We start from the raw sequence: 70,952 nt of genomic DNA on the forward strand, positions 1-70,952 counted from the left end.
GCCCCGGTGAGTCTGGCAAATCCAGCTGGCACAGCCCTCCCAAGCGTTGATCTGCTCCAGAAACTCAGGTTGACCCCACAGCATGACCAAATACAGGCACAGCCGCTTGGAAAAGGTGTGATGGCACCCAACTTTTCTTCGGCAGCTGGCCAACTGGCCACCCCTGAGAGCTTCATAGAGCCTTCCTCTAAGACAGCAGCAGCAAGAGCCGCAGCCTCCTCCCTGAGCAACATGGTGCTTGCTCCAACCCTCCAGGTAAGACAGGAGCAGGAGGGCAGAAAGAAACAAGACTACAGAAGCCATGGCTTTAAGTGACATGAGGCAGAGGTTTGTGTGTGTGTGTGTGTGTGTGTGTGTGTGTGTGTGTGTTGTTGTTGTTGTTGTTGTTGTTGTTGTTGTTGTTGTTGTTGTTGTTGTTTTGTGCAGCAGCCATACCTAGCCAAAGATACAAGTGTCTGTCTGTCTCCATAATCTGTAACTAAATTTGCTCTATGGGGTGAGTTTGGGAGGGGGTCCCTGTCAGTCTGTCTATGATCTGTAACTGAACTTAGTGTGTATACTTGTATGCACATGTGCATACATGCATGAGTTTCCAGGTTCTATAGTAACTCAAATTTGCTGTGTAAACAAAGCTGGAGGAGTTAACATTGGAAGAGGAATACATTGTAAGTTAAGGAGTGTGAGTTATGTTTCAAACCTTGGGAAGGCATTGAAAGGTTCTGAATGAAGAGTGACTTGTTGGTAATGTCAGAAACAGGAATCAGGCCACCCATACTAGGGCAAGCTGTGGATCACTTTGCCTGAGCAGTTGGGGCCTGAGTTAAGCACGGTGGATAAGTAGATTTTTAAAATATCTAGTCAGTGAGGCTTCATGGTAGATTGATGTTGAGGGTAAGGGAGAGGTTTGTCCTTGGAAGTAACTCATCAATAGCAAGTTTACCAGCAAGAGAACGAGCTGGTCACATGGTCACAGCTGGGAGGGAGTGCAGTGTGCTGCTGTGACTGCTAGCTGCCTGTGAGCATTTGGATCTGACACACAGTGGGCAAGGTTCTGTGCTGTGTGTAGGTATCACAGGCCTGGAGTGCTCTTACTCCTCTTCCTTTGCTCTGATAGACTACAGAAAGAAACATATGGAAGAGAGTTTATTTGGGTTTCTGGTTATAGAGGGAAAGGGTCTGTCCCACCTCTCAGTCTGGACGCTCATGTCATGGTCTGCACCTGCCTTCTCCACATTCAGCCCTAGAAGACAGCACTACACTCTTGCATGCTGCTTGGCAGAAACCATATCTGTAAATACTCATTTAGATGGCAATAGTTAATTTAAGATCTTGTTCTTGCCTGATATAGTGGCACATGCCTTTAGTCTCAGTGAGCAATCTGTGATTCAAGTCTAGCCTGGTCTACATAGCAAGCTCTAGGCCAGTCAGGGCTATCCTGTATCAAGACAAAAAGACCCTGCTGTCTTTGTTTACTGGACAACATTAATTCTTTCCCAAAGGCCATGAGAGTGCACATCTGTAAAACCATAGTGAAGAAAGCTGAGGCAGAGGAGTCTCAAGTTAGAGACCAACCTGAACTACCCTGGTCTCAAAACAAAACAACAAAAGGACATCCTCTGTCTCTTATGGTGTACTTAGGATGAAGGCTGTTTGGTGCCACTAACCAGGTTCAGAGAACCTTTGAAGAACTTGGGGCTGCGAACATAGTAGTAGAGCCATTTGCTTATCTTATGCAACGTCCTGCGTTCAGCTTTCAGCACTGCAAGAAAATATTTTTATTATTTATATTGTACACATTGTGCTTGTGAGGCCGAGGCAGGAAGATTGCACATTTGAGGCAAGCCTCAGTCTGTAGACAGAGTCCAGGGCCGAGGACAGGGCTCTCTAGCAGAGTTGACCCCAGTCCCCATCACACTTTTTTCTTAGAGTCACCTGACAGTTTCTGTCTACACATCCTCTCGGGGAATTCCACAGGAGCTGCTGCTGCTGCCCAGGGCTCTCATTGTGGAGATGAGTCACTGAGAGCATTACCAACAAGTTCCTCTCAGCTCTGAACCATTTGTTGAGATTGCTCTGTCACAGACAACTGACTGAAGCTTGCTGTATCTGTTCATCTTTTTTCCCCCCATTAAACATTTCAGTCTATGCAGCAAAACCAGGATCCTGAAGTATTTGCCCAGCCTAAGGTGTTACCCAGTGCCATCCCGGTAAGGATGCCCCCACCCCAAGCATGTATACCCATGTGGAGGCCAGGGCTGGCATTGGGTGTCTCTATTAGTTCTCCACTTCATATATTGAGTCAGGGTCTCTGCTTGAGCCTGGCCAACTTGCTGTCTATCCCCTGTGCCCTGGACCACCACACCCAACCAGGTGTTTTGTTCCTGGGATCCAGAAACAGAGCCTCACAAGCTAACATAGTGCAGACACAGCGAGCACTCACCCCACTTAGCCATTTCCCCAGCCCTGGGACATCCTCCCCCAGCTCCCCAAGAGCACATTGAACAGTTTGGGGTTCTACTGGTGTAAGGTGGGCTCTTACCACCTTAGTGAAAAGCTGTAGTATTCCAGCTCTGTCCTGTCTCAGGTGCCCCTTCTAGGACAGAGTTGCTGTGCTTCTCAGCAGAATTCCTTAAGACCTTATGTTAACTCTGTATAGATGTCTTGCTGACTGTATAGAGGGTGTGTCAGCCACTGGGTGGGCCCTTGTGGATCATTTGTAAGTGGGTGGGTGCTGGCCATATATCAACCTGGTCTCTGTAAGTATGAGGTACTCCTTGACCTGGAAAGTGAGGAGTCCCAAGGGACACCACTGTCCTGTCACATCTGCAGACAAAGCTCCTCAGCCTGCATACTTCTGTCCTTCTCTCCTAAGCACCCAACTTGTTTTGTTATCCACCACTCCCCTTCACCCACCAACCTTGAAAGACACAGTTCTCTGTGGCACTTGCTCACCTGCCTATGAGCCTGTACCCCTCTCCTGGGTCTTCAGAGGTTAGCCTTCTGCCTGCTGTAGGTTAGCCTGTTCTGTTGTGTGGTCATCAGCAGAAGCAGCTATCCCAGTTTTACATCAAAAAGCAAGCTAAGAGGGCTGGAGCGCTGGCTCTGTGGCTGTTGAATGGCACTGATGCTCTTGCTTGAGGATCCAGCACCCTCTTCTGCCTTCTATGGGTACCCACAGACACACACCACATGGGCATATGTGCAACCAAAGTACCCATACACATAAAATAAAACCTTAAGGGAAGAGGCAGGGCAAGCTAAATGGCTTGGATAACAAACGTGACTGTTATTCTGTGTCCCCCACAGATTGCAGGCCCTCCATTGGTTACTGCAACAACCACAGCCGTATCCTCAGTCCTGCTGTCCCCCAGTGTGTTCCAGCAAACAGTTCCCAGGTCCACAGACCTAGAGAGGAAAGCCAGCTCCCCTTCTCCCCTCACTGTTGGAACACCAGAAAATCAGAGAAAGCCTTCCATTATTCTCAGCAAGTCTCAGCTCCAGGACACACTGATTCATCTAATAAAGGTATGTATGTAGGGTGTCAGCTTAGTTTTTAATTTTGTATCTTAACAAGGCTTTGTATATATTGGTGCAAATTCAGAAACCTGCCTGGCAGCAGCCTCTTTTCCCATGTATATCCTCCTGGTGGAGTGATGGACGTCAACCCGGACTGTCATTGTGACCATCTCTGGGGGCAGATTGGGGAATTAGTTACACCAGTCAGTTCTGTGTTTTCCTGAGGTGTTATCATGGGGGTGAGTTCTGAGGACGTAACAGGCAGTGTGTTTCCTTCCCATGTCTTCCAGAATGACTCCGGCTTCCTCAGTATGCTTCATGAAGTTTATCTGCAGGTTCTGACCAAGAACAAAGATAACCACAACCTATGACTGCAGTGAAGGCAGTGTGAAGGGAGAGGGTCCACCTCAAAACAAGCAGGCTTCCTTGCAGAACATCTAAGTAGAACATGGAGCATTGAGGAGCCTAAGAGAGCCTTGACCTTAAGGCTGTTTTCTACAGACATTCTCAGTGATGATGGAGGTTTCACTGTGAAACATCACCAGCAAACCTTTGTTTGACAGAACAACAAGAGACCATTGTGTTGAGTTACGTGGGTGTTTTCATCAGCTATAAGCCAGTGTGTGGAATGAGTTGCCTGATTGTCAGCTTGCTTTCCAGGCCTGGGGAGGAGCCAGCAGCCTTGCAGCAGAGCTCGGTGGAGTCCTCCCCTCCCTCCTATACCCCTGAAGCTCCGAACTCAATGTCAGCTCACAGAGTAGCTTCAGGTTTTAAGGGTCAGAATTTAAGCTGACTCTTTGGAAGGTATTTGTTCAAGTGAAGTATATTTTCTATAAGCACCCCACTTGGGCCTTAAGACTTCTGGGATGTCTTTGTGTTCCGGTAAGTGTCCCTGGTCCTGCCCTGTGCAAACTCCAGTGAAGCACTGCTCTTTGGTTAGGCCCACTGGGCCCTGGTGGAGGAGACTTCACACCTTTGATGCAGAGGCCGGGCCACACAGATCCAGATTCTACCAGAAGGCTCCGTTTTAGTGAACTCTTGGCAGTTTAAGTGTCAAGTTTGTGTGTGAAGCGCAGCCTTATTTTCCTTTTCTGTCTAAACACAGTTCAAGTTATTGTTGATTGTTTTCCTTAACACTTTGGCAAAAGGACCAGTGGACCAATCTGACAAAGCCATTCTGGTTCCATTCCTCAGATGTGCTGAGAGCATTTAAAGCTATGCAGAAAAGGGAGCTGTCCTCACACTGCCCTTCCTTTGTTGTAGAATATGGAGTCAAAAAGCAAGTGTGAGACACAGAACCTCACAGTATATTCCCAGGCTGCGGGCTCTCCCAGCCGCAGTGCAGAACTGTAAAGATGCTTTGTGATGCTGCTATTGATCTGCCATGGTTTCTATTTATTCTTTTATGGCATGTAATGGTGTTTGGTAATATTTTAATGTAGAATTTGATTATTTCAGCAATAGTAATTTTGAGATATTCTTTGAATGAAAAGTGTCTTCGTTTCTATGATACAGGTCATTTTCTAGTATTTAACCAATTAAGATGCACTGCTTACTTTTCTGAGCACTATTTAATGATGGGTAACAACCCAGTTGACTCAACCAGCTAGCGTAAGGATTCGCTGTGACTAACACTGACAGACGCAGCGCTCCCACCGGGACAGTTGCTTAAGCTTTAATGGGAACTCAATCAAAGGCTCATCGATTTCTCTCTAGCTGAAGTTTTAGAAAATTACTTATTAATTACTTATTTTACTTTGGTCTTAGTTTTTAGCCTAAAGAACACTTTGATTGGCTCATACTGATCTCAACATGCTTCCTGGACAATGTTTCTGCTTCTCAGTTGACTGTCTTCTCTTGTCTACCTGGTTATGTGTGAAGTGTGCAGAATTCAGGGAAGCTTAGACTTTTTCATACTAAGTTAGGGATAGTTTCATGATAGTGTGTAAATATAGCAACCAAAAATTAATTGTTCACATGTCATCTAAGCAAAGTCAAGTCGTAGTGAGGTGATGAGTGTTGTTGACAGGAGGAGGTGGTGGTGGTCAGGGAGCCGCAGGGCTGCTGTCTAAAGTGAGCACGCTCTAGACCTGATCATCCCCAAGTGTGGGCTCAGTGCACATCAGCAAACGGATGATTCAAAGCATCTTCTTCCGACAGCTATGTGAACTTCACTGATGCTTTTGAGTGTGTGTAGTGTTATGTGAGGGTGAAGAATGGGTGCCCTTAAAGAGCGTCTGCAGTCAGACCTGATACTTTGACCCTTTAATCCTAGGAATGACTATGATAAACAGAATGAGAACCTCTGAGAAGGAAGGCTTCCTCAGTGTAGATGTCAACTTCTGAGTGCTGAAGGGATGGAGACTTGAGGCGGGTAAACCTGTTTCAGCTCTGAGATTTACATGCTCCAAGCATTTTTCTTAAAATTCAGAAGCCAGAAGTTCCAGATCATGACTTCTAGGAAGCTAGGCCAGAATGAGTCCCCAGAGAGTCAGGCCAAGCCTGACTATAGGTGCAGTTGGATGAGGCTGGCCTGAGAGTCAGCTCTGTTGCCTTATTCCTCATTCAGGCATATTGTCCAGACCCTCTGCTAGCCAGCGTAGCTTGCATGTTTACAGTGTCTTCTGGAACCTTAGTTAGACTGAAAGGGACATTGGAGATGCTTCTTGCTAAGTTGGCAGAGTCCAGAAGACCTCATTAGGTCATTTGGTCCATCTGTGTACACATCCCACCCCCTCACCCCGGTGGTCAAAGGGTCTGGGAAGAGCAGCCCAGAGTTTGGCATGCAGCATGTCTGGGGTGTCACCAGTGAGTGGCACTGCTCTTTTTGTTGTAGTTAATGTTATGTCTTTGAATAGGTGAACACCCTAGCTGACCCCTCCAGTCCCTCTCAGACTGCCTTCTTCCCGGTTGTTACCTCTCCGGGGCCCCGCTTGATCTACTTGACTTTGAGTGCTGAATCTCAAGTAACCATCAGTATCAGGAAAGGCATTCCCTGCAGGCTCCATATGGACTGTTCATTCCAAACCCAAGTCCAGGCCTTAGCCCAGACTTGGTTTAGATACCAATGACCAGATTTTGCATGTGCAACCATTGGTTATACCTGTGGCCTGAATCTTCTTATGGGAATTAATTATAATGCCATTGAATCCACTAGTAAATAATCTTTTAAAACCATGCAGCTTTATTGCTCTCTTCCCCCCAAAGAATGTCATTTGAAATTTCCTCATTTCAGTAGTAGAGGCCGTAACTGCCATTGAGATACTGATAATGCACCATGAAACTGAAGGTGCCTACCTGCTCACACAGCAGAGTTGGCCATCTTACTGCAGCTCAGAGGGAAGAGAAGGGCACAGGCACAGGAGGACCTTGTGCGGCAGGCACGGAGGGAGGGCTCACTGCCCAAGTCCTGTGTCCTCGTGGCACACCTGCTGAGGACCATGTGTTTCTTCTGCCTGCCTTTGTTTTTCCTCAGTTGTGTTCAGAGTGCGTACCTTCTGGAACCAGCAGTGCCCACCCTGTTCAAGAATCCAAAACGCTCAGGTCTGAGCAGAGCACCTTACAGTGGGCTTTGAAGGTCGCTCACAGGGAGCATTTCCATGAGGACCAGGGCCTCCAGGAGCCTGTGGGGTTTAAGTTTGGAGTTGTTTTGGTTTTTTGTTTTGGTTTTTTTATTTCAAGTTTCAGCAGGAGAGACGTGCAATGTTTCACTCAGATTCCAATTTGCCATCACTCTTTCAAACGCTGCAATGCAATACAGATCACTTTGAAGTGGGAAAAAATGCAAAGTTGTGTTTCCCTTTTATCTGTGAAACCTTAAGACGTGTGTTGTTGGTGTACGTGCTGAGTGGTCTTATTCTCTACTGCTTCGGCCATGTGGCTCTCATGACTTCATTGCACCAGGCTCTCGGCCCTTCCGAGGAGACGAGAAGCCCTGCGCCACAGTGAAGCTTTCGTTCTGTGAGCGCAATACCACCTCATTAACCTTTTTAGTGGTGTGGATTTTATACCATCTGTGTATGTTTGCAAATATTAAGTTATTACATGTTTTAAAATGAGCATTTTTCATCCTAAATTTTATATGTTTGCAAATATATTTTTTTAATAAAATTTCAAAACCAAGTTTTAGCACCTACTAAAAGTTCTAATTGTGTGTTTTATTTAATCTGTAGAAATGGGAACTTTCAAATGAGTTAAACCTCTCCAGAGCCAGAGCTCTGCACTGCTCGGGTGGAATAAAGGCATGAACAAAACCAGCCAAAATCAAGACAACTACATACCTGTTTTTAGCTTATGCTTCAGAAAACAGCTCCTTTCTGAATCCAGACGGATAGGCACGTGTGTGTATATGGGGCTGGGCTCTGTGGTTAAATGCTTGATGCACAAGCATAAGGACCTAAGTACAGACCCTCAGCACCTGTTTTTAGTTTCATTTCATTTCGTTTTGTTTTGTTTGTTGCCAGGTGAGAAGGCTTGCCTCTGTACCCTAGTGCTGGGAGCCACTGGCTAGCTGGTTTAGACTAAACAGCTCCAGGTTCAGTGAGAAACCCTGTCTCAAACAAAATGGGAAAGTGATTTAGGAAGACATCCAGTGTCAACCTCTGGCTTCCACATCTGCCCACAGGCATACACACGCAGGCATGTGCCACACGGGCAGAGATGTGTGTGTGTACAGGAAGAGGTTTAGTGTGTCAGATGACTGTTGGGGTGAAGGGAGGCCTCACCATCCTAAGACAGGAGCTCAACCAATGGCTGTTGAGTATCCAAGGACGGGAAAGGGAGGCTGGGGTCCTTTGCTCCAACCTAGGACAGGGTTTCCGTAAGTTTTCCCAGCCTTCTCTTTTAAAAAAAAAAAAAAAAATTAAAAAGGACCTGTTGGGGGCCAACTTTTAGCAGAAAGAGGCTATCAGCTTTGCAGCCATCTTGAGCCATATACCCTGACATGAGATTTGGATTACAATAGCCTACAACAACTGAGCACACTCCGATGATCTTGGTTTAGATACCTTGAGATTAAAGGTGCGTGAGATTAAAGGTGTGTGAGATTAAAGGTGTGTGACTTAAGAGTATGACTTAGAAGTATAGAGATCAGAGTTAGAGACAAGACCTAAGGGGATGATTAAAGGTGTAACTTAGAGGCGTGGCTTAGAAGTAAGACATATAAAAGGCAGAGACAGAACAGATCAGAATCAGACTATATAGACGAATCAGACACATCAGACATTAGGTAGAATCTGCCCTCTCGCTCTTGCTGAACCCCAACCCGCAGACCGGAGCGGCAGCTTGGGCCGGGATACAGTGGCCGCCCAAACGTGGGTTGGCCCGGGCCTCAACATTTTGCCTGGGCTGCGACTTTTTTGGCCGCTCCAACGTGGGGCTAGTGTGAACCCCAACATTATTTTGGCCACCCCAACATGGGGCTAGTGTGGACCCCAACAGATGACCATATTACAGTTGCAGTTTAAGATCTAAATTGGCTTTTTTTATAACCAGGGCTTTGTGTATTCTAAGCATGCTCTAGCCCTGAGCCACTCTGCGGGCATGGTGGCTCACACCTATGCTCCCAGCCACTCTGCAGGCATGGTGGCTCACACCTACACTCCCAGCACTTGGCAGGTGGAGCATGAGTCTGAAGCCATCCTGGTCTACATAGCAAGTTCAAAATGAGCATGAGATTTATGAGACCTGACTCGGGAGGGCAGAGGCAGGAAGAGCTCCTGAATCCACTATGTAGCTCCTTTAATTGAGCTACATAGTAAAGCTTGGTTCTGTTGTTTTTCTTTTAAAAAAAAAAAAAAAAAAAAAAAAAAAAAAAAAAAAAACCAAACACTTCCTCCATCCTCTCCCTAACAAGTTATTCTAGATTACAGGTTCTTGATTTATCGTGTTGCTGTTAGTCATTAAAAGCTGGAGTTCGTGCTGGAGAGGTGGCTCAGCGGTTAGAGCACTGACTGCTCTGCCAGAGGACCTGAGTTCAGTTCCCAGCAACCATATGGTGGCTCACAACCATCTGTGATGGGATCTGATGCCCTCTTCTGTACTCGCATATATAAAATAAACAAACAAATCTTTTTTAAAAGAAAAGCTAGAGTCCGGTTGTGGATCCAGCTTACTTTGGTAGAGTACTTACATTTTATACACATGTATAATGCATATTATATATAACAATGTATTTTATACAGTATATTAGTGTGTTATATATAATTAATATATAAATATACTATTAATATATCATATAGTGTATATGAGATATATACCTGTAAGTGCAGTACTTGGGTATGCAAAAGGACCAGAAGTTCACGATCACCCCAACCAAGCTCACTGGTAGGCTAGTCTATAAGCTAGAGTAGTCTGCTCAGCTACTGCTTTTTATCTGTCAAGACATGGAGAGTGGGGTTCCTGGGGAAGGTGACCCTGTTGGTAAGGTGCCTACCCCACAAACAGGAGGACCTGAATTCAGAGCCCCAGCACCCAGTAAAAGCCTATGGCAGCTGTGTCCCTGAGTAGGGACGGTGGAGAACAGGGACCGAGCTCTAGAGCCAACCAGCCTAGCCAAATTGGTGACCTCAGCAAGAGACCCTGTCTCAACAGTAAGGTGGAGGACTGGAGGACCAGCCAGATGCTTCAGTAAGTAAAGGCAGCTGCTTTCCAGCTTAATGACCTGAATTTTAATCTCCTGGTCATTTCTACATGGTGGAAAGAAAGCCAACTCCTCCAAACTATCTGACACATATGTTATACCTGCATACACAAATAAAGACATGTAATCAAAAAGAATTGAAGTGGACAGCAATTTGATGTCAGTCTCCAGCCCCCCACACACATGTACACACCAACACCGAGGTGGGAGTTAGGTCACTGGTTTCATTGGAGTATTATGAAAAACCAAATTCAGTATATTCTGAGTAAAAGCTGGTGTTTTTACAAAAATGAATAAGGCAAGGTCAGGGGCTTCTAGATTCTTTCCTGGAATGTTTCTCTTACTATGTGCAGGTCTTGGTTCATGGAATAGGTGCTACTAGAAGTCTGGCTTGAGTAAGGGACATGTGAATATGGCCTGTCTCAGGGCTGTCGGGAACCACTGGGCTAGAGGACCTCGAGGTGGGGCAGTCATTTAGGGCAACAGAACACCCTAGATGAGAGCAGGGAGCACAGAAGAAAGAAGCAGCCACTGGGGCTGGTGAGGTGACTCTGAAGTCATAGCATCTGTACAAGTGTGAGGACCAGAACCCACAGGGATGCCAGGTGGATGTTGCTGCCCCTCCTTTAATTGAGTATTTGGAAGGCAAAGATGGAGCCATACCAGTGAGCTCTATATTCAAAGGAGAGAAGGGTCATTGAGGAAGACTCCAGTCCTGAGCCTCCACTCAAGTGAACATACACATGTTCATGTACCACACACCATACACAGAAAGCAGGAAGCAGGGGCAAAGCCATGGGATCTGACATTTCCATGTTTCAGACAATGCAATTTAGTTCATGTGGCATCAAGAGTCCTTAAACCCGAGAGCTTGCTGAATGGAGATGCCACTCTCACAGGCATGGAGCCTGTGCTGGCCCCAAGTGATGGGATCAGCTCCCCTGTCTCAGGAGCCTTCCGGGAGGAGGTAATTCGGGGTTCGTATGATAGTCCCGTTATGGCAAAGGAGTTTGAACGACTTTAAAACACAATTCCAGGAAAGAATAAATAATGTTTGCTGCATACGCCTTCTGGGTGTGCATTTTTTTCCTCCAACTCCCCCAACCTTGAGGGCCGATTGTTCCAGTACAGCCTAAGGAAAGGGCCCAGGAAGGGGTGGGGATGGGCCCATAATAGTTGACCAATCTGAAAAGGGCTCCAGAGAGCTTACAGTATGTGCTGCCAAGAAAGAGCTTTCTACAGACTTGCCTGCCTGTCACCACACCTGGCCCTTCGGCCCCATCTCTAGAAAGACATTCATTTCCCTTTGGTATTCTGACTTGGACTTATGTAGAATATGACCTATGGCTACACACACAATTTGTTTCTTAGCTTAGGAATAAAGTTATTTAAAGTAATGATAAAATGTTTTCTATTAACTCTCCCACTGTCTGAGCAGTTACATAAAATTTTCCTAGAGACCCTCTGGGTCTTCACTGTAACACCTCCCCACCCTGAAATGCTCAGTGTTCAGCATCTGCCAGTCCAGGGAACAACACAGTCAGCCCCTGTGGTAACTGTCTTCTGGGCCAAGCAAACACTATCTTTGGGGGTTCACTGTAAACCCTGCCCCTTGCAAAATTCATCCTGGTTGGGCTTGTTAACATTCAGACTTCACCCCGCCTGGCATAGGGGAAGAGTATCCAGCTGCTGTCTGCCACCTGCCATGGCTGCACTTAGCTTGGGGAGACGAGACGGAGCATATGGAGAGACCTGGAGAAACTAGAGTGGGGCCCCACCTACACAGGTAAAGGGAAGCCCTCATCCCTCCTGAGTACAGCTTCTGTGAGCACTGGAGGGAGGGAGTCAGCACAGCCCTATAACCCCTCACCTGGGCTCATCTGACCTCCGTTTGTCTTTGGGACCTTGGGAGGAGTAGACATTGCTTTAAGTCTCTTTCAGGGAAGGAATTTTAGCAATGAGCCCCACCCCACAACAGCCCCAAACCAGGTTCTCAGCCCTCTAATCACCCAAACTAACCTGGGCTCCTGCCCAGAAGCACAGTGAAAAGCTGTTTGACTCCAACCCAAGAAGATGAGATTATTAGTTAATTCTCCTGGAGGACTTTAGAGTCCTTAATAATGGACATTGTGCTGCCATGGCTGGAAACTCAGCACCATTGATCACCAGTGCTTTCCCAGGCTCTGCCTTGGAGAATGCAATGGATCAGTGGGCAAGCAAGTGGGAGAAGCCAGGCCACATGCCCAGAGGTTACTTGTCAGTCTCTTCAACTGAAAGACTGGAATGACAGCCATTCTGTGTGTGATACCACTTATGGTAACCCATGCTTGTACGTTAACCTGTCATGCTCCATGGAGAGGGCCAGACCTCTGTTAGTTCCTGTGAAGTGATGTATAAAGATGTTTGATATCCTTATATCCCTGAGCCTCACTCACAGTGTGTTGGTTCATCACAGAGGAGAGAACCAGGGGTTGGGTAAATCACCTACAATAGTCACTTCAAGTTCATCCAGCTAGACCAGGGCAGAAGAGCCTCACCCTTTTCTCTTTGGGAGTTTGCAAGACATGGAGAAGACCTCTAGGTCTCTGGGATAATTGTATTTTTCAAAGACTACAGCTTTGCTTCCTGAAGAGTCAACAAACAGGTTTGAAGGATCATTTCCTCTCTTCTTATTTAGAGATGAAGAGGCATACTGTCGCTGACACAGAGATATACTGAGCTAGTCAAGAATGAAATGGCCAGTCCTGGAACAAGTTATAGAACTGTGTCTACACAATAACTGCAGAACTATCTGTCAGAGTGCCCACTAGTTGAGTGCTCACCTGTCGTGCAGGAAGCCCTATAGTCAATCTCAGCACTGCATAAACCAGGCACATGTGCACACTTACAGTCCCAAAACAGAGAAGGTGCAAACAAGAGGATTAGAAGTTTAAGGTTATCCTCGGTTATATAGAGAGTTCAAGACTAGCCTGGGCTACACAAGTCTCTACACCAAAGAAAAAGAAAAAAATAGAACCCATCTACCAAATCCGATGAAAATTGGAAGGAGACAGAAATAAATCTCTTACGCTGAACCTACTGACTCTGTTAGGTGATCGCAGTCTTGGCATAGATGGGTCTGTGGGAGCACTGCCTGCTGATCCTTGGTTGGTTAGTTTTCAAAAGAGAGAACAGAATTACCTTTTTTTCAAAATCTATTTTCTTTCCGTGTGAGAGTGTGTATGTACGTGTGTGTATGAGAGAGAGAGAGAGAGAGAGAGAGAGAGAGAGAGAGAGAGAGAGAGAGAGAGAGAGAGAGAGAGAGAGAGAGAGACGTGCACGTGCCGCTGCATGCACGTGAAGGTCAGGAACTATTTTGTGCAGTTAATTCTCCACCTTGAATGAGCCCTGGGGATCTGATCCTGTTTAGGACTCACGCAGCGCACGCTGCCCTCATTGAGCCATCTCAGCAGCCCCGCCCACCCCGCCCCGCCCCCACCCCGCCCCCACCGTGTCCCTCAAGGCTACACGTCAACACACAGAAAAGGAATATTGGTCAGTGGCTTTTCTTTTTTATTTGTTGATTTTGGCTAAAACTTCTAAATGAGCATGGTGTTTCAGGCCTGTCATCCCTGCTCTGCGGAGGCTGAGGCAGGAGGATTTCAAGTTTGAAGCCAGCCTGGACTACATAGTAAGTTTCAGGCCCACGTGAGCTATACAGTGATAGCCTATTCTTATTTCTTTACTCGTTTTGATTTTTTTTGACACAGAGTCTCACTGTGTGACCCTGGCTGGCGGGAACTTGCTTGGTAGATCAGTCTGGCCTTGAACTCACAGAGAGCTGTCCTCCCTACTTCTTCAGGACCACCATGCTCAGCTAAGCCCCTAATTTTTAAATAAATAAATAAGAAATAAACTCCTGGGCTGGAGAGATGGCTCAGTGGTTAAGAGCACTGACTGCTCTTCCAGAGGTCCTGAGTTCAATTCCCAGGAACCACATGGTGGCTCACAACCATCTGTAATGGGATCTGATGCCCTCTTTTGGTGTGTCTGAAGACAGCTATAGTATACTCACATATATAAAATAAATAAATAAATAATTAAATAAATCTTTAAAAAATAAAAATAAATAAAAACATTAAAAAAAGGAAGAAAGAAAGAAAGAAGGAAAGAAAGAAAGAAAGAAAAGCAAACAGAGGTGACTGAAGCCATGGCTCGGCGTGAGCGTGCTTGCCTGGGGAGGATTTGAGCTCCTTCTCCCATTGTCCTCCCTACAGCTACATTAAGGGCATTTCACGGACTTTCTCTCGTCATAATTATTCCCACCTATTCCTCACAGGGGTGTTTCTCAGGGGGCATTCTCAGCCCTCAGCCAGAGCATCCTGCTGACACATGAGCTAAAAGGGAAACTGAGACCAGGGTAGCCAATTGGTGTGACCCAGCCCTCTTTGTTTCAAATGGCCATGGCTGCCTTCCAATGCACAGCTTTGACATCCAGTGCGGTGCTTTAAAATCCAGTACAGTGCTGTGACAACCAGTGTGGTGCTGTGACATTTGCAATAAGCCTCTCACCGCAGTCTCCTCTTGTGACAGCCAGACATAGATGCAGTTTGTTGCAGGAATATTTTGTTGTTATTCAGAACTGGCCAGGCACTGGACATAATGAAATCCCAACATTCTGGAGGCTGAGGCAGGGGGATTGTGAATTCAAGGGCAGCCTGGGCTTTACATATACACACAAATAAATTAATTAAAATTTTAAAATTAAAAAAAAAAAAACAACCTTACTGACTATGGTCACCTCCTCCTGGGAGCTTCTTCTAAGCTGCAGTCACAGCGGGAAGTTGTATTGGTGGTAGGTGTTTGTCTGTTTTGTTTTTACTTATATGTATTTATGTCTGTGTTCCCTGTCATGAAGGTGTCCTAGAGGCCAGCAGACAGTGTTGGACCCCCTAGAACTGGAGTTACAGGTGGTTGTGACCCACCATGTGGGTGCTGGGAACCGAACCCAGGTCTTCTGCAGGAGCCGCCAGTCACTATCCCTCTCAACAGGAATTCTTCATAGAGTACAGCGCTGCCTGAACAGACCCTGTCTGCAGACCTAGCATCGCTTCAGAACTTACAGACCAGGCAGGCTCCTCCTGATGTGCCAGCATGTGGCATGCGCTTTGCACACATGGGGCAAATTCGAGAAACAAAAACTCAAAGGGGCAGTAATCAGAACTATGTCCCAGTCTTCCTGGGTGACGGGCATCAGCAGTACTCTTCTGCTGTACACAGTGGCAGCAAGTAAATGCTCATGCCTGGTCCTGGTCATCAGAGCAGGGGGCCGGGCTAAGAGCAGAGGACAAAGAACCTGAGTTTGAGATGTGATGCATTTCCTTACCGTCCCGGCCCCAGTGTCGTGAATAAGATACTGTTGATGGCTTTCAAATGTGCCAGGGTGGTTGTGCATCAGAGTGGTTAAGCCTCCCCCCCCCGCCTGACTTTCAGCACTACCCTAAATAGCTATTAGCCACCCACTCTTAGCTATTGACAACCCACCCCAGAGAAGATCCACCCACAAAACAAAACAAAATTAACTTCTAAAATGCATTTTTAATTTGTTTATTTTATTTTATGTGTTTGAGTGTTTTGCCTGCATATATATATATAGCTGTATACCACATGTGTGACTAATATCTCCAGAGATCAGAAGACAGTACCAGATTCCCTGAAACTAGAGTTAGGGATGGTTGTTAGCCATTATTCAGGTGTTGGGAACTGAACCCAGGTCCTCTGCACATGCTTTTAACCACTGAGCAACCTCTCTAGGTCCCAACAAGCTTATCTTCATATCCATGGGACATTACAATACTTCTACCACCTCACCCTGCACAGGGTGACCAGGAGCTATCAGAAACGAAACAAGTATGAAGCTCGCTCCCTTCTCTGCCCAGAAGACTGCTAGGCAGAGCCTCCCTAAAAGCTCTGTGAGTAGCTCCACTCTGCCTTGCATAGGATGGCCCCCTGAGCAGAGCCCACAGAGGCTGCCTGCCCTTCACCTGGGGAGATAGATACCCATGCCTTGGGCAATGCCAGGCAAGACTTGACTTCTGAAATTAAAAGCTAGGATGACTTGGCACCTTTCAGTACAGTCAAGGAAAGCAAGCCTAGCAGTGTTGGGCAGGGCTTACAGGATGACTCAGAGGTCACCCACACAATCTGGACACACAAGATCCTGCCTGTAGCAGCGCCTGCCCTCTCCCTGAAACACAGTGCTAGCTGGAGGCTGTGTGTGTGTGTGTGTGTGTGTGTGTGTGTGTGTGTGTGTGTGTGTGAAGCATAAAAGCCCTCCAAAAGTTAACCCAGTGGGAACCAGATGGTTGATCTTTTTCTGTACCAGGAGCAACTCAGTGGCAGAAAGGAAGGGGCAGCTTGAGAACACAGGTTTCTAATTGCAGCATTTAGTAGGCTGAGGCAGGAGGATCAAGATTTCAAAGATAGCCTAGGACCTGTAACAAGACCCTGTCCCACGTATAGACCCTACAGTAAATGGGCACTGAGCGATTTCAGGGAGTGGCCCCAGTCCACCTGGAGGCCAGCAAATTGGAAACGTGTCAGACTGCAGGACTGTCACCACTAAAGCTCCACTCCACAGAGGAACTTCCTGCCATATCCGGATGCTCCTCTGAATAGGTCAGAGTCATTGGATCATCTGGGGTATAACCACATCTACAAAATACCAGCATAGCCACACCCGAGTTAGTGTTTCCTTGAATAACTGGGAACTAAAGACAAGCTAAATTAGCCCTTTCAACTGACCACACTGACACATGCACACACATGAACAAATGTGCACACACACATGCACGCAGGCACCTGACTATTAACATGCACACAGGTGCGTGCACATGAAATTGTAAACACATGTGACTTTCAAAATTACATTTATTTATGCATGCATGCACATGCCACAACACACATGTAAAAGTCAAGAGCAACTTGCAAGAGTCACCCCAACACTCTACCTTGTGCGTCCTGGAGACTGAACACTGGTGGGCAGGCTTGGGAACAAGCTCCTTTCCCTCCTGCTGCATCTCTCTGGTTCTGATACCACTTTATAAGCAATAAGGAATACAATTATAGCTCGGTGGTAGAGCTCTTGCCCAGGATTCTCAAAGCCCTTGTCCTAGCACCACAAAATATAAAAGGCAAGAAATGTCAAAACCTCCCTGAGAGTTCCTTCTGTAGTACTTATTTAAAAACAAAGATGACCCTGTACAAAGGCTGACAAGGGCCTGAAAAACCTGATGCTTAAGGACTGGGCTTGCAGCTCAGAGGTAGAATGCTTACCCAGCAAGTACAAAGATCAGACTTTGCTCTCCAGCGTGAGGGGACGGGACAAGAAAAGAAGTAAAAAGAAGCTGAGAGCCTCATGTATTGTTGGTCAAATTACAAAATGATAGCCACTTTGGAAACAGCTGGGCAGCTTTTCAAATGATTAAAAGCTACAACGGCAGCCTAGTTTGGGGGTGGGGTTTCACCCCTGTAACCTCTGCACTGGGGGTTCACCCCTGTAACCTCTGTACTGGGAGGGTGAAAGCAAGAAGATCAGCTCAAGTCTGAAAAAAGAAAAAAAAAAAAAAAAAAAAAACGGCCCGTATGAGTCAGGGATTGACTCCTCGGTGTGCACCCAAAAGAATGGAAAACACGCCCACCCTCACAGACAAACAGACAGATGGACAGTCTTCCTGTTGCTGTTTAACCCAGCGCCCACAGCAAGGGAGCCACACAAGTGGCTCTCAGGGTGGCTAGATAAACAAAACGTGGCCTATCCACACTGTAGAGCGTTTCACGAGTGTAAAAAGGAGGAAAAAGCTAACACACGCTGTGCTCTGCCTAGACCTGGATGACGTCATTCTCAGTGAGAGCAGCCAGACATGAAACCCACATGTCGTCTGTGGAGCCTTTGCATAAAATGTTCAGAATAAGTAACTACACAGAGATGATGAGAGATGATGGCAGCGGAGGCCAGGGGATGGGGGATGGAGGAGTGGGGAGGAGACGGGGGAGATATAGAGGGTGGCCGCTTAAGGGTCCAAGGCTTTTGAGGGTGGGCGCGGGGAACTGGGGTATAGAAGGATCTTACAGCGCGAGGACGATCGCACAATTCCATGAATACACCTGTGAGATATGAAGTGGAGCTGGTGTTTGTTCCCGTTTCTGTTCTTTACAGCAACACTACTCGACGGCCGGTGAGACGGCTCGGTGGGTAAATGCTGCCGAGCCTGCCAACCTCAGAGATTGATCCATGGGAGCCCCATGCTGGAATGAGAGAATAGCATACATATCCCAGCACTCAGGAGGCAGAGGCAGGCAGATCTCTGAGTTCGAGGCCAGCCTGGTCTACAGAGTGAGTTCCAGGACAGCCTGGGCCACACAGAGAAACCTTATCTCAAAATACTTTAAAAAACAAAACAAAAAACTAACAAACAAAAAGCCCACATATATATATATATATATATATATATATATATATATATATATCTTTAACCTATATATATACACACATACACACACACAGTAGGTTTGTGACTTTTCATGGCATCCTTGCACAGGGGCCATGTAAATCTCTGTATTGTAACTGTATTGTAAAGTAACTCTTTAAAAAACCAAAACAAACAAAACAGAACTTCTCTATATAGCTTTAGCTGACCTAGAACAAGCTATAAGGACCAGCCTGGCCTTGAACTCAAAAATATCTTTGTGAATATTTCTTTTATTTTTTGAGGTAGAGTCTCTCAAGGTAGCTCTGGCTATCTTAGAACTCATTATGTAGAGCAGGCTAGCCTCAAACTCACAGAGAGCCATCCTGGTGCCTCTGCCTCCTAGGTGCTGCACCACCATGCCTGGTTTTGCCTGAATATTCTGGAGAGCTGGTTATGTAGCTCACTCAGTACACTTTCCCAGCATGCATGAGGGCTCTGGTTATGAGCCTCAGTACCACAAAAACCTGAATAGTGGTGTATTCTGGAGGTAGAGGCAAGAAATCAGAAAGCCAAGGTCATCCTTGACCTTGAGAACTTGAAGCCAGCCTGGGATACCTGAGACCCTACCTCAAACAGAGTGAGTTCCAGGATAGGCTACATGGAGAAACTCTATCTGAAAGAAAGAAAGAAAGAAAGAAAGAAAGAAAGAAAGAAAGAAAGAAAGAGAAAGATAGAGAGAAAGAAAGAGAGGAAGGGAGGAAGGGAGGAAGGAAAAAGGAAGGAAAGAAAGAGAGAGAAAGAGAGGACAGAAGAGAGGAAGGAAGGAAGAAATATGTAAATAATAAGATACCTTAAAAAGAAAACATCAGTACATTTTTAAATAAATGCCCTTGAATTTCTGGTGAATTTCTGGGTTGCCAAAATGCACACAGCTGCTGCAAGTGGTACCCCCTTAGAGAGGGCATGGGACTTTTGCACCCCAACTCTTGATCTTGCCCTATCCATCTCCCAGTCTGGTGTTCATCAGAATCCTTTCTAACAAAAGGGCAAATGGAAGGAGAGTATTCCCTTGAGTTTGTGAGCCATCCTAGTAAGTCAATCCATCCCCAGAAAGATCAGAAGTTCTGAAAATCCAGACTTGTGAATGGAGTGGCCTGGGACTGAGCCTCAACCTGTGAGATCAGACATTCCTTCTAGGTAGATGGAGTCAGAACTGTACTCCGGGCCTCTTCCGTGTCCCCTTCACCCTCGAAAGAGACACGTGAGGCAGTGTTCAGGTAGTTACCACAGCGAGGCTTCATTCTTGTATCAGCAGAAGCAGAAAGACCCAAAGCCCGGGAAAGGCACTGCTATATGTACCCTAGAGTGGCATGTTCACTTCTGATTAGCTGTTCACTCATTACCCATATTACGCCCCAGGATGGGCAGTGACTTTGGCGCACTTTTGCCTTTTGCACCTGTGCAGTTAGTTGTTTACTTGTGGGAGGACAGGATGCAGGAGCCATCTTGTAATGGCAAATGCTGTCACGCTCACCGCGGCTCCTAACATCTCCCCCTATCAAGTTTATTAAGATGGAACAGCCTTTTGCCTATCAAGCACAGCACCAACTCAGTGAGGGAAAGCAGAGGCCTGATCCCCTGTGCAAAATGAGATATTGTAATGGGTTTCTTCTCTTGTCATCATGCAATGAGTAATACTTCCCATACCTATCTCGATGCCTTTTTGTCAGGGGAAAGGGAGCCTCCACTCTGGAACGCCCGGCGGCCGTCCATGCGCAGAGAGGAGGTTTTGGAATCAAACCTTTGTGCAATCAGGCATACTTTCGGGAAATCTATTCACACTCGTGGAACATTCCCTGTCGAGTACCCACTCACAAACACCTCTAAATATTCAGGTACCACAGTTATTCAGGCAAGGGCTGGCTAGACTTAGACCTCTCATCCACCCAGTGCAATGGGCTGAACCCTTGGGGTGCATCGACTGAGGGTCTCAGTCATCAGATACTTTCTTAGCATAGATAGCCAAATTTCAGGGGAAGATCCTTGCTCCAAGGCTACGAGTGCTTGGGCGATAGCGACCTTGTCACGTTTTTGTTGGGCTCTGAGCTTGCAGACCAACCATAACATGAACACTAATCCACAACATAGGGCTGCACCAAACAGGCCTATCCCCACCCTTTAAGAAAGAAAGAAAAGGCAGAGGTAAGCCAAGAAGTAAAATCGCCAGGGGAAACAGGGTCCACTCGTGTTCCATCAAGGCGCAAGATCTGGATCTGCAATTGCTGCTGCATCTGGTACAGCTCCCTAGTCCAATTCCCTTGTAAATAAGCAGAAAGATTATGGCTTTGAATAAATGTATCATTCATAAATCTCAGAGGTGTAATACATAGATGTGGGGTTGCTGACACGCAGCTCATTTGAACCACATCTGTGAGCTGCTCCACATGGGCTTGGAGCAAATCAGCTCTCTGATTGACCAACAGAATGTCTGATGCCAAGTGTGCATCCACTTTCTGTAGAGTGGTCAAAGCCTCAGAAGTCTTTTCTGAAATTTGATTAACAACAGTAGCTGCTGTAACTTGATTAGGCATGGCTATGTCGGCTGTCACAGCTGTAGCTGCAGAGATGATAATAGCAGTGATAATGGCTGCAGTAATGCCAAAGTCTCTTTTATGTCTTATTAATGATATAATAGGGAAAGTTTCAGGATCAGCTTCTACTGGGATGGGCACACAGGTAGGCACATGCACAACCAAGGATAGGTCTAGTGATCCATTCCAGCATTGTGCTAAAAAGCATGTAACATTCTTACAATCCAAGATATCAGAATTATTTTGAAAGTTGGATAACAAAAAGAAAAATGGGGGGTCCACACACACCGACACCGGTTGTGCAGATGCATTCCTAAACACTTTATTAATTTTAATGTTATTCAAATGGCTAGAGATATTAGATCGTGTAGCTGAAACATTTTGTACTTCATGAAATATACCATTCAACAAGGCAAAGGCAGATACACTGGCACTAGCTCCAGCCTCATTACTCAACACCCAATGATAAAAGGGCCAAATATTTTCTATGCCAGTGCTCTTACCTGTATTATTCATTATAGCCAAATCGAGAGGAGGGGATAAATTAAATCCTCTGGCAATTTGTTTTTTGGGTTTAATCTTAGACTGGCAAGGTGAAAAGACCACTGGAAAGGACTAATCTGGATAGCACCACGGTATCATCTGTTGTGAAGTGGCATTATTGGTATGCCAATTGGACCTCTTAATTATAGTAACATTACTTCCAATCATGGTGGTGGTAATGTTTATAGGTGCTGATTAATTCAGACCGACATTTCCCAGTCCTTCCATCTGTCCTGAACTAATCTGATTCAAGATAGCCCCTAGCACTCTTGTCTCTACCTTACTGTAAGTCACAGGATCCACCCAATTAGCAAGAGTAGCTTTCTTAAGAATCATACAAGGTGTATGTAGTTTACTTGTCTTATTATCCTTGCTTGCTGCCACAAAACAAAGTGTAAAATTTAATGGAAAACTTGTAGCATTATATAACTCAGGCTGCTGGTGGGTGCGCCGAGAGCACGGGGCATCCATGTAACACTCAGTAGCTGTAAACAACGGCAGCACTGCAGAATTTGAATGTACTGGCATGGGAACAGGCCAAGATCTAACTATGGCCCATAGTGGTGTATACTTATCCCCAAATCGAACATCAGCATCAGGAGAATCAGAGCCGTTATCTTGCAATCTAGCTTCATTCTTCACAATCTACACCAGCCACGTGGGGACCCAAATTGGATTGTCTTCACCCTGTGGAAAAACACAGACAGCTCCCCTCCCCAGCCATGGCAGGGGTCTATCACGTCCCTGACCTTGGAGAAGGACAGCAGCCATCTCTAAATTTGCTGCCGAAAGTCCTGCATTAGTGAGGGGACCTCCCAAGCCGAGACAGATTCCTAACCAGTCTTGTAATCCCTTGGCTCTTCGAGGAGCAATGGCTGCATGGCATTCAGCTGTGGCATTTTCAAAGATCATCTGTTCAATTAATGGCATTGCTTGCTCTGGTTCCCCAAAGATTCTGTCAGCTGCCTCAGTCATGTGGGCCACAAAATCAGAAAAAGACTCATTAGATGTCTGAATTATCTTGGACAAATAAAGGTTACTGCCTTCCTTCCTAGGGAGAGACTTCCATGCCTTTATTGCAGCTGATGCTATCTGTGCGTAGACCTGCCCGGGATGAGTGGTCTGGTCATTTGCATGTACGCCAACTCCAGCCAGCATGTCAAAAGTCCATAATTGCTGTCCCTCAGTGTTTGCATTAATCCTGGCTTGTGCTTGCAGTGCCTCGTGCCACAAGGCCTTCCACTCTAGGTATTGGCCCATATTGTTAAGTACCGCCTTCACTGTGTCCTGCCAGTCTCCTGGTGTCATAGCAGCTGCACTTAACCTCTCCACTTGGGATACGGTAAAATTAGCCCCAATTCCATATGCGTGTACTGCCTCAGCTAATTCTTTGACCTGCCTATACTCTACTAGGGCATGAACATGGACGCCTTCTGCCCCTTCAAAGACTGGAAATGCCAGCTGTAGCTGTCTCCAATCTCCTGGGCTGAGAAATGAATTAGAGACGCTGCCCGGGGCATAGGCCGGAGGCAAGGGCAGGGCCGAGGGGCTCAAGGTCTTTCTTAGTCTTATCTCAGAACGGTTATTTTTTGCATAGGCGGCTGCTTCCTCCCCTAGGCTTCCTTCTTCGGAGCTGCTAAGGTCTATGGAGGCAAGCTCCTTAATGGGGTATAGGGGGGTCCTTTTGACCTCCACTCTCTCTCCACCAATCGGTGAAGGGTCCTTAACCTTAACAGGCCCTGCAGTGGCCCCTGTTCCTTTTGAGTAGTCTTTTCTTTGACCAGGCTCCTTGGCCTGTCTCTGTTGCCCAGGCCTTTTTGCCTGCTTCTCCTTTCCAGGCTCCTTGGCCTGATCTTTTTCCCCAGGCTCCTTGGCCTGATGCCGGCTAACACGCTCTGTTTCTGTTACCCTGGAGTGGACCTCTCCTGAAACCTCTTGACCTGCACTACTGGATGTGCTGAGAGCTGGATCCCCACAACACAAATAAGCTAAAAACAAAAGCAACACAAGCAAGAGGCCAACTAGTGCAGCGGCGGCAATGGGTGAGAATCTGCTGGCAACGAAGGCTTCCACCCCAAACATATCTCTCAGAGACGTACCTCGATCCTGTAGTCTTTAAACCTGCTCCGAATCTTGGGGGGAATCTCCCGCGGCGCCTTGAAGATCCCGGGTTTCGGCACCAGATATTCCGGGCCTCTTCCGTGTCCCCTTCACCCTCGAAAGAGACGCGTGAGGCAGTGTTCGGGTGGTTACCACAGCGAGGCTTTATTCTTGTATCAGCAGAAGCAGAAAGACCCAAAGCCCGGGAAAGGCACTGCTATATGTACCCTAGAGTGGCGTGTTCACTTCTGATTGGCTGTTCACTCATTACCCATATTACACCCCGGGATGGGCAGTGACTTTGGCGCGCTTTTGCCTTTTGCACCTGCACAGTTAGTTATTTACTTGTGGGAGGACAGGATGCCGGAGCCATCTTGTAATGGCGAATGCTGTCACACTCACCGTGGCTCCTAACAGAACTGGATTGAATTTGAGAAGCCCAGTTGGTGTGGGCAGCTGTATTGCTGGTGGGGAGAACTCTCCCATACACCATGGTGACCAGTGGCCACTGAAGCACGGGAAGAAGTCTGAGGATAGGGAAACACTTTGCTTGGATCATCCCCTCTGTGTTTAGTGTACTCTAAATCACTGAATGGTATGCCCCCTGGTCCATAGTGATCTCAAGGCTAGCCTGGGCTGCATAAAAACCTGTCCAGAAAAAATAATAAAATAAAATAAAAATCCAATGGTGACTCTCATGGTGTGTTTACTGTGTCTCAACAAGGCTGTGGTTTAAAACAGAACAGAAAGTCAGCAAATGAGCCAGGCAGTGGTGGCGCACGCCTTTAATCCCAGCACTTGGGAGGCAGAGGCAGGTGGATTTCTGAGTTCGAGGCCAGCCTGGTCTACATAGTGAGTTCCAGGACAGCCAGGGCTATACAGAGAAACCGTCTCAAAAAACAAAACAAAACAAAAAAAAAGAGAGAGAGAGTCAGCAAATGAACAAGGAAAACGTATGAGAAGCACGTGTGCCTGGCCGGGCTGCCCCCAGCTGAGACAAGCAGCTGTGGCAGGTCTCTCTTATGTCCACATTCCCTTTCCCTGACCTTGCCTTCCTCTCATGGGGCTGGCCTGGATGCTGCACAGGGTCCAGAGCCTGCAGATACCCTAGAGCAGGAACTCCCTAGAGCAGGAACTCCGTAAAACTCTCCCAAATTTCCCCCTCATTCCACATCCCTTTGCTTGCTGGGCAATGGGGCATGTGCTAGTTAATGTTGTCAACTTGACACAAACTAGAGTCATTGGGGAAAAGAGAACCTTAATTTAGAAAATGTCTTCACTAAATGGCTTGTGGCCGTATCTATAGGGTAGTAGTAGTAATGGTTGCTGTAGGAGGGCCCAGTCTGCTGTGGGCAGTACCATTCCTGAGCAGATGATCCTGGATAGTACAAGAAAGCAAATTGAACAAGCCTAGGGAGCAAACCAGTGTTTCCCCATGACCTCTCTTTAGTTTCTGCTTCCAGCTTCCTGCTTTAAACTCCCGCCTTGGCTTCCCTCCATGATTGACTATGATCAGGACGTATAAGCCAAATAAACCTTCCCAAGTTGCTTTTGGTCATGGTCTTTAACACAGCAAAAGAAACGTAAGGAGAATGTAGCTCTAATAACTTCCCTGAACCTACATTTCACTGCTTGAAGAGAGTGTTGTCTGAACACACTGGCAGATTTCAGATGTCATGGCCCAGTGGTATTTGCTTCTCCCAGATGGAGACTGCCACCCCCGCACCAGCAGGCTCTGACCTAGCACACAGAGCCTGACACAAAAGGGGAAACCAACCTTTGTTATAATGAGTATTGTATGGAATATCCATCTTACAGATGCAAAGAATCCAAGACCCAGTGATGGTCAAAGAGCCATCCAGCACTGAGGGGGCTTTGGGTCCCTCTCTCTGAGATCCCTTCTCACCCAGGATGGGACCTCACCAGTCAGAAGCAAAGGTGGCTGAATTAGCAAAACCAGCTTTTCTGGAGCTCTTCGCCAACCAGAGCTCTACAGGGATCGCCAACCTCTAACCCAGGGCTCTGGGGCATAAGACATGTCAACCAGGACAAAGATATATGTAGGTTCCCATTGGGATGAAAAGCGGAAAGCAATCCAAACACCCTGATCTCAACATACCCTTGTGATCAGCCAGCATACAACTACTTCACATCTTTGTGGCTAGTCACGTAAAGGGCTTAGCTAGTAAAGCGTGCTCGTCACCAAACCTGACCACCCGAGAGTTTAATCCCCCAGGTTCACACGAACGAAGGACAGCACCAGCTTTCTGCGTGAGCTATCCTTTGACCCCCACTTGGCATGCTTGCCCCCCTCCTACACACACCAAGTTAATTAATATAATTTAAATTTTTATGCTGTCCTTGGGGAATTTTTAAATGCTGGGGGAAAAATAAGAGAAATTATGTGTTCTGATAATAAATTTTTTAAAGAGCCTGAATAGCAGTGACTATCCATTTTCAGCTTCCCATGGCCCTCAGAGAGCCATAGGTACCCCAACCTCCCATAGCCCTCAGAGAGCCATAGGTACCCCAACCCTAGTCTGTAGCAATTCCTTAGTTCAGCCTAAAATCCAGTATTTGTCAAATAGACAGGTTAACTATTGTCCTCTTTGTGTGAAATTATACATGATTTTAGTTTACTTAAGAGTTTCCTGTATACCCTGGGTATGCATGGTTTTGTTTTCCGTACTGAACCCAGGGCCTTGTGGGAGCTAAGTAAACATCTGCCACTGAGCTACAAATTCAGCCTTTACATTTTTTTTAAAGGTCAGAATGTCCTTGAACTTTCTTTTATTCATTTTTGACATGATCTCACTATGTAGCACAGGCTGGCCTAGAACTCACTACATAGCACAGGCTGGCCTTGAACATGCTATAATCCTCTTATCTCATCCTCCTCTGAATTCTGGGACTATAAGCATCTGTCATTATACCTGGATCTTTGACCTTAAATTTTTGTCTTTTGCTGTTACACACCTGTGATCCAGCACTTAAGGAGATATGAAGGCAGGGGCTGGAGAGATGGCTCAGGAGTTAAGAGCAATGACTGTTCTTCCAGAGGTCCGGAGTTCAGTTCCCAGCCACCCAACCACATCGACATGCTCATAACCATCTCTGATGACATCTGGTGCCCTCTTCTGGTCCGAAGGCATAATTGCAGGAAGAACACTGTATACATAATAAATCCTAATAATCCTAATCATAATAATAAAGGAGATGAGGCATGATGATGAAGTGTCCAATGTCACCCTGCTGACTCAGGCTAGCCCGAGTTACCCGGGACACTGTCTCAAAATAATAATAATAATAAAATAATAATAAATAATCCTTATGAAACAAGGTCTTACTAAGTTGTAGACCAAGCCAAGAGGGCCTCAAATATCTGGAATTACAGGCCTGGTTTCATTTTTCAGGTTTTTACACTAAACATATCTTAGTTTTATAATCAGAAATTTCAGGGGTTTATTCTTTATTTTTTACATAATTCCATCCAAGAGAAATGAGAGGTGTTTCCAGAGCTGAAGAGAGATGCTCGGTGGTTAAGAGCACTTGATGTTCTTGCAAGGGAGAGGCCCTGAGTTCAGTTCTCAGCACCCACATGGTAGCTCACAACCATCTCTAGCTCCAGTTTCAGGGGATCCGATCTCTCCGACACCAGGCACACATTCGGTGCACAGTCATACACACAGGGAAAGGAGTCATACACATAAAATAAAATTAAATATTGTTTTGAAGACAGGGAGGGAGAGAGAGAGAGAGAAAGAGAGAGACCCCAAAACTGCCCCAGGAAGGAAATTCTGGTTTAGGGAGGGCAGTAGATTTATTAACCAGTCTACAAGCCTCAGTCAGGTGCTGGCTGTGAGGTACCATGGGGGGCGGGGGGCAGTGCTAGGCACGTACCCCATAAAGACTCATCCCAGGGCATGCTGGCCAGGAGCCCTGGCTATGAGTCAAAGGAAGTGTCCCAAGGCCATAGCCATGGAGATTGGCTTCAGTACAAGGCCTGTGCTGGCTTGGGGCTCACAGCACCCAGCTGAGGCATGCCCCAGGAGTGCACACATGGGTCCAGGGCCGCCAAAGCGATGCCAGCTCTGTCACTCAGGAACGCAGCTGCTAGAGGCCATTCACGCCTCATCGGTGCCCACTCGGTAGACGGTGGATGGTGAACGGCAGATGTGTCGGGGCTCATCAGGGTAACTTCACCCTGAGCTGCATCGGGACAGCCAAACAAGGGCAGGGTCACATCCACAGCCTGAGGCTCTACCCCAAACATCCTAGGCAGCAGCTTATGAAACACAAGGCACAGCTTTACATAATCACGGGGGAACGGAAAGCACATGTTCACAAAGGCCTCTAACCTCAGCAGAAGATTCTTCAAGATGGAATTTTCTTTTGCTTTCTTCTGATGACAAAAGCCAATTGTGGTCATTGCCAGCAAATCCCTGAAGGAAAAAAAGAAGTAATGTGTAAAGAAGAAAGTGTAAGTCTCTTTCAGTCCCACCCTTCCAAATCTCTCTAGTCTGTGAGCCTGACCTTTCAGCCTTTTTGATTTCTGCTGAGTCTATGTGAATGGGTGTGAGCATGGCACACACACACACACACACACACACACACACACACACACACACAAATATACATGCATGCTTCAAGTTTTTACTACATTTCTGTAGTGAGAATTTTAAAATTTTGGTTTCCTTTTTAAAAAAAATATTTATTGATTTATTTTATGCATATAAGCACACTGTAGTTCTCTCTTCAGACACACCATATGAGGGCATCGGATCCATTACAGATGGTTGTGAGCCACCCTGTGGTTGCTGGAAATTAAACTCAGGACTTCTGGAAGAATAGTCAGTGCTCTTAACCACTGAACCATCTCTCCAGCCCCAAATTTGGGTTTCTTTAAAAAAAACACAGAAATATTGTAAGAATATGTGTTTGTTTTATTCCCAGGTGTGTGGATATGGGGCTGTTTCAGACTGTCCACAGTACCTGACTACGATTTGCCTCGTGCTCTAGCAGAGGCATGGTTTTGCCAGCTGGAAATAATTTCTGCAATTGTGTGAGGTTTTGAGTTCTGGGAACTTTTCAGAGGGTATGTAAATGCTAGGACCCTAAGAGGTGGGGTTGGTTGTGGTTTGTTAGTAGTCGTGCTCAAAGACACAAGAACAAATAAATTAGATTCAAGAATCTCTACCCCACCCCCTATCCTTCTTTCTCTCCTGTCTCGTGACAGGGATGAAACCAGGGGGATAAAGAATGGGAAAAAGAACTGACAAAGTACTAAATTCCACCTCTCTCTCTCTCTCTCTCTCTCTCTCTCTCTCTCTCTCTGTGTGTGTGTGTGTGTGTGTGTATGTGTGTGTGTGTATATGTGTATGTGTGGTGTGTGATATGTGTGTGGTATGTGGCGTGTGTGGCATGTGTGTAGTGTGGTGCGTGTGGTGTGTTTGTGTGTGATGGAGAGGTCAGAGGACACTTGCGGGAAACAGGTCTTCACTTCTCCCATAGAGTTTAGGCCTCAAGCTCAGGCTTGGCAGCAAGCACTCCCTGAATCATCTCTTCCCTCATCTTACTTTTTGCCTCCCGCATCCCTTTAAATACTTTTTTTATAAAAGGATTTTATTTTGAGACAGGGTCTCACTATGCAGCCCTGACTGTCTTGAACTTACTGTGTAGACCAGGCCGACCACCAACTCACAGATATGCCCCTGCCTGTACTGGGATAACAAGTATATACAGCATTCTTTTGGTTTGGATGAACAGCTACCTACTTTTCTGGCCCTTGCTATGACTCTGGTAGTGGTGTGCAGTGCATGCCTTAGCTCCCCACCCCCACTCCAGCCCAGCCCCCCCTCCCCCCCCCCATTACCCAGCTTGACATAGAACTTCAGTCCTTCTGTCTTGACCTCTTAAGTGCTGAGATTGCAGGTGTGTGCTAGCTCCCTGGACCCAGCAAAACACTGAACTCAGGGTTGTCCAGCCTCACCACCCCACATCTGAGCAGGCTGGCTGCCAGAATTCCCAAAACCTCAACACAACCACCTGAGGGTCTTGTTACCAATGCGAAGTCCTGGGCCCAACTCTACAGAGCCAGGTCAGAAGTTACATGTGAGGCCAAGTAGAGGTCAGCAACATTTCCACACGGGTCCTTCTGCTCTCTATTCCCCAGTCTGTGTGCTTTAGAAAGACTTTTCTCAAGAGGTTTGGAGCCAGGCATAGGAGAACATGCCTATAACCCTAGCACTCAGGAGGTTTGAGGAGTTTAAAGGCCAGCCTGGGCTACACACCGAGACCCTATTTTTTTAAAAAGAAACAACTCTGGAGGTTCAATTTTCCCTTTGGCCCCACTCTCTGCCCTCTACCACCACAGATGCTTGTTCAGGGGGAGCGCCCCTCAGGACCAGCTCTTGGCATAGAGTTCTGGATCAAAGAGCATGAGCTCTGCCAGGTCTTGGCAGAGAAAGGCTGAGCCTCCATGTCTGAGGTTCCAGTTCAGGCTGCTATCAGGAAGGCTGGACTCTGTCTTTACCCAGGACCTCAGCCAAAGCACCGAGGCTTTGCAGAAGGCCAGGAAGAAGCCGAGGCAATGACACCACTCTGTTGAGGGAAGAACAAGACAAGGGGCCACGAGGAGAGGAAGCTGGGTATCTGAGAGCATCAGAGACGAGTTGTAGTTGGCTAGAAGGTTGTTTGTGTCCTGTCAGAGAGTATGTGAAAGACTGTGGAGGGTGAGGACGTGTGAGCCAGCGTTTGACAGTGTCAGAAAATGTGAGAGAAAGTGGAGTGTGCATGTGGATGTGTGCATGTGTGTGTGAGTGTGTGTGTGTGTGTGTGCACGCGCGCGTGCATGTGTGCATATGTGTGTGAAAGAGTGGCTTAGTTACAGTTTCCACTGCTACAAAGAGACACCATGACCAAGGCAAGTCTTATAAAGGACAACATTTAATTGGGGCTGGCTTACAATTCAGAGGTTCCATCCATTATCATCACGGCAGCATCCAGGTAGACATGGGGCTGGAGGAGCCCAAAGTTCTACAGCTTGATCCAAAGGCAGACAGGAAAAGGCTGGCACCCATGTGGCTAGGAGGAGGGCCTCAAAGCCCACCCCCACAGTGACACACTTCCTCCAATAAGGTCATACCTCCTAACAGTGCCACTCGCTGGGCCAAGTGTATTCAAACCACCACAAAGAGCATGTGTGAGTGAGAGTGAGAGTGTGTAAGTATGAGAGAGTGTGTATGTGTTAAACCTGCCTTCAGCCTGGTCCAAGTGCAATGTTCTGTGACGTGAGCTGCCCTGCTCAGCCTGGCCTAGCAGTGCCAGAATTTCCCACTGAGGGGAACTCTGAGCCCTGTTGTTCAACAGCTCAATCCATCGTTCCAGGAGACCTTTCTACTCCATCATCACTGTCCAGGTGATGTCCTATATAACCGTCCCAATAGCAATACCACGGTGCATGCCACCTCTCAGCACTCCTAGCAGCCTCCCTGTACATTCCGATGGTTGTGGAGGTCCCAGGAGGCAGCTGAGGGGGCATTAGGTCATGAGCACTTGCACCCTAAGGATGGCTGTCCTTTGTGGGAAGTCTTGTTTGGGTCTTGAGGGACAGCTCATTTCAGTGTGTGGCTCTGCTCTCAGGTTGCCATGCCCTTTGCTGTCACCTGATGCTGGCATCGGGACATCTGTGCTACTTCCTACCTTCCAACAGAGCACCTTTGTGTCTCAAGGTGGACAGGTTAGAATGGAGGGCATGAACTAGAGCAGCCAGATTCCTTCCCAGGACACCTTCCTGACACTTCTCTTTAGGTGCAGCTCTGACACTTGTTGGCTGTGTTACCTCAAACACTTTACAGTAATACTTTCATTTCAGTGGCATTTATTGAGTCCCTATATGTACAAGAGATCACTGTAGTCTTCAGGGGTAGAGCCAGAGGCTAGAGGCAGTGAATCCTCTTATTCTTCTGGAACTGACATAAGATATTTGGTAGCGCATACCTTTAGTCCTAGCACTGTGGATGCAGAGGCAGTGAATCTATGTGAGTTTGAGGCCAGCCTGGTCTACAATGTGAGTTACAGGTCAGTTGAGGCTACATATAATGAGACCCAAGAGAGAGAGGGAGAGGGAGAGGGAGAGGGGGAGGGGGCGGGGGAGGGGGAGGAAAGGAGATGAGAAGAGAGAACACACCTAGAATGCCAGTCCCCTGCCTCAGACCCTGACAATGAGAAACACCTATAGAAGGCTCAGGGTACATCAGGGGCAAACCACTAGATAGGAATGGGTTTGGAGGACTTCTGTTTTTGAGACTGAATCTCCTTATGTGTAGCCCAGGCTGATCTTAAACTCTCAGTCCTCCTGGTTCAGCTTTCCCTACACTGGGATGAAGGTGTACACCACCATGCACAGCTGAATTTTGTGTTGTTGTGTATGTGCTTCTGTGAGTGCATGTATACATAAACATGCACATGTGCGTGTGTGTGAAGGCCAGAGAACCTCAGGTGTCACTCCTCCTGTTCTGTCTGTTCTCCATCTATTCTTAACTTTATTTATTTATTTTTTTTTGAGATAGTGTCATTAACCTGGAGTTTGCTAAGTAGGCTAGCTGGCCAGTAAGCCAAGTGGATCCACCTGTCTCTGTCTTCCCAGTGCTCCAATTTCAATATCACATACATCGCACCAGGCTAAATCTAGGTTTTCATGCCTGGGTCCTCTGAAAAAAAGCAGCAAGTACTCTGAACAACTGAACCATCTCTCCATCTTGGAGCCTGATGTTCTTAAAGCAAGACAAGACACTGGTGTGCTGATATGTATGGGGTGGGGACCACAAGAAGAAGAGTGGGAGAAAGGCTAGAGGGGGTGTGTGCTCAATTTTATTCCAGTAGTGGAGCTGGTAGCCAGGTTGGAACCCAAAATCTTACTCCCAAGTAAAATGTGATTTATGAAGTATTGAATAAAGACCCTTGAACTGGAGAACTATCCCCAACAAATAGGATGTTGGCAGCACCTCCAGAATCAAGATTCTGATTCCAGAGCTGACCTTGGGGAAGACAAAAGGCACTGAAATATGGCTGAAATCCAGCATGAACTGAACCCAATTAATGTGGAATCCTAGGATAAAACAAGATCTTAGAAGCCTATAGTGGCCAAGAAGATTTAAGAACATTTTCAGTAGAGTGGGTACATAGAAGTCAGCATTTTTTTCATTACTGTTATCACATGCAAATATGTTTATATATTCCTAAATAAAACCCACTCAGTCTGTAGAAGATTACTGGTGTATATGTTTTCAAAGTTGACCATTTGGTATTGGGTAACCACTTGGTGTGCTCTTTCTAGGAGAAGACTACTTCTCCCACTCTCAGGATTCCTTAGTTGCCTATAGATCTTTGTGTAGGGTTGAAAGAAAGCAAGGATGGATATATGAAAGGAATTGGAGGAAAGAAAAGGAAGAGAGAAATGTTGTAACTATTTTATAATAAAAAAGACATTCGGATATACAGAAATGAACATTCAAAAATAAAAGCATAGACTTCTCTAGCTTATCTTTCCATTCTCAAATAGATTATAATTTTCCACTGAGAAGAAAAAGAGGAGGAGGGGGGAGGCAAATGAAGAGGAAGAGGAAGAGGAGGAGGAGGAGGGAAGAGGAGGAGGAAGGAGGAGGGGCAGTGTAGCGCACAGCCTCGCCGATAAGGAGAAAGCCACACTCAGGATTCTTCTGACAGCATTTATTGAACAGCTCTTCAAGATGGAGAAAAGGGGAAGGACACCGAGCTCAGAAAGCCCGCTGCTTAAATAGAGCTTTGTGAGACGTGCAGATCCCTCATTGGCTCAAATCTTTCATCCAATTGTCATACTCGGTTTTTGCGCCATGCGCAGGCGCATTCTCAAGTAAAGCTTCCGTGAAGAACCAGGAAGCAGAAGCCTGCGCCATCTTTTAATGGCGAATTCGGCTCCTCACAGGGCAGGAGGAGGAGGAGGAGGAGGAAGGAGGAGGGGCAGGAGGAGGGGCAGGAGGAGGAGGGAGGAGGAGGAAGGAGGAGGAGGAGGAGGAGGAGGAGGAAGGAGGAGGAGGAGGAGAAAGAAGGAGGAGGGACAGGAGGAGGGGCAGGAGGAGGAGGGAGGAGGAGGAGGAGGAAGGAGGAGGAGGAGGAAGGAGGAGGAGGAGGAGGAGGAAGGAGGAGGAGGAGAAGGAGGAAGAGGAGGTAGTTAGCATCAGTGCCATTGGTGTCATTGGACAGGTTGAGAAATGGAGGACTGGGCTAAAATCACTGCTCCCAGGTCCACCGGTTGGAAGGCCCAAAGGTTCCGAGGTTTGCCTCCTTGACCTGTTGATGAGCAGAGGACAGAGGTGGCACTTGCCAAGGATCTGATGGTGGAACACTCTGAAGCCACATCACTCCAGTCCCAGGTCCAGCCCCTGGCAGACAGGCACCAGAAGGGCCAGCCCCTTAGGGCAGGGCCAGCAGAAGCCAGGAGCTATAACACACCACACTGGCAGTCTCACTGGAACACCTGGGAAACAAGCCAGACAGGGAGCACTTGCATAGGGCCCATTGTCTCATGATTCTGAGTTTGAGCTCTGTGGAGGACACAGAGAGGACCTGGACCAATGTTGTACTGGTGCCTTCCTCTGCCTCTGCCCAGCACCCATTCACAGGCTTGCCTTTATATCCTCTCTGTAAAATGCAACTTCCTTCACCGGAAACAGTATTGGCCCGAGTGTATGTCATGGATCCAACGAGACAGATCCAGCGAGACTGTGAAGGCAACGCTTTCTGTTGCCGCTCATTCAGCTCCACCAGGTCTGGTAAGAGTAGGAGGTGCTCTTGTCCCTACAGACCTAGAGGCAAACCCAGTTATCTCTCTGAATCCACTGTTGTCCATAGGCTCTAGTAGTCTGAGACCAGCCTGCTCCCAGTAACTTCTCAGTATTATGGTTTCTGGGAGTGTCTATTCATTCTCATGCCCTGTACAGGCCTGGGACCTTGGACTGGGGAGAGTCTGTTGCGGTGCTACCCACCAGCCCTGTAATCTCAATCTGACTTTGCCAAGTCTCAACTTTTTTCTTAGAAAAGTGCAATTACTGATGAGTATCTCTCTTCTCAGTCCCACCCAAGTCAGCTGCCAAACTCTGAGCCACGCTTAGAACCTGGAGTAGTGGCGAAGTTATTTTGTTGCTACTGTTAGTGTGTGTGGTTAATTCCAAAAGAGCACTGTGCCAGGATAGACAACTCGGGCCTGGCGGCTTCCAAGTGTCCACTAAATGCGGGGCGTGGCCAGAGGCCTCTCGTCGGCCTGGGGTGATTCGGCGCCCCGCCCCACCCCCGCCCCGCCCCATGGGCGGATCCTAAGGAGTCTTAACGCGCCCGCCCGCAGCACCCGGCCTCGGTTACTGCGGGTCGCTTCCTGATCCGCCGCTGGCTCTGAGTCTCTGTCCTCAACGTCCTAGCCCTCGCCCGACCGCGCCATGGAAGGTTACCACAAGCCAGATCAGCAGAAGCTCCAGGCCCTGAAGGACACAGCCAATCGCCTGCGCATCAGCTCCATCCAGGCCACCACCGCAGCAGGCTCCGGGTGAGCGCGCGCTTCTGACAGGGCGGGGAGCCGGGTCCCGCGGCCTTGCTGGCTCTGTGTCGCACAGCACGATGTCGCCACGAGGGCGCGGTCAGATGGCGGAGCCTTCCGCTGCTCCGGAGCGGCCGGATTCGGCCGCGTGGGCCTCGGGTCTCGCGAGCGCCTCCAGCCGGCCCCGGCTTTCCAGTTCCCGCTACACCCGGGGCGCGCCTCTTCGATCTGCGGCTGCACCGGGGAGGCCACCATGACTGCTGGCCGGAGAACCCTGCGCACGTGTGGGCTCCAGCCCCCTCCACCAGCCTGTTGGTTCTACTGGTTTGCAGATGGGGAAACTGAGGTTCCGGGTTAATATCAGTTGCTCAAAGTCACAGCCAGAGCTGGAATTTCAGCCCTTGCAGTGTAGGCAGAGAATGTGTGTAGAGCCCACCATTTTGCAAGAGACTGGGGCCCCACCTTTCTCTGCATCTCTAACCACGCTCCCCTCCTCGACACTTACTGTCTCTTCTGCTATCTGTGGGCTAGGGACCTGCTTTGGATCCCGGCGCTGCTGAAGACTCCAGGGTGGGGGTAGGGAGGTGACTTGAGGATGCAACACCACGAGAGGCAAAGATCAGACCCGATTAGACCCGAGGCAGGAGGTTGGAGAGCCAGTCTGGGGACAAGCGGGGTTGCAAAGCTTGTAGAAAGAAGGGGAGAGGCCCACGCGAAATGGGAAGTTCTGGGGTAACGGTGTTTGCACATTGAGTGGTTTCAAGAAATTCTGAGGTCTCCATTGGGCCTGGTATGAGACCTGAGACAGGGAGGTGTGAGCTTCTTTGGGATGGTTTCTGGGACTGGAGAGGGATTTTTCAGGAACCCAGCCAAGCTGTGAGCTTAGAACAAAGACCAGGATTCTGGGTTCTGGATTCTGGCCAGTTCCATACAGAACATATTATTAAAGGGGTGCATCTCTCCGGCCTTTTACCATGGGTTTCTACTTACTTAGCCCTTGTGCTTTTAAGGCGGGATGTCCTCAGAAGGTTTGAACTGGGAGCTGTTGGCCACCCAACTTCCCAGGCATACTTTGGACCTGTTATCTGTCTTGGTTTTAGATCGCTGCCTATGATATAGGGTGTTCCCTGCCCAAGTAGAGATCTGACTTCCTTTCAACCGTGTCCTCTCCCTAGCTTAGCGCAGAGAAGGTCTTCATATCCATATCCTTTATTGCTTGTTCATTACTGACCCCTACATCTCCCTCCAGGTCTGAAGTCTAGTGAGAGAGGCAGAGCAGTCGACTAACTGGTATCTATGCAGCTGAGCAGTCTACAAAGCTGGAGAAGCGTGTAGACCTTTCTAGGATCAGGGAGAAACTAAGTGGGTATTCCTGGGTGACACAGTGCCCTTGATTTGCATTCTGATAGTCAGTTTACACATGAAGACACTGAAGTGTAGTATGTTGATTTCCCCAGACTGGTAATCAGTGGCTATTTAGTACTGTCTGCTGTGGGGCAGGCCTATAAGGAAGTCCTCTTGGGCACATGGGCGGCATTAGGCTGGAGGGGCAGAGAAAGTTCAAGTTCAGTTGGAGAGAAACTAAGTAACATTTACAGCGCTAAGGGGCTTACTTCCAAAGCAGCTGTGGTCTCTAGGGGAAAAGGTTGAAGGTGGCTACAGAGTTACACTCCTGTTTACCTTGTAGCCTTAGGCACTCACTGAACTCTGAAAGTATCCATGCGCAAATGGAAGAGGTGTGTATGCAAAATACGAGCGAGTTGGTTGCCTGTTCTGGTATATATTTTCCTTGCAGAAAGATACTACTTGGAGACATCTTGTTTTTCAGAAGGAAGTAACATTGCTTCTCAACCCCTGTCACAAGAATGATTTTGAAACGTGTGTGCAAAGAGGGTGTGCATGTGAGAAAGTATTTGGGGAAGACTTGGGACGTGAGTGTATCTGGCTCCTGAATTTTTATTTGGAGTTTCACTACAGTGAGAGAATTCCTCAAGGGAAGGCAGGCTCGGTACTGAAGTTCTGACCCAGTCAGTTGCAGACACTGAACTGGCCACCCAATCAGTAGGTCCCATCCTTTGGGACAAATTTGGGTGATGGCTTCAGGATGGCAAGAAGTCCTGGATGGACAGCCTTCCCATGTTGCATCATCAGCGCTGTAGACAATAGACTCCACCAGGCCACAGAAAGTAAGTACACCGGCATCTGTAAGGGGAGCTGGGTGGACAGTACGTCCACGGGCCGGACTCTCTGGGGTCATCTTTTTCTGCATGCAGAGGCAGCCCTGGCAAGGGTCCAACTCATCCAAGCTTCATCAAAGAAACCTCAGTGGCCTTGTCAGAAGTGGCCAGGTTGCTGTTGCTGGTGAGAGTTCTCAGCCCTTACCTTGCAGGGCTAGGTTGTCTTAGCCAGATGGAGGCAAGTGTTATCTGAGGATGCACCAGAATCAGGTCCGACTTAAAGGAGAAGTAGTCTGTGCTTTTAGCTAGTCCCTTAGGCTTTGGGGAGAGTACCTGGGAGGACAGGCTAGACCCAGATCTGGCTTGTGAGCACAGGAGTTAGGTCTAAAAGTCTCTGTTCTGAACAGCAGATGTATTTGTCAGAAAGATCCTAACTTTCTCAGAGCTCCTACTTCTCCATCTTTAAGTGATGGGATCTTACAAAACTGGTTAGTCTCCCCCCCCCCCCGCCCCCAATTCCTTTATAACAAGATACATGAAGCTAACTTTACAGAAAAAAAGTTTTTTGTTGTTATTGTTTGTGGGGGGGTTGAGTTTTCATTTCTGAAAACAAGGTTTCTGTATGTAACAGTCCTGGCTATCCCCAAACTCACTCTGTAGACCAGGATGATCTAGAGCTCACAGAGATCCACCTGCCTTTGCCTCCCAAGTGCTGGGATTAAAGGTGTGTCACACACACACCCAAAGAAAGGTTTTTTTGTTTTGTTTTGTTTTGTTTTGTTTTGTTTTTCGAGACAGGGTTTCTCTGTGTAGCCCTGGCTGTCCTGGAACTCACTCTGTAGACCAGGCTGGCCTCGAACTCAGAAATCCGCCTGCCTCTGCCTCCCAAGTGCTGGGATTAAAGGCGTGCGCCACCACCGCCCGGCAAGAAAGGGGTTTTTTTAATTTGTTTAATTTGGTTGGATTTTTTTTTAAATATGTCTTTATGTGTATGAGTCTTTTGCCTGCATGTATGTATGTGTACATGTACATGCCTGGTACCTATGAAGGTCAGAAGAGGACATTGGATCCCCTGGAACTGGAATTATGGATGGTTGTGAGCCATCATGTAGGTGCTAGGCATGGGACCTAGGTCCCAGACAAGAGCAAAGAGTAATTTTAATCCCCCAAGTTTACTCTCCAGCCCAAAGACAAGGTTGTTAAGTAGGATTTTGTTGTTGTTTTTGGTTTGTTATTGTTATTTAAATTTAGAGTTTTAGATGGAGAAAGTCCACACAGCACATTCGGGTGAGGCTTATGGTGGGAATATGTGTGAGATGAAGAAACACAGCCGAAGAGGAAGATGGAGACCAAGGAAGGGTCTCTCAAACCTTCTAGAAAGGTTTTCCTCTAGAAAACATAGCCCAAGTTCACCTAAGGACCTTCCAGGGTTCCACACCACCTCTACACTCAGGACCAAACTTCCAATGGGAAACACACAAAATAGCTTCCAAACCACAACTTTCAAATCAGGTCTCCTAGGAGTGCAGCTGAGGGTTTAGAGTGAGTGGGCCCTGAGTCCCAAGCACTGCTGTGGAAGTGTTTATTTTTCTGTTCCCAGCTCTAGAATTCAGGAACATTCTGACCAGCTGTGCAGAGGGCCCTCTCAGGACTCAAATCTCTGTGTAGAATCAGCCCTTTGAGCAGAAAAGGGCCTCCACCAGCCAGCTCCTTTCAGGCTGCCTCCGCCTTCTGACTGAGGCAAGAGCAAAGCCTTGCAGTTAAGATTGCTCCAGCAGCAGCAACAATGTTTCTCAATTCAGGGTGAAGACACCTGGCAGCTCTTGGCCTACTGGGCGCTTTGCCTGGGTAACCTCTGTGTCAGCAGAGCTAACGGCCAGTACTCCTTAAAGCTAGGAACAAGGGGTGGGCACTACATCAGGATCTGCTGGAGATAACTTCATGGCTTCCTGTGAACTCAAACTGGTTCCTAGACTTGGCCCAGTGTCTCCAGAGCCTAGTCCTGCAGAAGCAAGAGCAGTTCTCTTCCCTCAGTATCCAGGACATTCCTAAGGCCAGGGACCTGAACAGAGCTGGGATTTTAGGTAGGGTGCCCTTGTACCTAGAGGCGAGGTAGAGTAGAGCTCACACTGGGCTTGATATCCATGGATGGTGAAGAGTGTGACAGCTAATGGCAGTACAACTTGTCTAGGAAGTACAGACTCCTGAGAACTTCCTCCACGGGCTTTCTGAGCACTGCTCTCCTTCCACAAACAGATCTGTAACAGCTCTGTGGAGGGGCGCTTTGCAGAATGAAAGGGTTTAAATGCACACGTCTGGCTCATAATGTTTCTGTAGTACTAGAGACTAGACCCGGAGCCAGGCAAGTACCTACCACTGAATTGTATTCTCAGCTAATTTTGAGATTTTTTTTTTTTTTTAAATAATCTAGATAGTTATCAAAATTAGTGACTTTATCACTTCTAACTTTAGGACATTTCCCAGCCTCTGAAAGGTCTCTCTTGCCCAACTGGGTTTGATTTCTGTCTCTGTAAATTTAATTATTCTGAATATTTTATCATAATGTAATTGGACAGAATGAGGTTTTTTTGGGTCTGGCTCCTTGCACATAGTATAATATGTCAATGTGTCCATGTGCTGGCATGATTTTTTTTTTTTTTTCATTTCTTTCAATAGCTCACCATTCCCTTGTATGTCACCTATTCATCCACCAGTCTCTCTTACCATCCTGCTTTGTCTTAGCTCTGCTGATGGCAGGCACAGGTCACCTGGCTTTTGAGGACCCTGACAGTCCCAGCCTCAAAATGTCTCCATCATCCGTTAGACTTGATCTGTGATAACATCCGTACAACCATTAACTTAATCTGGTTCAGAAGAGGGAAAGCAGGACGAAGATCCAAAGAAATTGTCTGAGGTCCAGGGTCGTGTTCTTTCTGGGTGGGAATCAGCTCACTGTCTGAGTGACTTCCATCTGACACCTGAATTTATTTAGAAACAAGGTCTTACTCTATAACCCAGGCTGGCCTGGAACTCACTATATAGAGCAAGCTGTCCTTAGATTCATGGGAAACCCTCTTGCCTCTGCTTCAGAAGTGCTGAGATTACAGGTGTGCACTACCATGTCCAACTTACCAAATATAAAGAGGGGAAGAAGCTAGGTGCATTTAAAAAAAAAAAAAAAAAAAAAAAAGTGCCGGGCAGTGGTGGCAGGTGCCTTTAATCCCAGCACTTGCAAGGCATAGGCAGGCAGATTTCTGAGTTCCAGGACAGCCTGGTCTACAGAGTGAGTTCCAGGACAGCCAGGGCTACACAGAAAAAACCTTGTCTCAAAAACAAAGCAACAAAGAAACAAGCAAAAAAAAAAAAAAAAAAAAAAAAAAAGAGTTTTATGAAGCATGGGGACCTGAGGTCAGATCTCCAGCACCCATGTAAGCTCACTGTGGCTATGCACACCTGTAATCCCATCGCTGTTAGGACAACCCTGGGAGTTCACTGGCCACCCGGTCTAGCCAGTTAGTGGGCTGCAGGTTCATTGAGAGGCTGTCTCAAAAAAGTAAGATAGGGAGATGATAGAGAGGGAGGCAACTTCTTTGTCACCTTATCTTTCTTTATCTTCTGCTATCCCACAAAACACCCTGGTTGCGCCTTTATTCTGTCTTCTTTATATAATGTGTATAAATTACATGTGTATATATTCACAGATAATGTGGTCTTCTCTGTTATGTCTCTGGTGTACATTTTCATGCTGTGTTAGTGAGGTGATGCTGATGTTGGGTCCATAAAGGGTAGGGCACTCGTTGCTACTGCTGTATGGTACTTCAATATATTTCATTTATCTATTCTGTTGATGCATGCAAGGGTTGGTTCCAGATTATTCCTTGTTTAATGTGGGGAAATCCCTGTTTGTTCTTCAGAGTACATTTGGAACATGATTGCATTCCTGTGTATATTCTTATACATTGGCTTTGCTGGGGCTTGGGGACTATACCTCTCCATCATGTTCATTCTATGTGGCTAAGTGGCTCAGGCTTCCTCCTTCTTGAACAAATTTGGGTAAATTATATTTCCCCAGAACATTGTCTGTTTTCAAATCTATTTTTTACATCAGGTAGATCAGAATATTTACCATATACTGGTACCTTAAGTTCTACTTAAAACAACAACAATGCTTTGTGGTGGTGGCACACACCTCTAATCCCAGCACTCAGGCGGCAGAGACAGGTAGATCTCTGAGTTCGAGGCCAGCCTGGTCTACAGAACTAGTTTCACAGCCACTGTTATACAGAGAAACCCTCTCTTAAAATCTAAAAGATAGACAAAGGTTGGCTAGATTTTCAGTCTCCCAACTGTTTCACCACCCCTGTTACTAGCTTTTGGTCTAGAAGTGTAGCGTGCCATTAGAGCACTTGCCTTGCTCGGCAACCCTGGGTTCAATCCCCAGCACTGCCCTGCAAATAATAATAACTTAGAACAAGCTTGGCTCTCATTCTTTATATTAAAATTTTGCTTGCTGTTTTATGAATTTCTGGGGGTTTTATTTTTTATTTCATGTGTATGGATGTTTTGCATGCAATGATGTCAGGCCAGAAGAATATGTTGGAGCCCCTGGTGCTGGAGTTGCAGATGATTGTCAGCTTCCATTATGGGTGCTGGGAATTGAACCTGGATCCTTTGGAAGAGTCATTAGTGCTCTTAACCTCTGAGCCATCTCTAGCTCTTGTTTTATTTTTCATCGTTTTTCTGGGCTCAAGTGTTAGCTCATACCTTATAAGCATTAGGACCTGAGAACCCTTGGAACCCATGTAAAGAAGCTGGCCATGGTATATGCTCATAATTCTGTACAGAGGAGGCAGAGATGGGCCTGGTAAGTCCCAGGTCAATGCGATTGTTTCACAAATCAACTAAGATGCATAGTGCCTTTTTTTTCTGCTTTCTCTGAGCTCAGTCCCCTTGTACTTCAGCAGTGTGATTGAGAAGATTGAGAAAGTGAATGGCCCCTTGGGCCAAGGCAGCACTTTTTTTGTTTTGTTTTGTTTTGTTTTGTTTTTTGTTTTTTGTTTTTTGAGACAGGGTTTCTCTGTATAGCCTTGACTGTCCTGGAACTCACTCTGTAGACCAGGCTAGCCTCGAACTCAGAAATCTGCCTGCCTTTGCCTCCCAAGTGCTGGGATTAAAGGCGTGCGCCACCACTGCCCGGCAAGGCAGCACTTTTTAACAAGCAGCCAAGCCTATGTGTAACGTCTGTGCAGCACAAAGAACAGGTGGTAGGGTAAATACCTCCACCTCTGCTCAGCCTGTATCTCTAGGTGAACTACATATAACACCTGCAGACACCTGGCTCAGGCAGCCTGGATTGCAAGGAGACTTCAGTCCTTGAGGCCACAGGTCCCTATGCTTCTGGCCCCAGAGATGGTCTAAAAATTTGGGCTTAAGAGTGGCGTTTCCTTGGTGCTCAGTCAGCACTTTATAGTTTACAGCATCTTCTCTCAGTCTCTGGCTCATTCTTTTCTCTTGCATGGAGTGACTCAGGTGAACCAGGGCCCTGGCCTACAGATGAGTAGTTGAAGGCCCTGAGAAGTTTGGCAGTGGCCAATCAGCTTTTGCATTATCTTTCACTGGGTTACCTAAGCACCTCTTCACAGCATCCCCATTCAAAAACAAAGATGCTGAGCCCCGGAGATGAGTAAGTCATACTCATACGCCCCATGTGGCAGCCCGAATCCCCCACTCAGAAGGCACATAGTCGGTATGAAGACCACATCAGCAGCTGGCCAGCGGTGTTACAGGCGTTACAGGGGCCTAGTAAGGAGAGCTTAAATCAATGGTTTGTTCTACTTATCAACAAGATCTCGCCTTCCATGTGTCCTCTGTGTGAGCCTGGGCATTCCTCTGCCACAGACATCACTGTGCCATAGTTTCTCTGAGTCCTTAGTTATGCTCATGCAAGAGTGTCGCCCTGCGGTCAGTAGGTGGAGTCCCACTATCTTGCTGGGCACTTCCTTCCCTACTGGAGCTTCCTCATGACAGCTGTGACATTTTGCACCCCCCTCCCAATTTTTATTGCGTTTTTTTAAAGATTTATTTTCAGTTGTGTGTCTGTGTATGGGTATGTGTATAGGTGTGTAGGTACCCATGGGGGTCAGAAGGTGTCAGAACCCCTGGAACTGAGGTTCCAAGCAGCTCCTGATGTGCTGGGGTCAGACCTTGGAACTTGTGGAAGAGCAGCAGTATGTGCCCTTACCCACTGAGTCATCTTAGGAATGAGGCAGCACTCAGGTGGGCAGGGCAGTTGGTCTGGGGTGTTCTGCAACTGAGGTTGGTACTGGGAGCCAGGGACTAGGGTCCCTGTGAGACAGGCAAGACTCTCATTCACATGTCCTCACCTCCCTCTTTTCAGGTGTAGTGTCTTTCCCCCATGACCAGGAGTTCATAGAGATGGTTAAGTATGAGGCTTCTGTGTGTTGAGAACTAAACCAGCATGGACCGTCCTGGACTCTTTACTAACTCGTCTATGCTGCGAGCGATTTACCCCTAACCTGATGGGGAGCCCCAGAGGGGAGGAGGCCGCTGCTGTGACTCCCACCCAAGGCTGCATGTGCCCTCGGGCTTGGTGTTGGCATGTTTTAGTGTGAACGTCTGGAACAACAACATCAGGGCCGAGCTGAGCTGCATGTGGGGGAGGCTGACCTTAATAGGGTATGGCTAGGCAGACTCTGGAGCAAGCTGGGTGCTGCAGCCTCTGGCTCCATTCCCAGGGTAGAGACCAGGTTAATCAACTGATCCTGGGAGACCTGAACTAATCTGGTCTCTAGGATATAATCCTTGCACTTTCCAAAACCATTCAGCTATCAGAACGAGATTCTAAAATAGAGACCCTACCACTCCAGAACTGGAAGGGCAGGTTCTTGCCTTCGCCAGCCCCACCTCGGCTCTTTCTTGTCCACCAGGCAGAAGAGTTTTTACCTTTATGACATGAGCTTGTGTGTTGCATGGTTCTGAGTGCTAGCTTTCAGAGTGTCCATTCAAAACACAACCAGAAAACTAATATCCGATGTTTCAGGTTCACAAACCTCTTATCCCTCTGCCCATGACCCCAGGGGATGCTGGTGTGGGCAGAGTGCTCCTCATAAGCAGGTGAACTCTGGGCAGTCTCCTTGGGGTGGGGCTCCTTGGTCAGTTGTATCATGCCTCCACAGCTGAGTCCTTAGATTCCCTGTAGGAACTCCTAGGTAGGGACTAAGCTCTACCCTCACACTGGGTACTCTCTAGATGGTATGGCAGTCCCTGGGACTCATTAGCCACTCCAGATCCTAAGCCATCAACAGTGGCCTCCTTTAAATCCATACCATGTTTCTGAGGAGTGGGAGCACCTAGCTCTGAAGAACAGGGCCTGTGTGAGTCTCCTCAGAACAGGCATTCCCCAGGCCTGTGACACATGCCAGAGTGGATGTTGTAGATCAGGGTCTAGGGCCACGGTGCTCACATCTGTCTTCCCTCCTTGGCCATAGCCACCCCACATCATGCTGCAGCGCTGCCGAGATCATGGCTGTCCTGTTTTTCCACACCATGCGCTACAAGGCCCTGGATCCCCGAAACCCTCACAACGATCGCTTTGTGCTCTCCAAGGTAAGAGCCCTGCTGCCTGCACAAGCCCTAGCCCACCCTCCCCGACCTGCTGGTCCTACTCATCCTTCATGTCTTGTGCTGATCTGGTAAATTGAACCAGAGCTAAGGAACCAATTCCCAGAATGGATTACTCTTCAGGTAACCTGAAAGACTTCAGTGTGAGGTATGAGGCAGCAGCAGAACCTGTGCTTCTGCTGGGTGTGTGCTCAGTTTTGATACTGACAGGCAGTACTCAAATCCGGGTCAGAAGGTCTGGGTTCATTATCTTCTGCCTGAGTCCCTCTGTTGTCTAACGTCCTGGGGACCAAAGCTTGCTCTCCTTATGAGTGACACACCACTGCAGTTTGGGAGTGCAGACACCCTGCTTTTCCTCTTCTGGTAAAATTCACAGCCACAAACCATACCACAATTGCCCCCAAATCCACCTGTCCTCTGGCTTGGCTCAACAGCCTCTGGCTTCCCAAGGCAGGCTGTGGGGCTTAGAAGTCTGTCCAAGTATGGCCCATGCCAGAAACAAGGATTAGGGTGTCGGCTGCCTGCTGGAGTTTTGGACTCATGCAGCTGCACAGCTGTGCCCCCTGCACCTGTCATGGTGCCTACCCACTTTTGGCTGTGGGAACTTTGGGCTGAAGACCAAGAGTCTGGAGAGGGATGAAAGGGGAGAAGCCTTCTCTGGCTTCCTCATCTGAAATGGATATCCTGGTTGGCCTGTTCGGCCAGGCCTCAAGCTCCATGCGCAGTGGGAATGATCCCAGCAGCTCTGCCTGTGACCTCTTTCTTGTGCACCCCATCCCCCCACAGGGCCATGCAGCTCCCATCTTATATGCAGTCTGGGCTGAAGCTGGCTTCCTGCCCGAGGCGGAACTGCTGAATCTGAGGAAGATCAGCTCTGACTTGGATGGGCATCCTGTCCCAGTAAGTCCCCCGTGGGCAGCCTCCTGGGCTTCCCGAACTTCCCTTCCATACACGAGCCCCTGAGCCATGAGTGGGTACTACCACTCAAGAAGAGAGGTCCCTAGAGAGACAGTAAAGAGGTGGTACCATGGTACAAAAGGAATGAAGCAGTTTGCACGTCAGTGCCAAGTTGATCCCAGCACGTGCTGGCATATTGCGGGCACGCTGTGAGCACGCTGTGAGCGAGCACGCTGTGAGCGAGCACGCTGTGAGCGAGCACGCTGTGAGCGAGCACGCTGTGAGCGAGCACGCTGTGAGCGAGCACGCTGTGAGCGAGCACGCTGTGATGTAGGTATTCTCTGGGGCCGGATGCTCTCTAGTATGTATTATTCTATTTTCTCTATTACTGACCTCCAGCTTCTTTATGTGGTAAGCTGTGCTTATAAGTGAGGCCATTAAAGCTCAGAGAGGTTTAGTTCCCAGCCTGAGGTCACATAGTTCACTAGAGGACAGGGCTCAGAACTGAACCCACTCCCATAATGACTTCGCTGTCTGAATAAGAAGGGCCTTCTGCAGGGGAGGGGTCACTCACTGGCTCTGGGTGCAGATGCCGCCCTGACTGCCATGTGGGGGAGGGGTGTAAGTTGGAAACAAACAGTTATTCTTTACTGGACCCTTGAATAACTATGGATCTCTCTTATGACAGAAACAAGCCTTCACCGATGTGGCCACTGGCTCCCTGGGCCAGGGCCTGGGAGCTGCTTGTGGGATGGCATACACAGGCAAATACTTCGACAAAGCCAGGTAACACCCCCCCTCCCTACTTGGTAACTTTGAGAAGGGGTCCTCAATGGCTCAGGTTAAGCCCCGCCCACATTGCCCCTGGCTGCTCTTCTTGCCTGACTGGGGCTAAGATAAACATGAACCATCTTCTGTTCTCAAAGCCCTGAAGATGATGACACAGGCAGCACCTTTTCAGATGAGACAGACTCAGAGGACAGAAGGGACCCGCCCCAGAGTCTGGCTGCCAGGCCACGTTTGCCCCTTGAGTACATGAGTATATGATACTACCACACACACTCAGTCTATGCCTGGACCCTGGAAGTGTCAGAGGAGCCCCTCTCCCCACCCTGATGTTTGACTGGGCACCAGGAAGCTTGGCCTGAGCTACTTGCTTTTGCATTTGATTGAAGAGGATTAAATTGTGTTCCAGAGGGCTCCAGGGTCCTTGGGTCACCTCCCGTTGCCTAGTAAAGAGACTGCAGTATGTGGATACAGCCTGGTAGGTAGGTTTAGCCATTCTGGCATCAGGTGGTTTGTAGAACTCCCAGTGCCCTCGGGATGGATTTCAGCCACATGATCTGCTGTGGACAGGTCGTGTCTAGGAAGCAGAGTGTTCAGGCTGCTAGTAGTAACCACTGGTCAGAACAGTTCCTCCAGACCACCATGTGGGAGCAAGGCTGGGTGTTAATTTTCAGCTAGATAAGCCCCTGTGAGATGAGAGAGTCTCAAGGATGAAGAGACTAGCGACAATACTCACCTAGAGTGTTCAGAAGGCACACCCATAGTCCCCAGGTGCCCTGTGGGCAAAGAGCTTCCTAGGAAGTCTGGAGGGGACTGGCCTATAGCCAGGGACATCCCACTTCCCTGAAGGCCAACCCTACAGAAGAGTGGCCACAGCCAGGTCCCTCTGAGGACATGTGGCAGGAAGCTTCCTTGATCTCACCACACACTGGGAAGCACCTACTGTTCAAAAGAAGTTCCTTGGGGGTGGGGGACTTCTGAGTCAGTCTCTAAGAGAGCCCCAGTCCTTCCAGGACCCAACCTCTCAGTCCAGGGTCACTCGGACAACAGCCATTGCTGCAGTTCCCTGCTGCTGAGCTTTAGAGGTGGCGTAGCCACACCCAGAAGTGATTCACTCTGAGGTGAGGTGTCTCAGAGAATGAGGTGTATTCCTAAGAACATTTTATCTGGCCTCGAACCATAGATGTGAGTTAATTATTCTCTACAGTTGCTTGAAATAATTCCCTGTGAAGGATCCCTTCCTGACTTCAACATAATAGAACAAGCCGGTGTAGAGAGAAGGGCTTTAGTAGGTTCCCAGAGGCTGTGTTGGCTTAGAGCCAGGGTTGGCTGAGACCTGGGCCCTCAGACAGTACCCAGAGGGTGGGGGGACTCAGATTGCTTAGGGCACCAAGAGATTATCAGGCCTAGCCAGGCACGGAGCTGATAGAGCTGGGTAGGTATGTACTGGCATGGTCTCCTTGTAAGCTCTTTTAAAAGTCTTGTTTTATTTTGTTTTTAAGATCATTTATTCATCAATAATAACAAAAAAAAAAGTTTCTCAGTGTTTTCAAATTCCTGGTATGTTACTCTTTGAGATTCAAGGACATTATATCATTGTCCCAGAGTTTTTGAAATTATGATACTTTAAACATCTGTCTACCAGTCTTCACAATCTATAATTTGCATAGCTAAAATTCTTATTTACAAGAATAAAATACACTAAGTATAGTAGCACTTCTAAAAAAACTACATGAGAGATATTCACTGAAAAACATAATTTAAAGTTCAAGATCTCACAGAAGTCAACATTCCCTTGTGATATTATATGTAGATACTGCCAGTTCAGCTCTGAGAGCAGGATTTTTAAAAAAAGAAAGAAGTGTAGCATATGACCTTAACTCTGCATTTTATTATTTATCTATATATTGCTAAGTTGCTGTGGCTAACCTTGAATTTCTTATATCCTGCCTCAGTTTTTTTTTTTTTTTGCTTAATCCCTTTCCCTAATTTAAATCTAATAATACGTTTCTCACCCACTAAGTCTTTCATAAGAAGGTTTACAGATTTGTAATCCTAATATAAGTTCACATTCTGCTTTTAACACACTGCCCCCTCCTCTCCCCTCTCCCTTCCCCTTCCCTCTCTGCCCCCCTTTTGTTGGTAAGGCAGATGTGCATGGCACCCATGGCAAGGTGTGGAGGTCAGAGGATAGCTGGGGATAATAAGGCATCGGGTACCATTACCTGCTGAGTAACACCTTCACAGTCTACCTTGGGCATTTTCTCCCTGTCATGCGAGCAGGAGCGGTATAACACATGTAATGTCCTGCAGACACACTGTGCATCATTTAGCCTGTCTTCTGTTGGACGCGCAGGATGGCTTCCAGGGAGCTCTGCCGTGAGCACTGGCTTTATCTTTGTCCGAGCTCACGGATTCAGCTTTGCAGCCCCTGACCCTTATTTGTTGTTTAGTTTCTCCTCTATCTAGCAGGGCTTTTATTTCTGCTATCCAAGGAGTAGAGTAGATGGAGTTCATCACAATTAACATCAAGCCTGAGTGCTGGACAGTGTGTGCCTTTAACCCCTCCATTCAGGCTGCAAGGCGGGTGAGTCAAGGCTACGTAGTGAAGCCCTGCCTTCACAATGAAAACGAATCACACTCCAGGTGGAGGCAGGCACCTCCACCTGGAACTGTGGCTGGTTTTGGCCTGGCCTAAGTCTATAGTTTTTAAGCACATCTCATATCTTTGATGTTTTTTTGCAGGAGAGCTAAGTTAGCAACTCCTCCACTGAGTTGCTCCCCCTAGCCCCAACATCTTTGAATTTTTTGAACCCTGAGTAAGTCTAGTATTAGGAATTCAGTCATTGACTGGGTGCCTTTTTAATTAACAGTCTCTGGACAGTGATAGTAATACCTGTATTCAAATGGATCGCTGTATAGTGCCAATCCCCAACTCTTGACAGGTCAGGCTTCTCTAGACCCCCATATCTATTCAGACTAGCATCTCAGGACCTTAGGGTATCCTCCTCACCTTAGTCTTTTCCCCTGTGGGGCCAGCCTTGTCTCTGATCTTGACATACAGGACTGTGCTGTAACTCTGCATGGCTCCTGTCTGACTTTCCGGAAGTGTGTTGAGGATGTGACACAGCCATTTAACGCCCCTAGAAGCTCTTTCGGGAGGTCAGGATCCCTACAAGCCTGCCTCTCTGGCTTTTATCATAGAGATCCTTTTGGGGAGCTGCTGTATCAGGCCAGCACTCCTTGGGGTGTTGAGGCCCCTGGTAACCTGCAGGGAGAGAAAAGGCAACTTGGGAAACCAAGTTCCAGAAAAGCATGTGTCTGACATATGGGCCCTCCTGGCCAGGGTAACCAGTGGTCCCATCTAATAAACACCTTAAAAGAGAAGCTCCAGGCAGGAAACAAGAAGGGAGCTCTGGCCCGTGCCTGCTTAAGTGCTGAGTCATGCTGACAGCTCTGGCTGCCTGGCACTGGGCCTGCAGTCAGTTTGAGAGCCTTTCGCAGGAGCAGCTAGAGGGTATCTATGTCCTCTGTGAGCCTGGCCAGGCAGAGACACACAGCTGGACTCTAGGCAAAGTTAGGGGTACCCCACCCCCACCCTATCACCCCTCCTGTGTGCATTTATAGCAAGGAGCTGCCAGTCCAGGAAGCAATCAGACATGTAACCTTCAGACAGGTCCTTTGTCTGTGGAGTGTTTTCTTGGTCTCTGTGGATTTGAGGAATTCATCTAAAGAAGGTCATTCAGTTCAGAGCCCAGCACCAACCATGGTGCTGCTACCTCACCCCAGACCCTCACCTCTTCAGGGGCTCTTGAGTCTCAGAACCTGCCTCTAGCCCCAACCCTCTTCACCCCTCCCTCCCATGGGGGCCAACAAAACTACTGTTCTCTGAGTGCTGTGTCCTGGGTTCATGCTCTTACTCTGCTACTCTGCTTTGAGAAGTCCACACTTCTCAAAGTGTTGAGTGGAAGACCCACAGGAGAAAGGCTGAGGACAAAGTCCTGGGCTTCAAAGGAGCCTACCTCTGAGGCACCTAGTCCCTAAACTACGCCTGTTCTTCCTCTAGGTGGAGTGAGCCTGGCTCCCAAGGTCCCATCCTGCTAGAGGGCTTCCCTCTCAAGCCCATTCAACCATTCCTCCTTGGTTTCCTCTTGTGCCCATCATCTCAGCAGCCAGTCCCGTGGCTACTGGCAGCATCCTTGTCGGGTGTGGGCTGGCCATTAGCATCCTAGTGATGCTGTTGACCCTCCCATATCCCTGTTGCCCACTCTCCACACTCACAGGTGGCAGTCTGCACCTCTGCCCACTAGGTTTTCTTGGAAGGGTGGTGTTGAGGGCTTCACACTCCAGGGGAGAGGGACCAGCCCTACAACCTGCCTTTTGTCCACAGCTATCGAGTCTATTGCATGCTGGGAGACGGGGAGGTGTCCGAGGGCTCTGTCTGGGAGGCCATGGCCTTTGCTGGAATTTACAAGCTGGACAACCTCGTTGCCATTTTTGATGTCAACCGTCTGGGCCAGAGCGACCCAGCCCCGCTGCAGCACCAGGTGGACATCTACCAGAAACGCTGTGAGGCCTTTGGGTAAGTGTGGACAGCTGTGGCCTGAGAGGGCGTCTTTCAAACCAAGGGCTCTTTGACATGATTGCATGGCCTACCATCTAGACACGGTTGTAGTAGACTCAGTGAGGCTTAAGGACACGAGGCAAAGTTGAGGATGGGCCCAGGACCTCGTGTTTGGGAACCCCAGCCAGCCTGTAGAGTAGGGACAGGCTTCCTCTCCTAGAGACATGGTGCAGGCTTTCTGAGCTTCCCACCTGAGCTTTCATTGACAGTGAATTCAGAATCAAGTGTTGCAAAGCAGGAAAGCACACGCCAGCCTGAAGGCTGAAGGCCCCTCACCTCAGCATTTCTCCTCAGCCCAAAAGACAACGTACTCTGGAGCTGGTGGCTCTGAGGTGCCACACTGCCTGAAGGGGATTTAGAAGGCAGGGCTTGAGGGCCTGGGTGAGCATCACAGCTGCCCTTAGTAATGAATCTAGGCCTGTGATTCTTGGTGGGAACACCCATCAAGGTTGTCTTGACCTTACAAAGGGAGGAGATGGGGGTTAAAAATATTCTTTCTATTGGGTGGATAAGGAAGTAGCCATCACAAGCCTGCAGGGTCTTTTCAAGATCATACTTGTCTGGAAACTTGAGTAGAATACCCTGGAGTCTATGTAATTTGTGCCTGTGGCCAGATTTCTTGAGTGCTCACACAACTTGCCCTGTGACCTTGGACAAGTACTGTGTGTGTGTGTGTGTGTGTGTGTGTGTATTGTGTGTGTATTTTGTGTCTGTCTGGGTGTGTATGTTGCTAAGGATGGGACTGGGACCTCATGTGTCTGGCAAGCAAGCGCTACTACCACTGAGCTACACGCATACAATCTTTTTAATATGCCCAAAAAGGTGATGGCGAGGGCCTAGCTCAAGGCTAAAGTTCATTCTGAGCATGTACAAGTCCTTGGCTTCAATCCCCAACTGGGAGTGGGATGTTCATGTCCGCAGAGCTGTCCCAGTTCCTTGACACGTGGTAGATAACGTGATTGAGTGTATAAAAGTTTGCAGCATCTGTGGAGGTCAGGTGTGTCCTCCAAATGAACACTGAGCCAAACATTTTATGAATCTAATAACAAGTGGGTTCCAAATCCAGTGCATTCATTGCCTGCAAAATGGCTTAGGAGGAAATGAGAGGATCAGGACAAGAAAGGCAGTGCATGAGCTAGGCTTTGGATAGTTTGGAAGGAGGGAAATTAAAACTAACCACAGGAAGCAGAATAATGTAGGGAGAGGAAGTCAAGCTAGATTGGAAACAGTAATGTCTTAGGCTTTCCAGCTGGAGTTTGGCCATGGGATGGCATACAAATAAGCTCCAGCTGCTGGGCCACATCTTTCCCTGGGGGCTTCTCCGGGTACTCTGGCACCTGGCTGCCCCTTACCCTGTGCTACTTCTGTCCCCAGTTGGCACACCATCATCGTGGATGGGCACAGCGTGGAGGAGCTGTGCAAGGCCTTTGGTCAGGCCAAGCACCAACCAACAGCCATCATCGCCAAGACCTTCAAGGGCCGAGGGATCACAGGTCTGTGTGTGAGCCTCCCCAACCCCACAGCCACCCTTGAGCCTGGAAAAATGCCTGCCCTTGGCTGTTCCCTAAAGTGACTGGTCTCAGCTGAGCCAAATGGACAAAGAGAAGTTTCCTGAATGAAGCAGCCACTGTACCCTACCTTAGTGTAGGGAGTCACTTAATGGAGTGTCCCTGCCTGCTCTGGCCATCTGGCCTGGGTTACAGTGTGGCATGGCACTGTACAGCCCAGGAGCTCCTGGGAAGACCCAAACTCTCCCCAAGGAAGCAGTGCAATAGAGTAGTACATGACAGAGGCCTTCACCAGTCCCAAGACGAAGGTTCCCTGCTTACGAGTGAAGCAAGCATAGTCCCTCTGCAACACCAGGGGTGAACTCCAGATCCCAAGGCCTCATTTAACCCTTGCCCACTTTAAAGATGGGGAAAGAGAGAGAGAGAGAGAGAGAGAGAGAGAGAGAGAGAATAAGTAATCAGAGACGAGAACTCTCACCCTAGTTCAAATGATTGTGTGTGTGTGTGTGTGTGTGTGTGTGTATACACACATACACATACATACACAGAAGATAGGACCGGGAATATGAGCCTCACTGGTCGCCACATGGTGAGGCTCTAAGAGGACAGAAGGGCCCTACTCTGCTCACAAATGTGTCAGATAAACTGGGAAGTACTCTCTCTCCCTTGTGGTCTTCAGCTTTGTCTTCTGACAGGGATTCCTCCCAGCTCCCCCCAGAACTGATTGTGAGTTCTCCAGCAGACTTCTGCATGGACTGTGGAGACTGGGGCCAGGGCCTGTAGGGACAGTGGCAAAGGGGACACACATCTGCCCACGCATGGTTCCTCCTCTTCCTATTCATCTGAGCCATTTCCCTGAGTGGTGGCCAGAAGTCCTTTTCTATGACACCACCATTGCCCTGATTTTCCTCTGTGGACGTTCTTACCTGACCTGTCTTCTCCTGTCCTACAGGGATTGAAGACAAGGAGGCATGGCACGGGAAGCCCCTCCCCAAAAACATGGCTGAGCAGATTATCCAGGAGATTTACAGCCAGGTTCAGAGCAAAAAGAAGATTCTGGCCACTCCCCCTCAGGAGGATGCCCCTTCAGTGGACATTGCCAACATCCGAATGCCTACCCCACCCAGCTACAAAGTGGGGGACAAGGTACCTAGATGGCTTTTTTGTAGACTGGCTGGAACTGGGGTGGACCTGGTTCTTTGGCTTCCCACAGTCTAGGCCGAGACGTGTCTTCTGGGGGACTATGAAAATGAGTATGGCCAAAGGGGGGGCTCGGGCTCCTTGTCTGCTCCCTGACCGGGGACTTATGAGCCTGTAAAGGCTCAGAGAGCCCAGGGAACTTACCTAAGGTTGCACAGTAAGCTTCTAGTTGAAATGATTGCAGAGTTCAGGACTGCTTCATAGTCTGGCAAAAGCTAGACAGAGCTGTCTTGAACTGAGGCTTTTCCGTGAGTAAACCCATCGGTGCAGCCTGCATCTGAGCCTTCTGACTCTCCGGCCCTTGTCTTCCTGTGTGTAGGCAATTCAAGTGTTACTGGTCTCATTTCTGTTTCTCTTTTTGTGTTGTTTTCCGTTTCTTGATACCAAGTTTCACCGTACAGTCCAAGCCTGCCTTAAGTTTAATGTGCTCTCGCCTTCACCTCCCTGGTGCTGGAGGTACACGCACATGCTACTCACATTGTCCCCATTTTTATCATCCCTCAAAATCCTTAAGAGCCAGACAAGACTCTAGACCTCAGCCCTGTACCTGCCTTGTGGTACTCAGAGCCTTTGCTCCTCCCCACAGATAGCCACCCGGAAGGCCTATGGACTGGCCCTTGCCAAGCTGGGCCACGCCAGTGACCGCATCATCGCCCTGGATGGAGACACCAAAAATTCCACCTTCTCGGAGCTCTTCAAAAAGGAGCACCCAGACCGTTTCATTGAGTGCTACATTGCTGAGCAAAACATGGTGGGTGCTTGGGTAGGCTGAGGGACACAGCCAGCGCAGCTGCAGGTCCACCATGACCGGCAGCAGCAGGCTGAAGCCCTCTTTCTCCCTTGGGCAGCCATATTGGCAGTGCCGAGTGACAGCCATGGGTCAGCTGAAGGAAAACCACAAGAGTAACTAGAACCCACATTGACCTTTGACCTTGGGTAGCCAATCTTGAGGATGATTATTCCTAAGGGACAGTTGCACATGGGAGGAGGTCATATGTAGGACAGAGAATGGTGGTAAAGGGGGGCTGCTGGTCTACAGCATTTTTTTTTTAAGATGGACTCCTATGTAGCCCAGGCTCCCCTAGATTTCAATATGTAGCTAAGGCTAGTTGGAATTACTGACCCTCCTGTGCCCCATGTTGCTGAGATTATAAGACTTCAATCATACCTGGTGTCAAAGGAAACTGATTCTAAGAGTTTTGAAATGATTATTTCAAGTCAAAGGAGTTTGGGGTTGGGAAACAGATGGCAGAGACACGGGTACACAGGCATCTCTCTCTCGAGGGTCAGCATGCCAGGATGACGGTCTTTTCTGCTTCCCACATGTGGTCTTGGGAGGGCTCTGGGCTCCCTGCTTCTTCAGGGCTGATCTGGTCCTCCTGCCCTCAGGTGAGCATTGCTGTGGGCTGTGCCACACGTGACAGGACAGTGCCCTTCTGCAGCACTTTCGCGGCCTTCTTCACCCGGGCCTTCGACCAGATTCGCATGGCCGCCATCTCCGAGAGCAACATCAACCTCTGTGGCTCCCACTGTGGCGTGTCCATTGGTGAGTTCAGACCCGTTGCTAGCACCAGTACCCTTCTTGCCTTAAGCACACTGGAACCAGTGAGCCGATCATCAGCTTCTTTTCAATACTCCAGGGGAAGACGGGCCATCCCAGATGGCCCTGGAAGACCTGGCCATGTTTCGGTCAGTCCCTATGTCTACCGTCTTTTACCCAAGTGATGGCGTCGCAACAGAGAAGGCAGTGGAATTAGCAGCCAATACAAAGGTTAGTCATGTGACTGTTCTTTTGGAAGCTAGCTCTTCCACAGAGGTAGAAGAGGCGGCCAGAGCAAGGTAGAGCTGATCACTTGCTGCCAGGGGTGGGGGTGGGGGCATCGCCAGGCCATGTCCCTGGTGTTTGTATACCTTAAAGAAATAAGACTGACAAGAACAAGCATACCATTCTTAATGCATCATGGCGGACGCGGCCAGTCGAGCCGCACTCCGCCAGTTTGACCACTAATGATGTTTGCCCTCCTTGAGTTGAAGAACAGTAAATGGAGTCTCACGGTCCAGGACAATAACTGCCCTGCCTCAGACTGGCATATAGTTTCCTGTGTCTCACCTGAGAGCCAGGGCCAGCCTGACTGAGGCATTCTGGGAAGTAGCCCCACTGAGAAGCCAGGCCAGTTCACCTTTTAGAAGTTGCTTCCGGTCTGAGATTAGCCAAGCTATAGGTGCTTCTCATGTGCTCAGAGGTACCAGCTACAGAGAACAAGCCCCATCTCTCTGCTCTAGTGCCTGGGACACAATGATCTACCCAGTGTATAACTGACGGATGGCTAGAAGAATGAGTGACCCTCTAGAAAACTCCACCCGTGCAGGTCTAAGAGCGAAACTGTTCTCAGTTTATCTGTTCCAATTTCAGGGCATCTGCTTCATTCGGACCAGCCGCCCAGAAAATGCCATTATCTATAGCAACACCGAGGATTTCCAGGTTGGCCAAGCCAAGGTCAGTGCCCTTCATGTATGAGAGAACCGGAGGGAGCCATCCACCCTGCTGCTTCTCCTGCTCTCAGACCCTGCTCTGGCCTCTTACTGTCCCCATGTCATCCCCAGGTAGTCCTGAAGAGCAAGGATGACCAGGTGACAGTGATCGGGGCTGGTGTAACTCTACATGAGGCCTTGGCTGCTGCAGAGATGCTGAAGAAAGGTAAGAAGAAAGGGACCCGGAAGGTCACTGAGCACCAGTGTGTTCCAGGGTGGAGGGTCACAGAATCTCTAGTTATGAGATAATGACAATAACTGAAACCCCTGCTGACTATAGCCCTACCCTATGATTCCAATATATCAGATCAGAGCCTGCCAGGGAAACTGAAATCACAGCTCAGCTAGGCACTAGTTAAATGAATTATTCACCATCTTTGTGTCTCAGTTTACCCATGTGTAAACTGGTACTTAACCTTTATGACTACCCTGAGGCTTTAGGTGTGCCTTGGCATTTGTACTATTATTATTATTATTATAAGTTAGTATTATAGGTTGTTAGCTGGTGATATCGCAGGGACAAAGCATCAGGCTCACCCTCTCAATAAGATCATCAGACGTGCCATATCTCAAGCTTCTGAGCACCAGGAAGCAAAGGGTGGTCTCTCGGTTAGGCGACCTCAGAGTGGCCTGTGCAATGTGGGGGAGAGCAGGAGCGAGGCTGTAGCAAGACAGGCCTGAGCTGTCAGGAGAGTCCCACCTGAGCAGGGCGTCTAGACAGCTGGGTGTGGTGAGCTAGCTTTTCTTTCGAGATCACTGGCTACAGCTCTTCTCCCACTAACCCAAAAACCTTTATGTTAGATCAGACATCTGAAGTCTTCCCTTTATCTTCAAAGGCATAGGAGGATAAGAGCCCTGCTCTGTCTGTCCACAGGGAGGGCACACAGCTGACCACTGTCTTCCAAAGGGGAGATAAAGGAAAGGCTCAACAATAGAGCAAGCCCCCAAAGAGTAGTTCTTCTAGGTTCAAGACACCCCATTCAGGATAAGGGGTCATTGACGTTTTACCAAAGGGAAAAGCACAGCACCCAGCCTTTCTCTTAGCTGCACTCTGGTCTCCCCTCACAGAGAAGATCAGCATCCGTGTGCTGGACCCCTTCACCATCAAGCCCCTGGACAGAAAGCTCATTCTTGACTCTGCCCGAGCCACCAAAGGCAGGATCCTCACCGTGGAGGACCATTACTATGAAGGTAACTGGGGCTGCACCAGACTGCCTCAGGAGGGCTAGAGGGAGCAGTAGGGGCTGGGGAGCCAAGAAGTAGACAAGACTTTAAATTCCTCTGAGGACAGTCGCCTTTGCCACTCACAGCACTGGCAGGGGCTCATGGAGGAGAGCCAGCCAGCAACTGTGAGTTACCTGGGTCCCTAAGCCAAAGCCTAAAGCCTCAGAAGAGGCCAGGTCTCAGCTGTGATGATGAAGGCTCTGGATTTTCTGGCTACAGCTGAACTGGGCCTCAGATAAAGGGGGTAAGATGGCTGGACAGGAACTAACAGGAAAAACAATGCCAAGTGTCTTTTTGAGTCCTACAAGTACATGCCACTGTTTACAGAAGCTTCTGAGGAGGAGGTGAGCTTAGATTCTAAGGTCAAGTGTCCAACTTGTGGGAGTCAAGCTGACCCCCATCTGTACCACACAAGTGTGCACACACATACTAAATAAAAAAGGGTTTAGCCGGGCAGTGGTGGCGCACTCCTTTAATCCCAGCACTTGGGAGGCAGAGGCAGGCAGATTTCTGAGTTTGAGGCCAGCCGGGTCTACAGAGTGAGTTCCAGGACAGCCAAGGGCTACACAGAGAAACCCTGTCTCGAAAAACCAAAAAAAAAAAAAAAAGGGTTTAAAGTATTCACTAAAGGAGGAGGAAAGTCTCCGGAGTCTTCCAGAGACCCTCTGTTCAATTCCAGGCACCCATACAGCAGTTCACAACCATCTATAGATCCCCAGTGTCCTCTTCTGGCCTCTGAGGGCATAGAGCAAGCATGTGGTTCACAGACATGCAGTCAAAACACTTGTACACATTAAAAAAAAAATTTTTTTTAATTACATAAAACTAAACGTTGAGACAACATCCCTTTAAATCTCAGAAGGTGAAGACAGGTGCATTTCTGAATTCAAGACCACCTTGATCTACATAGGAAGTTCTAGGCCAGCCAAAGCTACATGGATACTCTACATCCTACATACTCTACAGTCCTTGCCTAGTGCGCATGAAGTCCTAGGTTCGATCCCCCAGCACTGCATAAAATCGGGCAAGTGGCTTATGCTTTTAATCCCAACACCCTGAGGATAGAATAGAATAGAAAGAATCAGAAGTTCAAGGTCATCCTAGACTATAGGGTTAGTTTGAGGCTATCCTGGGCTATTTTAAAAGAAAAAGTGATAAAAAGAGAGTACACATTGTCTTAGTAATGAGAACTCTGGCGGATTAGTGATGTCTGCTCCGACAAGGGCTGTGGTGCACCTGCAGTTGTGCCGTCTTTGCCATCTCTGGCTCAGGACTAAGATCTCTCTGACTTTCCTCTGCTCAGGTGGCATAGGTGAAAGCCGTGTCTGCTGCCGTAGTGGGCGAACCTGGAGTCACGGTCACTCGCCTTGCTGTCAGCCAAGTACCACGAAGTGGGAAGCCAGCAGAGCTGCTGAAGATGTTTGGTATTGACAAGGACGCCATTGTACAAGCTGTGAGGGCCTTGTCACCAAGGGCTAGGGAGGGCCGGGATGCCGGGTGGGTGAACTACACATTCCTGGGAGGTTCTGGCAAAGGTGCTTAAAGGTGTACTGAGTGGAGAGGTAAATATATGTTTTGAGAAAAAACTAATCCTCAGACTTTTTTTTCTTTGATATGAACATATCCAGTGCCAGGATGGGAAGGAGACTGTGAGAAGAGAGGAAGAGAGCTGGCTCTGTAGGCTTGGGGTCAAGATCTAGATGTCCCCTGGAATCCCCTTCTCCAGTTCAGCCTCTGCCAAGACAGAAACTGCCCCCATCAAGTCATAGCCAGGGGACACTCATTGCAGTCCGCCTTTTAGCCAGACTAGGATCCAGCCCCTTCCCTCACCAGAGGGATGCCATGGAGTTCCCTCCTGCCTTATAAAACCTTCCTGGATCTGTCATAGCCCCCCACCCCACTTCCGTGTCCCCTAAGGTCCCGCAGCTCCTCCTTTTATGGGTGGCCACTGGTAAGCTCCCTAGGAATTCCTCAGTGCCCCTAGGGAGGATGGGGCCCATTTGTGGAGCTATGCATATGTCTACCCCTAGAGTTGACAAACTGTTCAGCTAGTGAGCTGCCTGGCCAGATCTGTCTGTGCCAGGGAACTATATGGTACCAACTCCAGAAGGTAGGTAGGTCTACAGTGACTCCTCAGTGGGTGACCGTAGGGCAAACCCTGGGAGGCCTTGAACTCCACATATCAGGAACTTTTCTTCACTGAGAAAAGAAGGGAAGCCATCTCCCTGTTGGGACAATTGAGGAACTTCTCAGCCAAGAGTTTGGAGTACTGAATGTGTTTTCTTATGAAGTCTCTAACAACAAAAACAGTAAAGCATCACACCAGAGGTTTGGCGGTGCTTGGTCACCACCTGGTGGTCATCTATGGTACTACAGTGCTAAGCACCCCCCCTTCCCCCCCCCCCCAACACACACACACACACACACACACACACACACACACACACACACACACACACACACACACACGTTTTCTGAACCTGAACTCTGGGACGAATCTGCTCACAGCAGGTGGAGGAGGTGCAGGTGACATTCTAAACTTTGTATGCATTTTACTTAATCCTTACTACAAAATACCATTTTAGAAGACATTCCACTTGGCTCAGTGCTGAGGATTGGTCTGTTGCTATGTATTGTAATGCTAAATTCTGTACCCAGAGGTCTACAGGCTTTTGTTGTGCAAACTTTCCTTAATTTAAAACTATTGGCTAAATAAAAATGGCTACAGCCAATTACTGGAGTGATTAGAGGTAGGCGGGTTTTGAGTTACCAGGTTGGGGGTCTCAGAGGAGGAAGGGAGGATACAGCAGAGAGAGGAGGAAGTCATGGCAGGAGGTGAACCATGAGCACATGGCCAGGAGAAACAGCAAGTATTTGGGGCACACTGCAAGTCCAGCAGATAGGAAAGTACATTAGGGGTTACCCCCAGTAATTGTCAAGTAAAAAAACCACAGTTCGAGTCTCACTTATTTATAACCTACCCGGGGATATGCTTAAATTGGTTTAACTACAGCTCAGTATGGAAGGTAAAGGACTGCAACTTGGGGTTTTGTGGCTACCATTTTTGTCCTTGTGGCCTCCTTAAAGGAGACGCTGTGTAGTCAGCTTTATGTAGAAGTCCTTGTCCTGCAGAACGATGGGAGCCACCTACTGCTTAGTGCCCTTGTGTATCAGCAAAACTGCTGTGCTCCCTAGAGGTTACAGGCCCATGGAAAGATGTTTCCAGAAGAAAATGGGACAAGTACACCCAGACATAGGACTTGTGGGGATCTGCTGTGTCCCACCTGCTGGTTGTCTGTGGGCCCAGGGATGTGCAAGGTTGATGAATGAGAACTAGAGGTGCCAGTGCCTGAGCTGGTGCAGTGCTCTGAGAATTTCATAGGTGCCTGGGCCAGCCAGCAGGTGCAGTTAGGGCAGAATTGTGCATAGATGGCTTCAGGGAACCTGTATGAGGTCCTGAATTCAGTCCCTAACACAGCAAGGGGTAGGGGTCAGGGGAGCACTTGACTTCCAAAGCAGAGATGGGAAAGGTGGTTTCTCTCACCTTCTGGCTGCCCACTCTGGGCCCACTTCTCCAAGGCCCGCACTCTCTCAAGAAGATTGTAAAAACTTAAACAGGCAGCCAGATGCCTCGGGAGTGAATGGGCTCAAGGAGCTCCCGAGGCCACAGTCACCTAAACTCAGTCTACTCTGAAACCTGACATTTAGGCACCCAGGAATTCTGAGGAGTCAGTGAAACTGCAGGTTTGTTGTTTTTGTTTTTGTTCTCTTTGTTTCTTGTTTGTTTTTTTACTGAGAAGGATTCTAGAGTGTGTTGAAATCCCAGATACCTAGGCCTTGAGAACCCAAGGAAACCTTCACTTCTCCCTCAGCTCCTGAGAGGGTGAGAAGTCTAGACTGAACATCTGAGGTGTTTTTGTAGCTCCTGGACCTGGTCAGGGGCAAGGCTCTAGGCTGCACAAAGGTCCGCCTTTCCCTGGACCAGTGAGAGCCTCCTGCAGGCAGCTGAAGGGAGCAAATCTGTCACATGACCACATGGCCAGGCAATGGGACATGGCAACAGGCAGAAGGTGTTCTGTTCATTTCTCAGTCTCCAGCTGCATAGGTGGCAGGACAGGGGGTCCTCACAAAGCTTCCGGATCATAACTGTGGAGGAACAAACCTCTCCAGTCCCACTTCCATTGTCCTGCACTAAGGGGGAGTCATCTCCTCAGGCTCCTGTGTCTCATCTGTTAAATGGGAATAAAGACAGCTCCCTTGGGCTACTGGGAGTATGAACCAGGAGACATTACATAGTACCATTAGTTCACTGTCTGATAAGGGCTCAAAGATGTTGCTTTTCACAGCAGCAGTTCATTCAGGGTAAGCAAGTAGCCTTTAGCACTCGTTTCCTCTGACTACAGACATGGGGCTGCCTACAGTATGTGAGTCAGGCCCAGAACTCAAGAAGCTGCCCAGCATACTTGGCTGTTAGATGTTCTGATGACTGTCATTAACACAGCCCTGTCATAGTCACTGGGATCTAATGACATCCTATACAGTTCACCCTTTCAGAATACAAGTTAATGGTTTTTTTTGTTTTGTTTTGTTTTGTTTTTTTTCCGTATACTCATCAAGCTGTGCAACATATTATCATCCCTGAATAGGGAACATGTGCCTTTATCCACCACCCCCATGGCTGCTGTCCACACTTCTGGCTGCAAAGCTGGGGTGACATCCATCCTCACTCTCCTAAGCACTCCTTCCTTCCCGGGTGTGTGCATGTGTAGGAATCTGGACCTCTGCCCTCTGTGTCCTCCCTTTGAGAGTGGGAAAGGTAAGAGAAAAGCCATAGCAGGTACTCCGAGTGAGATACAGAAATCAAGCCCCTCGGGCAGGAATCTGGGATTTCCTGGCATGTGGATTTGAAGTATTAAGCACAGAAAATAGTTTAAAATACAGGCAGGAGTGTTAGCCCACATAGTGGCCAGAGAAGCCTCCAAGCCAGGATTCTTGTCCCTCTGTATGGTGCACAAGCGCCTGGGTGCTGATGGAGGCCCTGCAGCATGGACACCCAGGTTCTTCACTGGAGCTAGCTTGGGAACAGACATAGGCTAAGTCATCACTGCTTTGGGGTGCATGAGCCCTTTGGTCCAATCAGCAAGGCAGGAAGTGTGTCACAGGAGCTGTCCCTTGAGAGCCTGAGTCTGACATGATGGGGTCCTGTTCCCCCGCCCTCTGGACTGGGACTAACAAAGTCCGGAAGTAGGGAGGAGTCCAAAGCTATAGGAATGTCAATCTTAGGCTCCAGCTGCATAGTAAAACACAACGGAGGGGTTGGAGAGATGGTTCAGCAAAGAGCACCAGCTGCTCTTAAAGAGAACCTGTGTTCAATTCCTGGTACCCACAGGGCAGTTCCCATTGCATGTAACTCCAGCTCTAGTAGATCTGATGCCTTCACACAGGACATGCATATACCAATGCACATAAATATAAATAAATAAAATCTAAAAACCACAGTGGAGAGCGGAGACCACAACTGTGAGAGCAAATGAGGAAGGGCAGAATAAATAAATTGAAATTTGCTTTTTTGCCTGTGACTGAGGAGATGCTAGGAAGAGCATGGGGGACCCCAAAACAGCCTCTATCCAGCATGAGCGCTGGCTCCTCCATACCCTCATACCCCACATACATGAGTAAACCTAACTCTTCCCCTATAGACTCCAGCACCTACCCATAGGCTACCTGCAGTTAGGGCAGAGCTGCATAGAGAAGGCTTGAAGGGAGTGGCTGCATTCTCTGGTGGGGTCCAATGACCATCCCTCTGCCCTCCCTCCCCATCTCCAACAGGCAGGCATCTGATGGTCTCACAAAAGCAGGCATTGCTGTTCCCATGAACAGAGCACTGAGTCTGACATCACTCAGCAAGAATCACTTCCTGTTTTCTCGTATATGAAAATTACATTTAAATTGGGATGCAGATACATATTCAGAGGTATGTTTATGGGTCACCAAGCTAGAAAAGAGACTGGAAGAGCTCTTAAGGGAGGGTGGGAAACAGAGAAGAGAATGAAACCGATGTAACAGAAAAGCAGAAGTGAGAGTTAACTGGGGGAGGGACGGGGGATGAGGAAGGGTCACGGGTCACGAGGTAGAGGGATGAAAGAACAAAGTAACCGCGCGGTCAGAAAGAAGTCATGGTTGAACTTTTTGTTTTTAATTTTATTTTTTGTATTCTAAATAAATATTATAATAAACATCTTTTGAATAAAAAAACCCAATGAGGGTCAAGTATAAGCAAAGCATACTGATACATATATGTATATGAAAATGTCATAATAAAACCCAGCATTTTATATGCTAACAAAAAAATGATGAAAAAAAAATGGCTAGGCATGGTGGCACACACCTTTAATACCAGTACGAGGAAGGCAAAGGCAGAAGGAGCTCTGAGTTCAAGGCCAACCTGGTCTACACATTAAATACCAAGCCAGCCTTGTCTACAAAGCCAGCCTAGACTACAGAGTGAGTTCCAGTAGCCAGGGCCATACACAGAGAAACCCTATCTCTGAAAAACAAAAACAAAAAATAAGTTTCTGCTGCGCCCCTCCCCCACTGTCAAGCTCCTCCCCACTTACTGTTTGGGTCACAGTTTTCCTGTGGTCAGACTTGGCTATTATTTTAATCCTTTAATCCTAAACCTAGCCTGTACAGGAAGCAGAGAAGAAAGTGGGAGAGCCGGTTGAGGAACTGAGAGTTTGGGGCTAGGGTACAGCAGAAGCCTCAGGAGTCAGCGAGGTCACTGGAGGGCCTGCCTGGAAGCTAGGATTTGTTCCTCAGTGTCGTGGTAGGGAGTTGTATTTCAGTTGCATATATCAACTTCTAAAAGTTTCCCTGGTGATGAATTATTTCTCTCCCAGTGAAATGAGCCAATTCAAGGCAGACTCACAGTATTTACAAAGGCAGGTTTTTAGGAGCCCCCCCACCCCCGCCCCCAGGTGGGGGTTGTTCACCGGTCCTGGGGAAGCCACAGGGAGAGAGAGAGAAGGGAGGGGAAACAGAAAAGGCGAGTGCAGAGAGAAGGAGGGAGAGACCAGATGTCTGGATTATAGAGGAAAGAGCCACTGGGAGAGAGGAAGGCCCGGCCCTGGGAGAGAGGAAGCCCCGCCCCTGGGCTGAAAGGGTTAGGACAGAGGGCTGGGTATGCCAGGTCCGGGCTGAGGGATGCTAGGAGAACCCGGAGGCCAGGTCCACTTTGGTAGTTAAATATGCACCTCAGCTGGTTGTCCTGGATCTGAATCTTAACATCTGGGTGTGGTGGTGGAGGGGAGGATGCCGAGACAGCTAGGGACTGAGGAGATTGCTCGATGGGTACAGCTGGGTGAGTATGTGCCCCTGAATTCAGACACACAGAATCCACATAGAGCAGGTGTCTGTTGTAACCAGTGCTCCTCTGGAGAAATGGCAGGTGGAGACAGGAGAATCAATATGAGTTTCGGGCCAGATCCCATTGGTTGTATGTCCTCCGACTTCTACAAGCATGCCTACACATACGTTTAACAACAACAAAATCTTTCTGGAGCCGTGGCACATGCCTTTAATCCGTGGAAGACAGAGGGCAGGCAGATCTTTGTGGGTTCAAGACCAGTCTGGTCTACATAGTGAGACCCTGTAAAAAGGAAACAAGAAAGTTTGCACTGCTGGAGAGAGATGTAGGCCTGGAGACTGTACCCCCAAAACAAGGTGTTCTTCGAAGGAAATAAGGAAGTGGTTTATTCTGAGTGTTCAAATGACTTTTTGTTTCGTCTTGCTTTTTTGCTGTTTGGAGATAGAGTCTCACTATACAGCCCAGGCTAGCCTCAAACTTAAGATCCTCCTGCTGCAGCCCCCTGGATGTTCCAGTTACATTGGATGCTGTGGAAAAAGGAACCTTCCCAGACATAAGACAAAGGAGACCGGCAAGCATTGTGTGTAGCAGTACTGGAGGCAGGAGGGTCAGGTAAGCAGGCTGGTGGCTGGTGGAGCTTCCAAAAACAGCTTCCATAAATTACAGGTGCAATCTCTTCATATTCTTAGCTTTAGGGTGGGTGAGACCAGAGGCCTGCTAGGGTTAGTGATACATTCGCAGCAGTCTGTCTGTTAGTCACAAGAATGCTAGGTCAGATGCAGAAGCTAAACCCAGTATCTGATGAAGAACCTGAGACAGTTTAGGAGCTTAGGGTAACTGCTTTGTTTTGGTTTTGATTTTGGGTGTGTGTGTATGGAGGGGTGGTTTTTGCTTTGTTTTGTTTTGCTTTTTGAGGCAAGGTTTTATCTTTGTAGATCTGACTGTCCTAGAACTTGTTCTATAGATTAGTCTGGCCTCAAACTCAGAGACCTGCCTCTGCCCCTCTGCCCCTCTGCCTCTCCTCTGCCTCTGCCCCTCTGCCCCTCTGCCCCTCTGCCCCTCTGCCCCTCTGCCCCTCTGCCCCTCTGCCCCTCTGCCCCTCTGCCCCTCTGCCCCTCTGCCCCTCTGCCCCTCTGCCCCTCTGCCTCTCTGCCCCTCTGCCCCTCTGCCCCTCTGCCCCTCTGCCCCTCTGCCCCTCTGCCCCTCTGCCCCTCTGCCCCTCTGCCCCTCTGCCCCTCTGCCCCTCTGCCAGCAGATGTCATACACTGTCAATTTTGTCTTATTGGGTATTGAATATCTGTTGAATGGGTACAGTCTCACCTTGTAGCTCCTGTCCAGGTTGACCTTATGCTTGCTGTGATCTTCCTGCCTCTGCCTTTCAAGTGCTGGTATTACAGGTGGGAGCCAGCACATCCAACTGTTTGAATGTTTTGCTTTCTTTTCTTTTCCTTACTTTTCCTTTCTTTCTTTCTTCCTTTTTTTTTCTTTCTCTCTCCTTCCTTCCTTCCTTCCTTCCTTCCTTCCTTCCTTCCTTCCTTTCTTTTTTCCCCCTTCCCTTCTTCCTCTTGCTTTGGCCCCGCTCCTGCTTGCTCCAGGCCCCACTTCCTTTCTTTTTAGTTTTTAAAGACAGAGTTTCTCCATGTAGCCCTATAGACCTCCAACTAGCTCTGTAGACCAACTTGGCCTTGAACTCAGAGACCTGCCTGCCTCTGGCCTCTGAGTGTTGGGATCAAAGGAGTGCTTCACCGGGTCTGATTTAAATGATTTGTTCTCTATTTCCGTAGATATTCTTAGGCTTCATTCTAGAACATGCTTAAATTGCTTGGAAACCTAAGGATTCTTTGGGTTTTGCTGCAAAGTTTTATTAGGCAGGACTACAACTGTACCTAATCTAGGGTTAATTTTTATTCTGCTACCGTAGCCAAACCTCTCTACACTATGACCCTTGAGTTATGAAGCCTTCCAGTCTGCTGCTGCATCAGGATCCATTACTGTGAGGTCTGAGGATTGTTCAGATTAATTCAAATGAGTCTCTCCCCCAGCACTGGGTAGTGCTCTCAGCTGATGAAGTGTCGGGGAGGGGAGGGGCTCCTCAGGTACCTGGGTTCATCTTTCTCACTCTATGGCTCTCTTGTCTGCAGTGAGATGGCTGTGGCTGTGTTCCTGGGCTCACATCCACATCGGCCTCCTGGATGTCCAGAGTCGTCATCCGTGGAAAGCTCTATATTTTTACGTGGCTTCCCCTTCCCTGTGCACAGCCTGGAGACCACTGATAAATAGTGGAGCTGGGTGACAGTGACATTGTTTCTCATCTTGTGGAGAACACTGGCCTTGGTTGCCTGATGCTGGGTGTGTTAAGAACTGTAGTTTCATACATTTTTACGTATTTGTTCCAGGAAGGAAGATAAATATGATCTCTTTAATCCCAATCTTGACTGAAAGCAGAATTCACATCATTTTTTTCCTGAACAAATAAACTATGATAAGTTTATCTAATAGAACACAATATAACCATGGAAAGGGATATTCTTAACCAGACATACACACACACACACACACACACACACACACACACACACACACACACACACGGTTGTGTTTTCTGAGATGTCCCAGACAAGTATCTATAGACAGAAGATAAACCAGTGGTTTGCCTAGTTCTGGGAGTACCAGAACTTAGAGGGTAACGGTGAAGGGCACAGGGTTACATTTTGATGGCAGACACGCTCTGTAACTGTGGGGTGCACATACAAACTGACTAGACCAAGAGCCACTGGATTGGCTTCAGGATTGATTTATTTTGTGTGAATAGGCTCTTTGCCTCTGCTTATGTTTATGCGTCATACGGGTGCCTGAAAAGGTCAGAAAAGGGCTGTGGGTTCACTGGGACTGGAGTTACAGGTAGTGAGTCACTACGTGGTGCAGGAGATGGAACCTGCATCCTCTGTAAGAACAAGTGTACTTACTCACTGAGCCAACCCTTCAGCCCTGTTTCTTTTCAAATCTATTTTATTGTGCATGCATGAGTATTTTGTCTGTGTGTCTGTACGTGTAGGCATGCCTGGTGCCCACAGAGGAAAGAGGGCTGACCCATCTATCTCTCCAGTCCCAAAATACTCTCGTTTCTTTGAGACATGGTCTCTCTGTGAGATACCAGTCTGGCTGTCCTGAACAGGCTATGTAGACCAGGCTAGGCTAGAACTTCCCTGGCTCTACCTGCCGCTGCCTGGCAAGTGCTGGGATCAAAGGTGTGCACCACAGACACCCAGCTCCAAATGGGGCACCAAAGGGTGGATTATAGGCCATGTTCTCAATCAAACTAATGAGAAAAGGGAAACGCTCAGGAGTGAGTGGGCTTGGCAAAGACAATGTAAAACACATGTCCAGAGGACAACACCTTCATTAGAGCATGTCTCTACCTCATAGGCTAGAGGCAGAAGAATGCATGTAGACATTATTTATATGAGGCTTGAAAATATATTAAATAGCCGGTTGTGGTGGCACACACTGGTAGGATTTGCTGAAGAAGGCAGAGTCAGGAGGATCATGAGTTCAAGGCCAGCCTGAGCCACACATAATAAAAAATAAGAAAAGAAAAGAAAATATATTAATAAAAATAAATAACATGTGTGAGATTGCTCAGATGGTAAACACACTTGCCCCCAAGCCTAAAGATCTGAGTCCAATCCCCAAAACCCACATATGGGAGAGGAGAACTAACTCCTGCAAGCTGTCCTCTGAGCTCTATATTCACACTGTGGCATAGGCGGCCACACACACACAAATAAACAAACAAACAATGGTGTGGAACAGGTCTCTAAACGATGCTGCTGTGCTCTTTCCTCCCGAGCGGAGCTTCCCATTCTGAAGCTTGAAAGTCTTAGGAAGCTATGGGAACTCGGGAGGCTCAGGAAACACAGAACGGTTAGAAGATTCTGGAAGCTCAGAAACTACCAAGCTACGAGACTGGTCCCAAATATTACATAGCCTGTCTCGGTGCCACCTCCTGCTTGGGTAGATAACTTCGGGGATACAGCTTTGGAGAGTCATCTTCCATACTAAGATGAGACTTGGGTGACTCCAAGGACTTTGAGTCACCACGCTCCTGCAAGTCACCCCAATAAACTCACAAGCTCACCAGGATAGACTTGGGTGGAATCTTCTCTTTGGTCTGTCAGGATTCTCTGAGGTGAGTAGGTCTTTGTTCACATGTCCCCTGGGGAAAGTCATACAACTCATGCTAGGGGAAGCCTCAGGTCTATGGAACAGAGATGCGCTCCACAGACTGAGAGCAGGGGCTGGCCTCTCAGTGAGAGAGGAAATGGAGTGTCTGAGGCTGGGGCTGGGAAGGGGTGGAAAGGGGTAATAAGATGTAATTTCAGAAGGGCTGAAATTACATCTCTGGTGTTTTATGTCTTGATCTGGGACAATCATTCTCTCCAAGTTTTTTAGTATCTGAAAGTTTGCTGAACAATTTTGTCCGACAGAGCCACCATCTCCCTATGTTGGGCCTCTTCCCTCTACATGTGTAGAAGGCCCACACAGGCTCAGTCTCTCCTGACCTACTCAGAAAGATCATAGACACAATACATTCCGCTGTGGCTTTTTGCTTTGAAGTTTGCTGTTTACTTTTCTTGGAAAAAATCTTCATTTTTCTCTTTAACCCCTCAGGTGCTGATCACCTCCAGCTCTGTACAAGCCTTGGAGCAGGCCTTGGAATTGGTAGAGCATAGGCAGGGGGGCTGGAGCATGCTTGCCTTCTGTCTCCAGATGAGTCATCGAGCCGCTGAGGCTGGAGCTGAGCCCCCATGTGAGTGTGGTCACCACCAACCAAAAATGCCAGGCTCACAATTCTGACCACACAGTGCCCATCTCTTACCCCCACACCCAGGCACTGGTTAAACCACTCTGTCCACTTAAACCCATCAGCTCCCCTCCAGCCAAGGCCAATGCCCTCAGTGCCAGCATCCCCACTCAACGCTGTGGGGACAGGGGACAGCCACCAGGACTGACAACCTTCAGGGACCGCACGTCACAATCTCGCCCTCAACACACACAGCTTCCAGGCTTGTCTGCTGCTGCAGCTTCTCTGCCCCTGGCTGCTTTCCTGACCTCAACCTCTCGCCCACTCATTCTTTTTAATGTTTCAAAACTTGGAAATGGCACATCCATAAAGAAAAACACATAGAACAAATGTGCAGTGTAAGGAACCGTCATAAAGGACCTGGATAACCAGCTGGCAGGTCAAGAGTTAGAACATTCTTTTAAAAGCACTGTTAAATCACAAGCTCCTTTGAACACGGACAAGCACAAAAACTAAAATAGGCATTCTTAAACCCACCACTGGGTTCTGCGGTGAAATTTTTTTCTTTTTAAAAGATTCATTTGGGCTGGAAAGATGGCTCAGTGGTTAAGGGCACTGACTGCTCTTCCAGAGGTCCTGAGTTCAATTCCCAGCAACCACATGGTGGCTCACAACCATCTCTAATAAGATCAGATGCCCTCTTCTGGTGTGTCTGAAGCTACAGTGTATTCATATAAATAAAATAAATAAATATTTTTTAAAAAAGATTCATTTATTTACTTTA

At 48.1% G+C, this 70,952-nt stretch overlaps 2 protein-coding genes and 1 long non-coding RNA gene across 4 annotated transcripts in view; all 3 read left to right on the forward strand.

The window, feature by feature from the left end:
- The window catches only part of Dcp1a (decapping mRNA 1A), a 47,420-nt gene extending 39,782 nt beyond the window's left edge, over positions 1-7,638 (forward strand). The window contains exons 7-10 of one of the 2 annotated variants that reach the window (XM_034497319.2): positions 1-255; positions 2,142-2,207; positions 3,307-3,525; positions 3,807-7,638. The exon at positions 1-255 is cut by the window's left edge and continues 504 nt beyond it. In XM_034497319.2, the coding sequence (XP_034353210.1) occupies positions 1-255; positions 2,142-2,207; positions 3,307-3,525; positions 3,807-3,887 (621 nt within the window). In that variant the 3' untranslated portion in view covers positions 3,888-7,638. The remainder of the gene's footprint in view (positions 256-2,141; positions 2,208-3,306; positions 3,526-3,806) is intronic. The other variant, XM_034497320.2, reaches the window with a different exon arrangement.
- A 27,565-nt stretch (positions 7,639-35,203) lies between these two features.
- Positions 35,204-59,588, forward strand: Tkt (transketolase). Its single transcript, XM_034498905.2, is given in 15 exon segments — positions 35,204-35,418; positions 45,095-45,212; positions 46,014-46,127; positions 46,813-46,910; positions 51,301-51,492; positions 52,909-53,027; positions 53,995-54,188; positions 54,829-54,993; positions 55,632-55,788; positions 55,883-56,013; positions 56,656-56,739; positions 56,847-56,940; positions 57,843-57,965; positions 59,302-59,315; positions 59,317-59,588. Coding segments are annotated over 15 exon segments (1,935 nt in total). The 5' UTR covers positions 35,204-35,311; the 3' UTR covers positions 59,542-59,588.
- A 5,447-nt stretch (positions 59,589-65,035) lies between these two features.
- Positions 65,036-70,887, forward strand: LOC143441765 (uncharacterized). The gene is made up of 4 exons (XR_013109435.1): positions 65,036-65,358; positions 65,863-65,976; positions 67,286-67,362; positions 67,506-70,887. It is a non-coding gene; the product is annotated as an uncharacterized LOC143441765 (long non-coding RNA).
- Positions 70,888-70,952: the final 65 nt, after the last annotated feature.

This window comes from Arvicanthis niloticus, chromosome 3, assembly GCF_011762505.2.
Source record: "Arvicanthis niloticus isolate mArvNil1 chromosome 3, mArvNil1.pat.X, whole genome shotgun sequence".
Classification (NCBI taxonomy): Eukaryota; Metazoa; Chordata; class Mammalia; order Rodentia; family Muridae; genus Arvicanthis; species Arvicanthis niloticus.